This window comes from Sander vitreus, chromosome 11 (genome assembly GCF_031162955.1).
Source record: "Sander vitreus isolate 19-12246 chromosome 11, sanVit1, whole genome shotgun sequence".
NCBI lineage: Eukaryota > Metazoa > Chordata > Actinopteri > Perciformes > Percidae > Sander > Sander vitreus.
The window spans coordinates 2,226,946-2,287,893 of NC_135865.1; the positions used below are offsets into that span (position 1 = coordinate 2,226,946).

General features: G+C 41.1%; 2 protein-coding genes across 2 annotated transcripts; both read right to left on the minus strand.

Annotated features, from left to right (window-relative positions):
- Positions 1-3,711: 3,711 nt before the first annotated feature.
- On the minus strand, positions 3,712-30,734 carry LOC144525718 (uncharacterized). The gene is made up of 3 exons (XM_078262772.1): positions 30,608-30,734; positions 30,055-30,134; positions 3,712-6,754 (listed from the first exon to the last, which is right to left on the minus strand). The coding sequence occupies exons 2-3, from the start codon at positions 30,119-30,121 to the stop codon at positions 6,498-6,500; spliced, it is 324 nt and encodes a 107-aa protein (XP_078118898.1). The 5' UTR covers positions 30,122-30,134; positions 30,608-30,734; the 3' UTR covers positions 3,712-6,497.
- Positions 30,735-37,667: 6,933 nt separating this feature from the next.
- Positions 37,668-60,679, minus strand: LOC144525952 (uncharacterized). Its single transcript, XM_078263031.1, has 16 exons — positions 60,452-60,679; positions 59,788-59,870; positions 57,911-57,968; positions 57,704-57,789; positions 56,073-56,134; positions 55,853-55,982; positions 54,036-54,100; positions 52,325-52,536; positions 51,590-51,708; positions 50,196-50,293; positions 47,520-47,539; positions 47,242-47,400; positions 43,743-45,184; positions 43,470-43,634; positions 40,014-40,080; positions 37,668-38,071 (listed from the first exon to the last, which is right to left on the minus strand). Exons 1-16 carry the CDS (start codon positions 60,576-60,578, stop codon positions 37,860-37,862), a joined length of 3,105 nt encoding a protein of 1,034 aa, XP_078119157.1. The 5' UTR covers positions 60,579-60,679; the 3' UTR covers positions 37,668-37,859.
- Between the last annotated feature and the right edge of the window lie 269 nt (positions 60,680-60,948).

Here is a 60,948-nt window from a genome sequence, read left to right on the forward strand (position 1 = left end):
TAATCACCGCCTCCAGCTGCCTCTCGTTTGCCCTCGTCAGGCCAGAACAAAAGGAGCCATGCCAACCAAGGCAAGTGAGTCTGTGTTTGCCACTCAAGCTAACCACTGCTCTGTTTCCTGCACCCAGAAAGCACGTAAACTGAAGCCAAGGAAGACTGGAACTGAATGACCCATCAAACTTCACTGGAACTCAAGGTCTCCTGTCCCCTCCTTGCACAACTTCACCGGTGAGTCCCTCTACTGCACCTCGCCTACCCAGCTGAATTCCCGAAGAACTAACCCAACCCTGCACACCAGCCACGCCACGAGGGAGCTACACCGCTGCACTGCTTACTTTGCTGAACAAAGAAAAATAAAGCACCCACCTTAGTGGGTTTTCACTGCAGTTTGATTCTGGTCCATTCTTGTCCCGTCACATAACGTTATCGCATATTTTCCTTATATTGTGCAGCCCTACTGCCTGGAAAAGTGGGATGGTCCTCCTTATAAAAGACAAAGAAGTTGCACAGTACATCATTAGCTCTGCGTCATTATAACGTCTAATTACAGTAGTTACAATGTCAGGACGTTTTGAAGCTGTACCACGCGTCATACTGATTCAGTAGGACAATGGGGCGATAAAGTGAGCAGCAAACAGCGCTGGCTTGAGCATATAGCATCAGCATTGGATTAATTCAGACATTTTTCACAATTTCTGCAGTCCTAGTAAGAAGTGTCAGGTTATAAAGGCCAGCTGTATGAATATGAACAGGATTGGATGTCATCAAGGCCAAGCAGCTTAAGAATGAGCTATTGATGGAGAAGAATAAATAAGGCAGCTGATGCCTAGCGATCAGGCATATTATCAAAATGTATGGCGTACATGGGAAACCTACAGTACATGTGAGTTTCACAGACACACTGCTAACATGCATTGCTGAATGCATGTAAGAATTTGGGATTTGGTTTATTAGGGGGCTTTCACATCTGCCTCATTTAGTTCGGTTGAATCACACTAGTTTGTTTTCCTCGGTGTGGTTAGTTTGGGCAGGTGTATATGCAGCATTACACTCGGATGCTCACCAAAAGCGGACCATACGAGCCTACCCAAACCATCCTTGAAGAGGTGGTGTCAGTACACTTTCAAACCAACTCTGGAGTGGTTTGTTTGTTAGTTGACAGAGTCAGCTGTGCTGTGCATTATGGGATAAGGACAAGTCTGCATTTTAGCAACATAGCCCCATGGCAACACGTGGACAAAGTTGGAGTTGTGAGGAGGTGCAGAGCCTCATAGAAATTTGGTCTGATGGCCATATTAGGCCCCAACTTTTGAAAACACTTAAGAACAGCTAATTCTTCTGTTGGAAGTTCTGTTGGAATTGTCCCGTGTGTTAATTCTGACCAATCGAAGACCAGTTTAGGAAAAACGTTTAAAGACACCCGGCTAATGATGTAAATGTTATCACGTGACTTGTGTTGCTGCATTTTAGTTTGTTTCACCGACTCGTCAACTGATTTGGACCAGAGCAAACAGTGTGGTGTGAAAAGGAACCGAAACGGTTGAAAAATGCTACAATATAAAAAAATTAAAAAAAATTGCACCTGGTAGGGACCAAATGAACCAAACTACACATGTGAAAGCATAGTTTTAGTCTTATTACGGTGTTTTGGGACTGCCTCTCTCACAATAACACCTCAAATGTAAAATGTCCTGCACAAAACACATCTGATGGAAGATGTCTGTGCAGTAGTGCTGCTCTTTCCATTTCAGCACATGAAATATTAAATTCTTTTCTGTGGTTGCAAAAACATTTTGACATTATCTGGGACTATACCCAGTATATACAATGCTGGATCTAAATTAAAGTCAATACTCAAAACATGTTTTATTTCCTTTTGGATATTCTTCCAAAATTCTATAATCATTGGGCAATCCCAAAATATATGTGTAAAGTCCCCCACCAATCCGCAACCCCTCCAACATACAAGTATTACTGTACTTTGAGGTAATAGCTGGAGTGTTAAAAAACCTCATTTTGATCTTCCAATCAAACTCCCTCCATGTTGGGCTGCTAGTCGGTCATGCATACTTTTGTGCATGAATCATGCAAATGAACCACTGACACATTACACAGATGGGTTGCCTCCAAAGAACTGGAAAACAGAGCAGAAAGGGGGCACCTCCACTACATGCTGTTGACTTTTACAGCAGCGCAGAATAGTTCTGAATTAGTGTGCCTATGAAATCTAAAGGTCCGCTGGAACAAGCGCTAACATTAGTTAACGTTAATGAATTATTGTAGCTAACGTTAGGCTCTACAGTATGTGGAAAAACCGTGGCAGTAAGAAACAGACTTACTTGCGGTTTGGGAGTTCCAGGTGAACTCATGAAAGCTGCTCCAGCTAACAGCAGGAAGATCACACAGTTTTTAGCCCCCCTCAACCCCAAGCATTTTTATACTGTATCTTCTCACTTTTTTACTGAACATATTCAGCATAAGTACTGTACATTTAATAATGCCTATATGATGTTTCACACATTATTTGTAGCCTTAGCTATTGGGGGTAGAAGGGTACTTTACAACAACAATTTGAGTTCTATTTCATATAGGCTTCGCCCTCTGAGAGCTGTTGCTATTGGGGTTCATCCCTCACACATGCGCAGTCGTTAAGATTTCTTTCACGCCCTTGTGCCATGCACGGGCCTCTTTCTTACGTCCGCTGTTACTGTATATCATAGCTGCGAGACCAGAGATCTGCTCCCTATTTTTCTTCAGCGACAAGCACTATGAAGACTTCGAAGTACAGCGGTGTCCGTCTTTTTCCGCTGATAGACCGGCTACATCCTGAAGTCAGATCTCCACCCGAGTTCCTGGCCTCTGTCCTACTTTCGAAGGCCACTTTTTTCGGCCGACAGAAGCCCACAACGGCATCTCCCCAAGACCAGGTCCATGCCCGCCTTATCTACCGCGCGCACCAGTGTGCGCAGAACAACATTGCTTTGCTGTCCTCTGCTGTCTCCCCCATGGCCACTAAGCCTGTGGTTCTCCCCCCGGATCTAGCGACATCTGGCTGCACACGGAACATGACAGAACCACAACCGTGACAATGACACAAGTGTTGTCTTTTCCTGGTTTTAAAGGCTACATTACAGTAAAGTGATGTAATTTTTTTTAACTTACTAGACTTACTATCTGTTCTATTATTTGCCTTTACCCACTTAGTCATTGTATCCACATTATTGGTGATTATTTATGTAAACTATTATTGTGAAAATATTTTGAGAAAGCACCAATAGTCAACCTTACAATATCGCCACAATATCGCCATCGATGTATTTGGTCGAAAATATCGTGATTTGATTTTTTTTCCATATTGCATATCCATATATTTTTTTTTTTTTTTTTTATTTTTTTTTACACACACCCTGCCTGGTAAGAGTCGCCCACGTTTGGAAAAAGTTTTCTACAAAAACAATTTGGAGTGTCCAAATCATCAAGAGAACCTACCCATTTATCATGGTTATTATAGCCATATAAATTGGTTTTTGACACCAGATGAGTTTCCCTAAAAGCATATAAACAGACATGGTAAAATGTTTTAATTTTTAATAATTTAATAAGCATACAATAGTGTATGAGATACACATTCATAGTAATCAATAAATACGTACGTTCTGAGCCAAGCGTGTCATACACCAACACGGTCTCACGGCAGTTCGTGTAATTGTCACGTTATTTTTAATCTATTGATTCGTGTACAACACGTTTATCTCGTTTTTTTCGTGGTGGCCAGCACGAAATGGGAACCATCTGTTCAGAGGTTGGGTTTAGGAAAAAAACAATGGGGAAAGGACGCCTCACATGCCGGGAGACGGACGTGGGGGACATGCGACAGTAACGGGATGGCGGAGGTTAGGTTTAGGAAAAACACAACGGGGAAAGGATGCCTCACATGCCACGAGGCGGCCACTGGGGACACATGACAATAACGGGACGGTTGTGATTAGGAAGACAACGGTGAAACAAAATGCCACACGCGGGATGCGATCCCCGGGTGAAAGTCCTGTATTTTTTGACCCACCCACCAGCATGACCAACCTCCCTACGCGGATTTTCGGCTTTTCATACTACTCCTTACTGTGGTGTGATCACGAAATATGCTTTCGAGAAAAAACAAGAAAAACGTCCCCATGAACACAAATGAATAGATTAAATAACGTGACCATTTCACGAACTGCCGTGACACTGGGTTGCATACACAGGGCCAGCTCTATGTCCAGAGACACAAACACCCATCGCTTAGGTGTGAATGCCCAACAGCAATAAATTCTCAATGTATGAAAATCAACCCTGCGAAAATCAGGACAGAGGCTTAGCAATGCTAACTCAACACTTTCTCAACACTTACATGTTGTTTTGATACATTTAGAATATTGTCCATTTCTTTTCTTAAAGTGGCTATATGTAACTTTCAGTTTGTGTTGATTCTAGCAGCCGCTTTTGACAAAAGCGGTAGTGTTTTTACCACACCTGCTGTGGTAAAGGTCTTCCTTACGGTGCTGTATTGGCCACTGTATTACTGAGTTAGCGTTATCACATAGTTGCAGTGGTTTTCGCCCGTCATCTGTCACTTTCCCTTTTAGCTTTTAGTTGTTCTTCGTTTAATTTCCTTTTTTCTGTGATGGCAGAAGTATCAGCCTACAACAGATAATTTCTAAAATACAATTAAAATAAAATTAGGCCTATATAAAGTTATCTCCTGTTACCATTTACCAGGCTGGATACAATAACACAGGCTTTTGTCACCCGTCAGAATGTGTGACTGTAGAGCAGGTCTACCTCCGGTAATTCATTTTGTGACTTTGTGACTCTTTATTTTATTTATTTAATCTTTATTTTGCTGTTACAGGTCATTTATGATCATCAGATAACAAATTACACAGTTTTAGAAACATTTAAAAGTTACATATAGTTAATTTAACAAAAATACTGTTTACATTCACTAATTAATTTCAGGTGTTCCACTTTGCTCTTTTTTTCCAATTGATGTTAAGCTATTGCCAATGAAAATCTTCCAGCCTCTGCTTTATTGATAGGCTTTTAATTGATTAACTGATGGTAGCTTGAATTTGATTATGAAAAGCACCAAACTAATTCTCTGACCTCTGTAGCATAGGGGTGTAACCATAGACTGTAAAAAGGGTGTAACGCACGTACACAAAATGGTTCAGTTCTCGCTTTTAGGGTCACTGTTCAATAAGCTTTGTTTTCGATTTAGCTCAAAAACTTTGACCATATGCTTTAATTTGGTATTCTCTATCACTGAGTATGGTCAAATATCCACAGTGAACAAACAATACAGCTGACATTTCCCCTACCCAAATGGTTGGTGAATAACAGTAATATTAGTAATAGCTACGTCAAAAAATAGTAATAGCTACGTCAAAAAAGAAAACCAATACAAAAACTCCTACAAGACAAACAAAAAGAACAACCCAGTCTACACTACTACAAGATAAACCAAACCAGTAGCCACCATGTCTAGTTATTTAGCTAGCTTGCTACTGTAATTTCACCACCATATTTTCATGCTATACTGTACTTGTTGCAGAAAAATAAGCTGAACAAAGTTATCTGTCATCTGGTGATAGCAATGTGCTATCCTACGCTTTGACAAGAGTGTATGAATAAAACATTAAGTTGTGAAATTTTACTAATTTAGTGGCGGACCGGCCAGCCTATTGGTTGGTAAGCTAGCTTGCTTGCTAGGGGGCTCTGTCTTTAGTCTAGCACCAACCATGGTGCAGAGGGTGAGGGAGACAGGTTTAAGGTCTTTAAATTAAGTTTTACGGTACAAGAGATTATCAGTTTATTTTGTAATGTGTAGATATGTAGATCATTTAAGGCATGTTTATGTTTAAATAAATATACAAGTATTTATGTATCTGTGAGTGACACACCGCAAAAACTAGGGTGACGGATGCTAACTGTTGGCCCAACTTGGACCGATGGCCGACGTGTGTCACAACCTTAAGAGGGGCAGTCATCCCTTAACATTTGTTGTGAGGGATAAGGCTAAAAATGCCAAATTGACCAGTTATGTTGATTTGACCATGCAATGATTTGCTGTTTTCTACACAGTCAAGACAGAGATGACTGGCCATCATGTTAATACAGATCTGCTGGCTGAGCCCTTGATTCAGTTGTTTAAGCTACAGGAAACCATTAAAAATGTTACAGATGGGTTTACCAGAAAAGAAAACAGTGGAAATAGCCGGGTTTGACCTTGCCTATGCTGCCAACAAGAGTTCTCTGTGACACACTGTGCTCAGGAGAGTTGCAGATCTGCAGAGGCCAGAAAGGGAGTGGTTGATTGATGATCGGTTCAATTTAGCATCCTCAACTGGTAGTTTGACATTACCAGAATTACACCAATCCAATGGAAAGCATTGCTTGTTGCTGACTGATTTTGTCTCCTTTTGTCTGTCTGTGTCACTTTTCCATCTCTTCACCTCGCTACACTTGCTCCTCCACCTTGTTGTGGTCCACGTCCACAGTAGGGGCCACCTGCATAGGCTTGCAGCAGCCGGCACAGACGTACTTGAGGAAGCAGAGGTAGGCACTGCCAGACACGATGACTGTGATGATGATGATGATGGTGGCGCCGAAGGCTGGCGACACAGCGTCTTCAAGGACAGATTTGAGGCCTCCCATGCTGATCCCACCAGACCCCCCGCTTAGTAGGCTCTCGTCAGGCCCACTGGTATCTTGACCTGAAACAGAGAGAGGAGGTCAAAGGTCAGAGTTTAATTCAGAGTTCAATGTATTGTTGGTATCAGGGCCGTTTTTATCCACACAGTAGTGCGACCATCTGGAAGGGCATGTTAAGTTTTTGTAATTAATTTCAGATGCTCAATCTATTTTATGTCTGACTGCCACACTGACTTCCATTGTGCACATTACGTTCACAAACAAACTAGTTTATATCAACAAGATTCATTCACGGGATTGCTCTGGTGCCGCAGCATGATCCGCCGGATGTCCCTCATTTTCGGCCAGATGTCCGTCACCTTCCACTTTCTGTGTTGGCGTTCTAAACTCCGGTGGATTTGAGTATTATGGCTCCTCTGATCTCTGCAGGGTGAATTGAGACAGCTAGCTAGATTCTCAGTCCAATTTGAGTTTTCTGTTTCACAACTAAAACAACTTTTGAACGAACACGTTCCACCAAAACAAGTTCCTTCCTGAGGCTATTTTGTATATATTGTGTATTTTGGTATTTTGTTTAACTACAACCGTAGTAACTCACAGAGCTGACCGTAAGATATAAACAGGCAAAGGCCGGAAACTGTCACAAACTGCGGTAAAAACACTGATTGAGACGCATTCTGAATGCACTGTATACATGTCCAAAGAAGGACTCTAAAATCTGAATAATACCGGCATATCCCACACGACTTAATCAGAAAATGCTATATTTGGGAAAAGGCCTTATTCTGATCATCTAAACAGCTTATGCTGTTAACATGACCTGCATCAGATTCGGAATATTGTCATATTTGAATAAGTGGAATATTACTGTGCCCGTAAACATACTCACTGTAAGGCAATGTGGTAAACTGGAAATACAGGAGTAAGTGAAAGTCTGACACTGGTCATAGGTAATACCTGTACCTCAGTAAAGAAATGACAAAGACTGCATGCTGAGCAGACATGCCTGCAAAGACGATCAGAAATCTGAATGTTTAAATCATTTGTATGAACTTACTACTTCTGTTCCATATAAACATATCCTGAATAATAGTAAAGCCTTGAAAGAGGTTGCATTAAAATACAATACAAGGATATTTTGCTACACTGTATAATAAGATCAAACGTATTGCCACTAGTGGATGTCTGGCCTATAGTGGATGTCTGGCCTACGGTAGGGCAACAAACCAATCGATGCACAAGGCCGCGCACCAAGAGCCAGGGTCTGCCTGAGGTTTCTGCCTGTTAAAAGTAAGTTTTTCCTTGAAGCTATCTATCACACCAAATGCTTGCTCTTGAGGGGAATTGTTGGGTCTCTTTAAATTATAGTGTAGTGGTGTATACTGTAAAGTATCCCAAAATAACTTCTGTTATGATTTCACACTATACATAACATTTTATTTAATTGAATTCAAAGTGGTCAAAGAGCCCTGGTTTGTTAGGGAACATTGCAATAACAGAATAATGTCATAATATGCCAGAGAGTGACCAGCAGTAACAATCAACGGACTAACAGTTCTAAAGGTGCAGCAGCCATTAATTAGTCCCCAAAAGATAAAAATAAATCCAACATAGCTCATAGTCTCAAACCTCATTTTAACCTACAATGTCAGCTTAGCAACAGCACCACACTAATGCATATATTTTAGCACCCCCATGGTTACTTTGACACAGCAGTCATTTCAACAGAGCTAGAGAAGAGATCTTCAACAGGGGGTCTCAGAGCATAAACTTCCATATAAAACCCATTTGCAGCAAGTCGCGGAGGTGAAGTTTTGTAGCAATGGACAAACGAGCAGTGGAGTAGTAAACGAGATAATGTTAACGAGGCAGAGAGTCAGCCGCTAAATGAGTCAAATTAAAAAACAATGTTTCATCCACACATTGCTATGGCCAGATGAGTGACAGCTGTGTTTGGCTTGTTTTCTGTGACCGGTGTGGCTTAAGGGCCACTGCACAACTGCGCATGCACCATACAGAAGCAGGATTTTGGATTCACTCCCGTTTGCTAATCGGGATAAAGAACGATTGGTTCGCAAATCTAAAATCACTAGTCAACTCGGCACATGATCATTTAAAATACTTTTTTAAATTTTTTTATCTCTGCTCAGTCTAGCTCAGTCCATAGGGACTTGGATTGGGAACCGGAGGGTCACCAACGGTGGACAGAGTGTGGACTGGTAGCTGGTTAGCAAGGCATTAAACCCCCACCTGCTCGGGGCGCCATCCCATGGGAAGCCCCTTCACTCTAACATCACTCTATTTGTACATGTATAGGTCCTGAGCATGTGTGTGTATTTCAGGCCTGTGTGTAATGTGGAACATTTTTTATTTCCCTTGTGGGAATATTAAAAGTATGTGAAAACAAAAAAGCAGCAGGAAAAAAAGATGACAAGGCAGTGCTCAGCGTAGGGGAAACAATCGTGTCTGGCTACAATTACAGTATGGTACAATTGTGCTGTTGGAATAGTAATTATTTTTGAAAACTTCAAAAAGGCTGGCTCAATAATGGATGCAGCACCATCCACTATAAAACAACTGCTCCAACCTTCACACCATTAGATGCTTTCCCACAATTAAGAGTGAACTTCAAAGAGCCAACCACAGTGTCGTTCACCCAGCCGCAGACCGACTACATCTCCCCGCTCATTACTGGGGACTGTCCTGCCTGCTAACAGCGCTGAGTTGGAAAGTGATACAGCAATTGTTGTCAACCTTTTAGGACACTGACTCATTGGTTAAACTCCCATTATCGTTTTAAGACTAGTTTTGCTCCGGTCCGAATCAGTTAATGAGTTTGTAAAGTTGGAGCGGTTTCCCCTTGGTTCGGTTTTGTTTCACACCTGAAAAAAATCCAAGCGTACCAAAATGCGTCATTACAAATCACGCAAGAACGTTTACTCCTGTTATTGGTCGGATGTGTCTGGGGGCAGGAGCAAGAAAGTAAAAAACAGGAAGAAGGTCCTGTGTTCTGGACTTCCGTTATTTCTTGCATCCCCATGGTCAAACCAGCTCATTTAAATGATCAGACATTGTTTCGCGAGCGACGTTACTACGTCTGCTCTGGTCACCGAGACTTCGCTCTGCTCTGCCGGCGTCTGTCTCCAACTTTAGCAGCAGTTGGTTTGACCACGGAGATACGAGTGACGGACGGCGAGCTTAAACGCAGTCTATTTCTGAGAGAAACACTGCGAGCTGCTACAGTTTGCATGTTCTGCTTGCATGTCAGATTGCAAAGCACACCTGACTACAAGAGAGATAGGTCAGACTTGCAGAGTTTATATAGTTGGTGCAGTTCGAGGTCAGATCACGTTCTCACGTGCCCAAAGGAGCCGCACCAGCGGGACAAATAAACTGTAGTGGGATTCAACCGAACTAAACGAGGCAGGTGTGAAAGCGTCCTAAGACAAATTAAATATGCTCTAACAGTGTTGTATCATAAGTTTTTTTTTTTAGTGCTCTTGTTTGTACTCAGACACTCAGAAGACCAGTCTGATAGTCATTTCTCATCGAGGACATGTTGAAATGTCACTGTAGGAAAAGCACAGGGGTAAATAATACAATGAATGATGGCATGCTGGCTCACTGCCGTGGCTTACTGGGGCACTTGAAAAGAACCGAGCCATTGTTAATGTAATTAGTAACACCTGTGCTTTTATTTTAAGTCACAATGTTTGCAGGGAAAAGGGTCTATTGTTCATTCAGACAATCAGAGGGGAAATACATATTTTCAACCGGCTACACACAATAAATCCTTATTCGCTGTTCTTTTTTTTTAATCATCAAATTGACTTGAATTATAATGAAGCTCAGAGTAAGTTTTTTCAGGAAGACTTCTATGCATCACATTTCTCCCTCGCTCCAACCTAATCAGCTGCATTGTCCTCAGCTGAATGTGGGAGTTTACTCTTTTGGTTAAACCAACCAGATTTTTGTCATTTCAGGCAAAATCGATGCAACGCTCCTCCACCCCATTCACCTCCAGTTCTTATCATTCCCAGCACTCAGCGTTCCTCCATCAGAAGCCCAGCTTCACATCACATCCATCCAGCTCGTCTCTTCCTTTATCCCTTCATCACGACCACCAGTGTTTAGACTCCATCCGGGAGATATTCCTATATATCCATGGCCTCTATACCCCTTATAATCCCCCAGCCTGCCTATGGTCCCCCAGTGGCTAGAAATGGTGATAGGTGTAAACCGAGCCCTGGGTATCCTGCTCTGCCTTTGAGAAAATGAAAGCTCAGATGGGCCGATCTGGAATCTTCCCTTTATGATGTCATAAGGGGAAAGGTTACCTCCCCTTTCTCTGCTTTGACCACCCAGAGAATTTGGCCCACCCATGAGAAAGAGAGAGACATCATGGATGCGAACAAGCAAAGTGGCAGTTGGTCAAGGCCACACCCCCACCCTCCACCTTGCCCCCCCCCCACCCCCTCTCTCCTCCTCAATAGCATTTAAAGCTACAGACACAGAAATGGCACATCCTAAGGAAAGCTCATTGTGGGACTGGCTCTCGTGGCTGTAATTCTGCACCAAGGATGAATTTCAGGAAAGAGACTTCAGATACAGTATTAGGGGACCACTAAGGCCTATATAAAAGAGACTTCAGATACAGTATTAGGGGACCACTAAGGCCTATATAAAAGAGACTTCAGATACAGTATTAGGGGACCACTAAGGCCTATATAAAAGAGACTTCAGATACAGTATTAGGGGACCACTAAGGTCTATATAAAAGAGACTTCAGATACAGTATTAGGGGGACCACTAAGGTCTATATAAAAGAGACTTCAGATACAGTATTAGGGGACCACTAAGGCCTATATAAAAGAGACTTCCAGATACAGTATTAGGGGACCACTAAGGTCTATATAAAAGAGACTTCAGATACAGTATTAGGGGACCACTAAGGTCTATATAAAGAGACTTCAGATACAGTATTAGGGGACCACTAAGGTCTATATAAAGAGACTTCAGATACAGTATTAGGGGACCACTAAGGTCTATATAAAAGAGACTTCAGATACAGTATTAGGGGACCACTAAGGTCTATATAAAAGAGACTTCAGATACAGTATTAAGGGGACCACTAAGGTCTATATAAAAGAGACTTCCAGATACAGTATTAGGGGACCACTAAGGTCTATATAAAAGAGACTTCAGATACAGTATTAGGGGACCACTAAGGTCTATATAAAAGAGACTTCAGATACAGTATTAGGGGACCACTAAGGTCTATATAAAAGAGACTTCAGATACAGTATTAGGGGGACCACTAAGGCCTATATAAAAGAGACTTCAGATACAGTATTAGGGGACCACTAAGGTCTATATAAAAGAGACTTCAGATACAGTATTAGGGGGACCACTAAGGTCTATATAAAAGAGACTTTCAGATACAGTATTAGGGGACCACTAAGGCCTATATAAAAGAGACTTCAGATACAGTATTAGGGGGACCACTAAGGTCTATATAAAAGAGACTTCAGATACAGTATTAGGGGACCACTAAGGTCTATATAAAAAGAGACTTCAGATACAGTATTAGGGGGACCACTAAGGTCTATATAAAAGAGACTTCAGATACAGTATTAGGGGACCACTAAGGCCTATATAAAAGAGACTTCAGATACAGTATTAGGGGACCACTAAGGCCTATATAAAAGAGACTTCAGATACAGTATTAGGGGACCACTAAGTCTATATAAAAGAGATTTCAGATACAGTATTAGGGGACCACTAAGGCCTATATAAAAGAGACTTCAGATACAGTATTAGGGGACCACTAAGGTCTATATAAAAGAGACTTCAGATACAGTATTAGGGGACCACTAAGGTCTATATAAAAGAGACTTCAGATACAGTATTAGGGGACCACTAACGTCTATATAAAAGAGACTTCAGATACAGTATTAGGGGAACCACTAAGGTCTATATAAAAGAGACTTCAGATACAGTATTAGGGGACCACTAAGGCCTATATAAAAGAGACTTCAGATACAGTATTAGGGGACCACTAAGGTCTATATAAAAGAGACTTCAGATACAGTATTAGGGGACCACTAAGGTCTATATAAAAGAGACTTCAGATACAGTATTAGGGGACCACTAAGGTCTATATAAAAGCATCCAAAAAGCAGCATGTCATAGGACCTTTAAAGTAAGTCTCTTCTGATTGAAATCACTTCATTTCAAGTAGTACAGTTAAAATAGACCAGCAGAGTGAACCCACACTGAGACGATGTTCTCTTTACTATTTTTGATGGCAGCAGCAAACACACTCAGAGCATATTTAAATTAAAAGGTCATAAAATGCATTTCACACAGGTTGCAGAAATTTACCAAGCCAATGTAGGCAATATTTTAAATGGTTATTTTTTGATATTGTGAGCCTTCTGATTAGCAGTCACTTCATCAGCAGCAAGATGTCAATATGTTTTTCTTATTTATGCAGACGTTGCTCAAAATCACAATATACTACATCCCTCCTAATTAGCTCTGACTCTCTTCTGGGTGCATTAAGTACTTCTGGAGGAAAAGCAGTAGCAAATGTTATTTTTTGACAGAGAGTGGGGTATTAACTTAAGAGGAAAATTGAATTTGAAACATGTTCACACTTATCACAGTATGTGCATATACATTTGTGGGGTGATTTTGTGGAATTGACTGAAGGAAGAAATCAAACAAAATATAATATCAGACAGCTTTAAAAATATGTACACACATTTCTTTTTGCAAGGTATAGAAATGAGGAAGGGGAATGTAAAGCACGCTAATGGTGATGTTAGTTTTCCTTCTTGTTTTTCACATTCTCGATTGGGCGGTGTTGTTGATTATCCATGAAAAGGATGGACATGGACGCTGGAGCGGAGACTTGGTGTATGTAATTGAGTCAGTATTTTGTTTATATTTAAATACATAATAATATACTTTTTTTTATTATCCTTACTATTTCACAAAGGAAGCTAATAATTGGGTTCTTAATGTTTGTATTGGTATTTGTACAGTACCACAAAGAAGGAAGGGATATCTGTTTTCCATTCTCACCAACAATCTTCTGTTCTAACCATATCCAACTACCGACATCGCACTGTTCTTGATAGGCCCAGGGCATTGGGTACCTACCATTAAAGGCCAAATAATATGTATGTATTTCCGGTATCCTTAGCCCCCCCACCCACCCTCTTTCCTATGATTTGTTAATTTATTATGACTGATTCTTGGTTTTTTATTCCCCCATAAGGACATTATGAAAAGCCTTTTTATGATATCATAAAAGATAATCTGTCATGAATTCTGCTTCCTAAATTCATTTTCTGCCTCAGTTTCTGTTTTCACCTGTGAGTCAGTGTTTTTCTGGGAGTTCCTGAACGCATCATGTCTGGTTGCCTGGCGACGAAGCAAGGCGGGAGAATCTGCAATCACATCCACCTGTATCTCATCTGCAATCTGCACACCTGGTCCTGATCATCACCTCTCCACCATTTAAGCCGTGAACTGACATCCATTCCCTGCTCGATCGTTATCCTCACCAGTATGTTTTCTAGAGTATCAGTTAGAAAGTTTGGGAAGTTTGTTCTGCTGTTTTGTGACATTTTGCCGTTGCTAATCTGCAGTTTCGTGACCTGGAAGATTCTCTCCATCTCCATCTGGCCATCTGCATCACCATTATTACTGGATCTGCATTAATCCGTCAGCCGACTCAATTCCACCCACTACCTCACCAGCTGGACTCACCTGCTTCCACGTACCAAAACCAAATAAATACTTTTTTCCATTCTACTTACCTTGTCCTTGTCTGCTTTTGGGTTCCTATCCTAGTGAATCGTGACATAATCTGGGAAAAACATTAATTTTAATTATCTGTTCTGCCTCACAAAGATAGCGGAAGTGCTCCCCATTGGGTAAGATCTTAAGATTTAATCAATTTGGGACCATTTTTTATCTGTAATATCTTCTCAAGCGGGGAAATTATATTAATACCAAGATATTTTAGCCCCTCCTTCTTCCAGACTGAGTAGTGCGAAGATGTGCTGGAAAGGTCATGCAGTTGAGAGGCGTTGCTTCACTCTTACTCCAATTTACTTTATATCCTGAAAGGTTACCAAATTCATGTATAGTTTTTAATAAGTGTTGCTGGATTTGAGAGAGTTAAAGCTTTAGTGCGTAACTTTTTGATATTAAAGAATTCCGGTCGATTTCAACCTCTGTAAATTAGGAGTGCTGTCAGTAGCAAGAGAAACGAAAACAATCGGTGCTGCCTACACCGTGTTATCCTCCTGCTAGATTTTGCAGCTTAAACAGGGCAAGTTTTAAACGTGTTTTTAGCCTCTAAACATGTTCGAAATGTCATTACAAGTCCTTACCCATGTGCAGTTATTCCTACTGAGGGAACACAGCCAATTTGACTGCAGTAGCTGTGACAGAAATGCTTAAAAGTTGTTAATCCATACCTCTGTTTATTTCCTGGTTTCTGGTGAAGTCCACACTAGTCGATTGTCGAACTCAAACAATCCAATATTCCAAAACGTATTTTTTCCCCCAAAAACCGATTTGCCGTGGTTATTTCCATAGTAATGACTGTAGCAACAAGCTGTAACCTGACACCACACCACAGCTCAGCCTGCAAAGTGGCCGGCTGGAGTTCAAGAGTTCAACAGCTATCGCGCATGCATAAGGTAACCAGCTATGGGACCAGAAGTCTCCTTTAAGACTATCAGCTCCACACAACTCTCTCTGTATTTCTCAGTATGACTGTGTTCAGAAGATTGTGGCGTCCGGTGACTTTCGCCCACAGAAACTCAAGTGAAGATAATGACCTCTTCTGAAGAGTCCATGTTATTTTAAACCTCCGTGTTCTCCTTGGCTATTAGCAACTGCGTGGAGGGGGGGGAATTGTGCGCGATCACGGAAGGCTTGTATCATGTGGACGCGTTGACAGTTTTGTTGTCATTACATAGAATTCCTCATAGGGAAGACAGAAACTACGCACTATAGCTTTAATAATAAATCCTCTGTGTATAAATGTATTTTTAAATCATACCCATATATATTAATACCGCTTATTTGTTGGTTAGCCCTGATAGCACATGCAAGGGGTTCTAGAATCTGAGTATTGATTAGATTAGTATAGAATAGGGGCAGACTAAACAAGCATGGTGCTTCTTTTTACTCCTCGGACAGAAAATAATAATTTATGGTGCTTATTGTTATACATATCTACCATGATTATTGGTTATTTTATGTTTTGTTTCTCACATCCATCCATCCATCTTCGTCGGCTTATCCAGGGTCGGGTCGCAGGGGGAGCAGCTCCAGCAGGGGACCCCAAACTTCCCTTTCCTGAGCCATATTAACCAGCTCCGACTGGGGGATCCCGAGGTGTTCCCAGGCCACGTTGGAGATATAATCCCTCCACCTAGTCCTGGGTCTTCCCCGAGGCCTCCTCCCAGCTGGACGTGCCTGGAACACCTCCCTAGGGAGGCGCCCAGGGGGCATCCTTACCAGATGCCCGAACCACCTCAACTGGCTCCTTTCGACGCAAAGGAGCAGCGGCTCTACTCCGAGCTCCTCACGGATGACTGAGCTTCTCACCCTATCTCTAAGGGAGACCACCAGCCACCCTCCTGAGGAAACCCATTTCGGCCGCTTGTACCCTGGATCTCGTTCTTTCGGTCATGACCCAGCCTTCATGACCATAGGTGAGGGTATGAACGAAAACTGACCAGTAGATTGAGAGCTTTGCCTTCTGGCTCAGCTCTCTTTTCGTCACAACGGTGCGATAAATTGAATGTAATACCTCACCCGCTATGCCGATTCTCCGACCAATCTCCCGCTCCATTGTCCCCTCACTCGCGAACAAGACCCCAAGGTATTTAAACTCCTTCACTTCGTGTAAGGACTCATTCCCTACCTGGAGAAGGCACTCCATCGGTTGACAATGGCCTCAGATTTAGAGGTGCTGATCCTCATCCCAGCCGCTTCACACTCGGCTGCGAACCGATCCAGTGAGTGCTGAAGGTCACAGGCCGATGATGTTTGTTGTTTTTCACATATATTTTTTAAATGTTCAAAATAAATACATTCAATGTCAATTTTGTTTTTGCTATGACACAAGCTCACTAGATCTATTAGGGACAAATCTTTTGTTGTGCTGAATTTTAGATGTATCAGCAGAAGAGATCTCATTAGAAAACAACACATCAATCAACCAGCACACACAGTCAGCCCACCTGGGTATCATTTCTTCCACCTGGAACCTCCAATTACACATGGTCGACTCAGCCGCAAACACACACACACTGCCATTCCATTAATCTTTCAGTCTGATTCCGTCTCCATAATTAGGAGTTACACACAATCCTACACAAATATGCAAGGACACGCCATCTTAATGAATGATCAATAAACAAAAAGAACAGACTACACACACTCACACCGCTTCCATTCATATTTGTATTGATCTAACAAGTATTTGTACAGTAAATCATTGACACAGTAGATGTATTCATCAATCCATTCTAGATTCCTGTTACTCTTTCTTGTCAATCAGCATTGTTTCACATGTTATTTGATGTATGCAGCTGTTAAAGAGCCCCTATTATAATCATTTTCAGTGTCATATATTTGTACTCTTGGGGTCTACTACTGTAGAATAGGTTTATGTGCTTTTAGGTTAAAAAAACACATTGTTTCTTGTACTGCTCAATGCTGCAGCTCCTTTTGCAGCTTGTTTGTCTGAACAGGAGGTCACGTCACCATCAGCCACACAATGTGTTCTGTACACAATAAGCCTTTGAGTGGCCGGGTTGGATCAGTGGGAAGAGCAGGCGCACATATACATAGAGGTTTATCTACTATTTCTCTCCAAGGCATCAATCATTCTAATGTCATCTAAGTCTTATTAAGTTATTTCATAGGTTCTATTTTACTCCTTCCAAGCTCCATAGGATGGGTTTACCGACCAGTTATTTATGTTGGAAATGTCAGGGAGAACCAGGAAGTTGTTTTACATGCCATTTAGGAGTGTAAACTGGTTTACCCATTTTGGGAAAAAGTACTAGAATACATAGGCAAGTGGTTAGGTTCAACAGTACCAAGATTATGTCGATTGGGGACCAAACAGTAATGCCCAATTGCAATGCCTAAGTATGACTTTACAGGGATAAAGGTTGGGGTGGTCACGGCTGCCCAAATTATTCTCAGATTATGGAAAAGTACATCACATATTAAAACGTGGATGGAATTTATGTTAGAAATATTATCGTATGAACATATGTTAGCCAGGATCAATAATAATGATGGGAATTTTAAGTGTGCTTAGGACAGTTTTTTTGTGCTTATAGCACCTCTGGGACAAGGTAATGCATGGTTGTATTGTTATTACTGGTAGATGTTTATTTGTTTATGTCATGTAGGCCTTTGCACATTTTGTAACCAAATGTAAGGATACTATACTGTCTGTCTGTATATACGTAAGTGAATAAAAACTTTAATAACAAAATGTTTTGCTTAAGTCACATAAGATAACTAAGCATTCCACTATTTTTGTTTCTGATTTTGCATATATTGACAAAGTTTTGTCTATTTTGCTCTGCCTGGTGCAAAGATGGTGGCAGGGGCGTCGGACTGGGGGGAAAAAGGGGACTGAGTACCCAGGGCCCTCATGTGAGGAGGGCCCAAAAAGATGCTAGAATAAATAGCTGTGGATGCGGGAAGGGGCCCATAGAAAATGCCTTTCTACAGGGCCCAGAATGTTGTGCTACGCCCCTGGGTGGTGGTGACCGCATGTGTTATTTTACACAACATACTGTATGTCATGACAACCGGCCACCTGCTGAGCGTGAAGGTGGGGAGAGTCAGAGTGGAGCTGCATGCCGCGCTGTCAATGAGGTGTCGCCGCTTCAGGGCCACCTTTCAACCAAGACTACTTTGCTCATGTGAATAATGTGAAGGAAAGTGTGCCAGATGACTTCCTGCTGCCCTGACTTCCCATTACACAAACAAAGCTTACTTCCAATTCCAATTCCAATACAGGTTCACCAGGGCAGATACATTTATTTTCTTTATTATTACTATTATTATTATTATTATTATAATACATTATTATTATCTTTAGTTAAGAATTGCATACCCATCTAGGCTCCCATGAAGTGTTTTTCTATAAACCAGCAACAAGCTGGCTGTGCAAAGACACATCAGTACCAAAGAAAGAAATGTAAATCAGTAATACAAGCTGTGTGTGGTTTATTATTGTAAATGAACATGAAATCCAATTATTCTCAGCATGCAGAAAGACTAACAGAAGAAGGTAGATTCAATAAATTCAGCACTGCCGAAGCATCTGATACAGTCAGAAACTGTGATGATTCATGTGCAAACACTTCCATCAATACTGCCAACACACAAGACAAATGGAGGTATTCACTGCTTACTCTCTGCGCCATATTGTCTCACTGTGATTATTTCTTTACTGAAAACTGAGCAGAATACAGAGAGGAAGCCAGGAAGGTTCCGGTGAACTCTGACAAACCTGTTTCCTATGTATTATGTACTGTAAATATGCTTTTGTATTCCTCCTACTTTTGTGTCAATGAGTGTACAAAGTGTTTGACCATGATCTTTCACCGAGCGCTTTAGTTTACTTGCCTACAGCAACAATTCAGCAGCAGAACTCAGAACCACAGGCTAGAAACTAGACGTTTTGATTGCTTTGCTCAACCTCAGTCACAGGATAAACATACTTTTTTTTCTTATCTTCCTCAACAAACCCCCAAATGTTCCTATACCAAAGGTTTTCAATAGCAAAGATGGAACAAACCGCAAGTGACTTACTGTGAAAAAAAACAATCTCAGTACTGTTGTTTGTTTGGCATTTGCACCTTTATAAAGGTAGGCATGAAAGGCTGGAAACACGTTTACCAAAGGATAGTGGGAAATGAAAAAGGAAGACACACAGAGATAGTGCAGATGCTTACTTTTTGACCAAGTGAAAAGAGAAATGTCAGGTGATGGAGTGCATAGTGGATGGTGTTAAAGTCATAGGCAAATGTGGCCTTAACTACAGCGGAGATAAAGAAGAGGCAGGTTATAGATTAGAAGACTTCCTGGAGTTAATTCTACTCTTGACTAGATATGACATTTGCCTCCAACAGATGTTAACACCTGCATTAAAAACAGCAAAAAGCAGCATGAAACTGGTGCAAAAGGAAGAGAACATTTATTAAAGTTGTGGATGTCATCAGCCAACTTATAAAGGTGACTATAGCAGAAGAAGTGAAACAAGCTGCTATAGTTTTCATTCCAAATAGACACAACCCAAAATATCAGCTCCAAAGACCAGTGTTCAATCATACTTAGATATGTAACAGATGTCATTCACGCAACATTGTAACTTTGGGTTCACCATTGGGGTGAGATCTCCACATTTGTAAAGGAAATTACAATAGGTTTTTGGGGGTGGGTTCCACTGGCCAGTTTTGATTTTTGGGGGGATTGTAACCCCCCATCCACCCAGTAAATCACACCTATGCATTCACTAAAGACTAATGGCTGTGGTGGACTATAAGTCATATACAGGCCAAAATGTTGTAGAGCTCCTGAAAAAAGTGATACTGAACCTTAATATTGACATTGGCATATGTGTGGGCAACTCAACAGATGGTGCAGCTAATATGCAGGGACAGTTTAAGGGTTTTTTCTACATTCCTCACATATGGTGTTAAGCACATCTTAATCTTGTACTAGCAGACACAACAAGTCATTGTAGATGACAGTACACAAAAGCCAACTGTGAGGGCCAAGGCAAAGGGATTCATAGAAGGCATTTTAAAGTATGAGACAGTGCTCACTAGGGCTGCACAGTATGACATAAAATCAAAATCACGATGAATTTCATATTTTACGGTGTTTTGTGTTTTAAGCCCCCAATGTCGTCTTCCAGGCAGCGCTGCATGGATGGGTAATTGGGAGAATTCTTGGTGGGCCGCTTCACTTTTGGGCCGGGTTGAGGATTTTTTTTTTTTTGACATTTGTCACGTTAGTTAAAGTAGGCTACACACGTTCCGCATTCTGACACCGCAGGCTCCGCATGGGTTGTACCATGTGAGGGAGTTCTCCCCTCCCCTCCCAAATAGAGTTGGTTGGGTCCATAGCCCGTCTTTTCCAAAACGTTTTCTCAGGTCGGCGGCTACCGGTAGCTGGGCCGTGCCAAGGTACTTATCCCCACCAGGATTTGTATCCCCTAAATTTGGATGGTGCAACAAAGCAGGCCTGCTTGGTTCTTTCAGGGAGGGATTGTAAAGATTTACAAAGAATATGTTTACGCATTTCCTCTCTAACTGGGAGGTTTTGGAACCGATTGGTGGGATTGTTGTGTACGAAGTACACATGGAGATACACTGGTAAGAGCAAATGACGTGTAACCACGTATCCAGCTAATTTAAATAGCTCACGTTACTGTATTGTTTAAACAGTTAACTTCATTAATCATTGTATGGGGGGTTTCCCTTCCTGAGACTATTTTGCAGAGCCATTGTCGCTGCATCCAGAGCTTAGTGTCGTCCAAGACAATTCTGATTTGTTTAAAGAAATGCAAACAACCCAGTGTTTTTTTCTTCTCCTTTCATGGAATGTATGTGTGGAGGAGCCAAACCTTAATCTGCAGCACTGTGCCGTAAGGTCTGGCAATACGAGACAAGAGAGTGCAAGACATGGATGTAAAGTTCCAAAATAAGGCTCCAACGCAACAGGGCATTGTTTAAAGTCCCACTCCACATACCTTTTAAAGTACTAGAACAGTGCCCGTTGAAAATGTGTCTGTTTGGAACAGGCCGATTGATTGGCATGAGGTATTGCTGCTTGTGGATTTCTCCAAAACTAAATTGTACCCCAGAATTACTTACAGAAGGACCCCAAACCACTTAATATGCAACTCCACTGTATAGCCTACTACTGACTTACTGATTTACCTGACAGAGAACGTTGCAAATTCAGAATGTAATCACAAAATATCACAATGAAAATGTGGAGTAATCAGACATTAGCCTCATGGACTCATGGCAGTGCGCTACCCACCCGGCCCGTTATGAGAGCTAATCAGCACCGGACCGTGTGTGTGTGTGTGTTTGTGCGTGTGAGAGAGAGAGAGAGAGAGAGAGAGAGAGAGAGAGAGAGACTGAGTTGTTTCGTGTCCTATGATCGTTAACAAACTTCAGCAGAGGTGTTCATTTCTATACAGGTTCAGTGGCTTGACGGTTAACGGTGAAGTAGGGATTTGATTCGTGGGGGTATTTTGCCGATGGTAATGTTATTAGTGTTGTAAGTTAGCGGTAGACTTAATTATCCCGACCCAGGGTGAGTCTGATGAAAACTGATGTGTCTGCCCGGTTCAACTCTGAGATTGTCTTGCATTGCACAGCGCTGTGAAGGAATAATCTCAGAGATTATGTTATGTTCTGCCTCTGTGTAGAAGTGGTGAATGTACAGCTCACAGCAACTTAATACTATAACCAGTCCTTCCAGGATTTCGCGATGTCGCAAACGCGCCAATTCACGCAAATTCAACCAATCACTGTGAATTTGGTGCGACTCGCAATTTTGACCAATCACCCCAACTTTTCCGCACATTTGACCAATAACCTGAAGTTTCCCGCGATTTCAACCAATCACAGCAGTCCCACGTGCACTCTGAGAGCAAATGACCAATCGGGAGTGAGAACGGGGTTGATCATTTCCTTGTTTTTGATATAAAGACGAGATGTGTGTGTGACTCATTTACCAACAAAAAGTACAGCGAAAGACCGTGCAAAACATTTCAGACCGTCCTGCCAACCTGTATACATTTTAACATCAATGTAGACTGTAACAATTTAAAAGTCGCTGAAGTTGCTGCCATTTCAATCCTGGCTGTCGGCTCTCTGCAGCGGGTGGGGCTACTGCTCCGTTCCCCCCTGACGCTTGCACACACACACACACACACACACACACACACACACAAACAAACAACACACACGGTGGATGCAGGAAAAAAAGGAGATGAGACAACACAATGACCTAAATTGAGGACAGCTACGCTCATTATTGTAAGTGCAATGATAAGTTAAAGTCAGTACTTTATCAAACCGTATGAATGTGTGTCCCAGGCCAGGATAGGAAATTAACTAACAATGTAAAGATCAACAAGCCACTGACAGATATGTTCAAATTTGATTCATTCAATAAATTATTATTTTTTGTCATAAATCCACCAGCCATTTTCATATTATACCAACATTTGCAGCATCCTGAGCCTTGTTTGTTACTAGGAAATCTCAGCAGTACAGTTTTATTCTACCCAAAACAAGTTTCCTTTTTATTTTTAAAGAACTATACAAAAACAAAACACAACTTTTTTTGCGACTTTCACTGTCTCCCGCAACTTCATTGCAACAAACATACAAAAGACATCGCAACTTTATCAGAGAGTCGGGGCCTTTATTTACCTGAACTGCAGAAGGTACCAGGCTAGTATTTGAAGCAGGCTTTTGTTAGAGGCAGGCCTTTATTCCTAATTCCATCTGTTTGATAAGTATAATTGTTTTAAATAAACTGTTTTAAATGAAAAGCCATAGCGTTCCAGTGGATAGAGATCTTTAATTTTTTAAGAAACATTTGCAAAAATGTCACCATATACAACAACAGCCAGAAGAGCGACAAAGCAATTTGGGTCAGAATTAATCAAACACCACCATTGTGTCAGTTTGAACCCTGTAAATGTACGGGGTATTTATTTCAAATACAGGTACTACGATATTGCTGGTAGATTACAATGAGAGCATAGTTGCTGGTTTGCTGCACACCAGTATCTGATTAACGTTACAGACGGTAGCTAGCTAGTTTTGTTTCTAGCTCCAAGCTAACTTGTTTCCTCCCACCTCCAGCTTGCTAGCCGTGCTCTGCTCTTGTCGGCTAATCTTGTCAGCTCATCCTTCTGTTTCTTCCAGTATCGGATTCTGCCGGGGTCAATGTCAAAACGTCTCGCGGCTTTTTCACCCGAGTTTTCCTCCGCATACTTTAAAACTGGTTTTGTTTTGTTGTTGAAAAGTCCGTCACTCTCTTCTCTGCCAGAACTAAATGAGACCCATGTTACATCCAATGTAGCTATACTACATCTATTGGCACATGTACGTTACTACACTTGGCTGAGTGTAACACATACAGCCGCATTGACTAAAATACCAGTAGGACAATAATCCAGAAAAACAAAGTGTGGAAAAAAAGCATGAATATATTGTTGAATCTGTTAAATTAAATTGGTAGAAATGTACGTTACAATGAACTTGAATTTTATTTTGATTTAATATTATATGAAAGGCACTTAGGAGATTATCCACACTATTTTTTCCCCGGCCTTAATTTGAGACCGGCCTTTATTTGTCCGTGTTGACCGTGCCCCCGGCCACTATAAGAGGCCCGGCTTTTAATTGACTATCGGTTTTTATTTGAAGAAATACGGTAGTCAAAGTCTGACATTTTAGCGAACATAAACATAAGAAAACACATTTTTGAGTGGAGGGGGACTTTAAGTTATTTAGTGAGCTTATTCAACTACATAAATGTTTGTCTCTCTTTACTCCGGTAACAAAATATCCCGCTCCTTTCTCTGGTCTCCTTCAGCACACTAGGTGCACCAGCCCGTTTCTCTCTCCTACAGCGTTTCACTGCATCGAAAAGGTGAAGGTACCTTTGACCAGAATGTCCAATAATTCAATAGATGATGTGAGAAAAGTAGGAAATAAATCAGCTGAAATTGTTTCCCTGATGTTTATGCGCTCATCTCTGGTGAAAGAGCTCTGGGTATCACAGCAGAAACCCAATTTAATATAATAATAAAATAAAACAATGCGCACCAACACACCAAGGCAGCCATCTGCGGCACCATATTTTAGATAGAAGAAATGTTTTAAAATAAGTATATGTTTACTTTGAGCTCTTATTCCTGGCAGTGTATAACCTTTTAAGGAGATGCGATACAGCATTATTATGTAGCCTACATTTACTGAAGCTCCAGCTGCTACATGACATTCTGCAGCTCTTAATCAAACTGGACTTTCTCTAATTGGAGGTGTGTGTGTATTTCAATTACAGTTATATTATACTGTTTTCACACCTTGGCCTTGCCATTTGATTTGCAGTAATGAGAGGAAAGTGATGATGGTGATGAGGGGGAGAATGGGGGAAGAAATGCCAGTCAAGGTGTTCACAGTCTCTCAGGATGACATGTTGTTGTAGCCGGTGGTGTATGAGTGTGAACAAGCCTCCTGATGCAGCGCAACAGTGTGATTACAGATGGAACATGTGGTGTTTGAGTTCATACATACATGCATACATGTTAATACGAGCGTGCACTGATTGCACACTTTTGCAGTGGGCTGTCATGAATATTGATCTGTGTAGATTTGGAGAGGTGTGTGTGTGTGTGTGTGTGTGTGTGTGTGTGTGTGTGTGTGTGTGTGTGTGTGTGTGTGTGTGTGTGTGTGTGTTTGTGTGTGCGGTAGAGGTGAGAAGTGGTCACCACCTGCCTAGGTGCAATTTCCAGGTAATGAGCCTGCCGGAAAGCAGTGTGACTTGTGCCAACTGTGAATCTGTCCCCCAGCTGTGTCTCGGATCCCACATTTAATGAATATAAAAATGTAACAAGGGCTTACAGTAAACATTTGTGTTACTGTAATATTGTCCTTTTTCTTACCAGTCAGCTAAAGACATTTTCAAAATCAGCTGGGAAATTCAGCCATAAGAATGTTACTTTGTGATGTTAATCATATTCACACAGTGCAAGCGCTCCACTTTGACCAAGCTTTCCAAAAAACCATAAACATAATTACAGGCTTTAAAGGTCCTGTCCAGTGATGGGAATAACAGCGTTATAAATAACGGCGTTACTTTTTTTCAGTAACGAGTAATCTAATTGATTACTCTTCCCATCTTAATTCTTTTACCGTTACCGCCAAAAAATGCGGCGCGTTACTATATTTGAAGCTGTTTTTTTCATCAGACCAACTAGATCTGTGAGTCTGAGCTGAGAGGCATAATACTTTTTTTTTTTTACTGTTCTTCCTTGGTTAGTGGGCGGTGCACGACACAAGCGCATAAATGCTGACGATTGGCTGAGGTTGAGTATAATGTCATGGTTAGCCAATCACAGGTAGAGTTGAGCGGGCGTTCGAAAGCACGCATAGTCAGACACACAGTGAACAACACAAGCGAGTCAGTCAACGAGAGAGAGACAGGTATGGTACAACCGTGTCTTGTGCTCTCATTGGCTCTTGGCCCCCCCGATAGGTCCAGATGTTTAGCCTGCTTGATATCTGAAATTTGTTGCGAGGCATCCACAAGTTCACGCCGATTGACAAATGGGCCAAAGGATCAAAACATATGGTAACTGCACTTTTTTTGGTACATGATAAATTTAATTACATGTAATCTCATCAATCATTATTACTTGTTCTAATGCAACTTTCAGGTAAATGGGACGATTATATGCCTAATTTATCCTGGATGGTTCTCCAAATGCTCTAACTGATAAAGAAACAATCACCGCTGTGGTGGTAGGTAAAACGCCCTGAAACAAGTCTCTCTATAGGCATCTTTGGTGCTGAATATGCTTCAAAGGGCTTTTATTCTGGGTGCAATTGCCTGCAGGCTTATCAAACTGCTGGCTGTACAGAGAGGCTATATTTAAATTCCAGAGTATCCGCACCACACATGACATTTGCTCAATTGAAATTGCCTCATTAGTCATCTTCAGGCAATAAAAGCAGGCCTCTTCCCTTACAGGACTTAATAGTGCAGATACAGACACACATTCACACAGGCAACTTTTGGTAGCTGGAATCTCCAACAGCTTGGTAATCAGCAGAACACCACCACATTTTTAAAATGAACAAAATGTGTGAATTCACTGTGATTTGTTGAGTTTCACCCACTGCCATCATTATCAATTTCTCTTCAATGTCCATTGACGAATGACACGGCACAATATTTCCTACTGGTCGCTAGGCTGAAGTGGGTGTGGCTTGCCTGCGTCACAGGGTTGTAGGAAAAACTTGAAATTTTTTTGCATTATGATAGGTTTTTCAATTTCAAAGTTGAAACCGAAAACCAGTGACATTGTAAAAATCCTGACAGCGTAAATAAAACAAACTGTCACTGAAAAAAGACAGGCATCAAGAAAAAATGTAGATTGACATTGAAAAACCTATCATAATGCAAACTAATTTCAAAGTGAAATAAAATAATAGCATTGTGAGATTATAACTTTTTGATGTTTGTGTTTTATTTATCAGTTGGACATTTTTCAGTGCCAATATTTGTTGTTTCAATGCCAATTTTTACGTCAACACAGTACAGACATGTATATTTGCCTTAAAGGAAATTTTAGATAGAACTCCACAACTGTTATGTCTTAGATGCCTCTAAGTACTTTGATCGTGTAAACCTTTAAAATTATTTCTTAAATTGCAACATAGAGGAGTCCCAAAAGTAATTATAAGAATTCTAGTCTTCTGGTATTCTCATATAGCCTGGCTCCGCCCTCCTACGTACTTCCGTTCAATTTTCATTGTCCTTCATTGTCCTTCAGTACTCAGGTTTGCGGTATATTCTTGGGTTTTCTCCGGCAACTCTTCACCGGTCCAATCAGTGAACAGAGGGAGTGGCTGAGAACGATGACGTTGATGTCGTGCTCTAGTTTGAGTTGTAGTTCCGTAATAGCGGTGGAGAAAGATGCGAGCGAAGCCATTCGGTCCGTTGTGGCAACGCTGCCGAATATCCAGAAGTTAAAGCCCGAGCAAGAACAATCTTTGCTGAGTTTTGTTGGTGGCCATGATGTTGTGGCCCTCCTCCCCACGGGGTTCGGGAACAGTTTGATTTTCCAGCTCGCTCCGTTAGTGGTGAAGGAGTTGGCTAAGGCCAACACTAGCGATGCTAAGCCGATAGTTGTTGTTGTCTCCCCTCTTGTTAGCCTGGTCCTACCAGACAGTACGTAGGAGGGCGGAGCCAGGCTACCAGAGTGGCTCTGGGCAGATCCAATAGTTTTAAACTTCAACTGAGTACCCGCCTTCAAGGAAGTTAACACTTGTCAATGGAGAGAGGCCAGAGTCTATGGACAGATGAAATGGACCGGAGTCTGGTAGGACCAGGCTAATTCTCATCAGTCTATGAAGGTGAAATGGGGGGGGAGGTTCTGTATCGGAACCATTTTTTGATGGTTACGGAGTTCGTCAGGGTGGTATTTTGTCACCTTTCCTTTTTAATGTGTATATGGATGATTTGTCACAACAATTAAATAAATGCAATACAGGATGTATGATAGGTTATACTCTCATTAATCACCTTTTGTATGCAGATTTCTTGGTAACCATTTGCCCATGTAGTGCTGGGTTACAACAACTTTTGAAGGTTTTCTCTCAGTACGGTGTGGATTTCGATATCAAATATAATGCAAATAAGAGCAATATTATGATTGTTAGAAGTAAAGAAGACAGGATATTAGTATTTCCTGATTTCTTTTTATCTGGTACTGCCCTTAAAGTGTGTGATGAGATAAATATCTTGGCCATCATATTGTTAATGATTTCTCAGATGATAAGGACATCAACAGACAGTGTCGCAAGAAGTATGCTCAGGCTAATGTGCTTGCACGTAAATTTGGCACATGTTCTGCTAATGTTAAGGTAGCTTTATTCAAAGCATTCTGTACACCACTATATACTGCCCACTTGTGGCGGTCTTACAGAAAAAAGAACATGCAGAGACTGAATGTAGCGTATAATGATGGCATGAGACTGCTTCTAAAACAAACAAGATGGAGTAGTACTAGTTAAATGTTTGTTAGCGTTGGTGTGCCTACCTGTTCGGCCTTAATAAGAAACCTTATTTATCGATACATGTGGAGAATGTCTGTCTCAGAAAACAGAATCATACAGGCTTTAGCCCACATTGATTTGAGCATGTACGCATCTAGACTGTGGAGACATTGGCGCTATTACAGGTGAAGGTTATTGACCTTTTATTAATTTATATGAATTGTACTGTATATTTATTGCTATATGTTTGTAAATATTGTCATTTTTAATGTACTATGGACCTTCCATTTGTGTCCTGAAAAGTTATTATATCTATCTATCTATCTATCTATCTATCTATCTATCTATCTATCTATCTATCTATCTATCATCTATCTATCTATCTATCTATCTATCTATCTATCATATCTATCTATCTATCTATCTATCAAACTATCTATCAAACTATCTATTTATTTATTTATCTATCTATCTATCTATTTATCTATCTATCTATCTATTTATCTATCTATCTATTTATTTATCTATCTATCTATCTATCTATCTATCTATCTATCTATCTATCTATCTATCAAACTATCTATCTATCTATCTATCTATCTATCTATCTATCTATTTATCTATCTATCTATCTATCTATCAAACTATTTATCTATCTATCTATCTATTTATCTATCTATCTATCTATCTATCTAACTATCTATCTATCTATCTATCTATCTATCTATCTATCTATCTATCTATCTATCTATCTATCTATCTATCTATCTATCTATCTATCTATCAAACTATCTATCTATCTATCTATCTATCTATCTATCTATCAAACTATCTATCTATCTATCTATCAAACTATCTATCTATCTATCTATCTATTTATCTATCTATCTATCTATCTATCTATCTATCTATCTATCTATCTATTTATCTATCTATCTATCTATCTATCTATCTATCTATCTATCTATCAAACTATCTATCTATTTATTTATCTATCTATCTATCTATCTATCTATCTATCTATCTATCAAACTATCTATCTATTTATTTATCTATCTATCTATCTATTTATCTATCTATCTATCTATCTATCTATCTATCTATCTATCTATCTAGGATACCTGAGAGCCCTACTGCTATTAATATTACTATTCCCAGTATTCTGTCAAATGTTTATACTTTGAAGTCACCTGGCATCTGTATTTTGGGCTTTCTTTTAATTTATTAAGACATGTCCACTATAAATTGATGCAGAAAAGGCAGAAATCTGAAGAAAAAAGAGACTGCAATGTCCACAATCATCTTCTAATATATATTAACTAATCCGAGTATAAGAACTTGTTTAATGATGAATATAATCTGCATGAAAGTTGTACATTTCGGCAATGTGGAGATGGAAGAGACTAAACAATAATAAGAAATGAGGGTGAGAAGAAAGTTGATCAAGCCAGAGAGAAGGGAGGGTTAATACTCACAGCGCACAGCTGGTAATGCCACATAGACGAAGAGAACAGTCACCAAGGAGAAACACTCTGGCAACATTTTCAATCTGGTCCTGTCATGAAAGACACAAATTCAAGAGCATGAAATATCTGCAAGAAAACGCACGAGTCTGCTCCATGACTGTTGAACACATGAATGATTACGTTTTTAAATGAGACCATTGAATTAAAGCGAGACATGATTGATCAGAACAAAACTCTGAACAACAGGATTCACCGTATCAAGCATCAGAATTCCAGCTTTAAACTCAGAGCAGACACACTTCTCCCTGTAGATAGGATAGAGCTACTAAAGGAATATGATAGCGTTATAGAGTAAGGGCACGAGCACGGAAATATTACAATAAATTAACTGTAGACATGAACAGACCAGAGGAATACTGTATGAACTCTATTAACTCAATATTCATAATTAAATCCTAGAGCATTATTAATAAAGAGACTATTATTTTACAAACCTCCATGTGGAATACAACAATCTGTAATAAATTAGCACGCAAAGTAGGCTGAGTTTAATTTAGCCTACCTCAGTTTTCGATGTCCTCACAAACCCATTGCGTTATTTCCGTTTGCCAAAATTAAAAATATGGCAAAGAAAACTTCAACCGACATCGTTCAGGTGTTGCAGGTGCATGTCCAGATGAATGCAGAATCCCAAACTGTCTACTGCTGTGGCGGCGTTGCACGTCCGCGTTTCCATTTCAAACCCGAGAGGACAGAACAGTGAGTGGAGGACTCGTCTATGGAAGACCATAGGTGCCTGAATTAAAGTGATAATGTAAACTTAAAAATTAAAAATGTAATTTTTCAATAGCATTTTAATTTGGGGTTTTCTGTTTTTTTTTTTTTGGAGTAAACATGAAAATGCAATAACACAATTTGCATTTTCACAAATGGCTACTTAGAGGATTAGGGGCACATGTGAAAAAAAGATTAGGTCACATGTGACATTTTTTTTAATTCAAGTTCTGAGTCTAAAGCCAGAATTCAGACTCTAATCTCAGAATTCTGACATTAACCCTCGTATTGTCTTCCGTCGACCGACCGTGCACTTGATCTCCGGTTTGGTTTGCCTGTTTATAAAGCATAAAGTATCCTATACATGATCACCCAATTCTGTGTTACATCTTTTTGGCCAACTTCATAACTTATTACCACTAGTTTTACACTTTTTTTTGGAATTGATGGTGAATAAATCTCATTTACATGACATTACACCTAATTATTGAGTAAAATAAGCAGCAATTAGGAATAATCTTGACCAATAGTTGAGGTCAGAGAAACATATGTTTATGGATGATCTCAGATTTCCTCCCAGGTAGACCCTAAAAGTAGTGATCATCAATTTGCGTATTGGAACCATCCATGTTATTTTTAGGAAATATGGTTGAAAAGAAAGCCACGTTTCTGACATAGAAACTTTGAAAATGGTTCAAATTTGACCCGAGAACAACAGGAGGGTTAATCTCAGCGATCCCATCGGTGACTACTCTGTTTATGACATTGCGCCTGTGCTTTCTAACATGCTGTCAGTGTGCTAACTGAACACTGTTAGCCTTTACAACTGAGCCGCTCCACTTGTTAGATGTTTCTTTACAGGATTCTCTGTTGATTTGTGTTTGTCGCTGTGCGGCGTGCCAGAAATGCAATGCACCATGACGTACAAGTCCCCTAGTGGACATAACAACAACCACATGCTGATAGTGGCATTGGCACTGCATACGCCTAAGTAGTGTAGTACATATTAATAATAGCTGAATTTAGGTATTACATATTTGAACATAATTTGGAATTTAAAAAATAATAAAGATGAAGATTGCACCTCTGGAAACCACCATCCACATTGTCTGATGCATGGAATCAGTTGAATGTTGTGAATCTTATGCAATACAAATGGTCGGCATAACCTTATTGTTAATTGGCAGGATGGTGTGTTCTGTATCATCCCTTCCTTTTGTAGACAAAAATACATTAGGAGATGAAAGGCATGGGAGTTTGGGAGAGAAAGGGAGACACTTCATGGAGTCAGCCTCAATTGGCCCGCATATTGAGAAATGTCTCAGTGACAGTCTGGAAATAATGTGAAGACTAGAGAGCCCATTACCTATGTGTCCTGACATAGCTAGAAACAAGCCCTGACTGAAAGTCTGAAACAACGCTGCAACGTTTCCCAGAGTGCCTGAATTGGACCAAAGGGACCAGTACCCTAATTCAGCAGTTGCATGTGTCTTGGATATATGTACAGTATACGTGTATCTTGTTAATACACTGTATATCCCACTTTAAATGTATTTTTGTATGTATTTTATTACAAATGACATAGTTTTCCACCAATGTTGAAACCAAACCTAGCAACCTGGGACTAAATCAATTCATTTCAATGGAATTGCCATTGAGCTGAAGTACAAGTGTGTGTGTGGTGAGCAGTGTTGGGCAAGTTACTTCCAAAATGTAATACATTATTACTAGTTACCCTACTGTCATTTGAGAGTAATAAGTTATATTACAATACTGTCTCTGAATTGTAATGCTTTACACTACTTTTGCGTTACTTTTGAGTTCACCAAAATAACAGCGGAAGTAGGCTATGGCTTGGCAGGTAGCTTTTGAATTTCACCACAGGATCAATAAAGTCTCATCTTTATCCATCATAGTTTATTCGTAATATTTTGTATATATAACTACCTAAAGCTATAAAATAGAGAAGTAAAACGTACAATAGACAAGTAGGAGAAAATGAAAATACTCAATTAAAAGTACCTTACAATTGTATTGAAGTAGCCTACGGCATAGTTACTTTCCACCACTGATAAAATGTAAACCTAATGCGAATATTTATATAAGCCTAAACATTAATTCCCGGCATTTTTATATCTGTCAGTTGCTCGGACACACGGCTGTCCACACTGACGTACCGTCACCTGCTGGGACACAGATGTTGTCCGTACTGTCACCTGTTGGGACACAGATGTTGTCCGTACGTCACCTGTCGGGACACAGATGTTGTCCGTACTGTCACCTGCTGGGACACAGATGTTGTCTGTAACGTTACCTGTAGGTACACAGATGTTGTCCGTACTGTCACCTGCTGGGACACAGATGTTGTCTGTAACGCTACCTGTAGGTACACAGATGTTGTCCGTACCGTCACCTGCTGGGACACAGATGTTGTCCGTACTGTCACCTGTTGGGACACAGATGTTGTCCGTACCCGTACTTTTTTTTTTCCTCTGCCGAAAAAAGTTTTGTGGTGTTGGTGAATTCTTAATAAAGGGTTAAAATTAGGGCTGTCAGCATTAACACGTTAATCACGATGCGCTCTCTCTGCTGCTCTGAAACAGACGTTACAGGAAACACAAACACCGCTGTACATGACGCTAGTTAACACTATACTCAACAGCAGCTATCGTAGCCTACCGCTAGCTAGTTAACACTATACTCAACAGCAGCTAACGTTAGCCTACCGCTAGCTAGTTAACACTATACTCAACAGCAGCTATCGTAGCCTACCGCTAGCTAGTTAACACTATACTCAACAGCAGCTAACGTTAGCCTACCGCTAGCTAGTTAACACTATACTCAACAGCAGCTAACGTTAGCCTACCGCTAGCTAGTTAACACTATACTCAACAGCAGCTAACGTTAGCCTACCGCTAGCTAGTTAACACTATACTCAACAGCAGCTAACGTTAGCCTACCGCTAGCTAGTTAACACTATACTCAACAGCAGCTAACGTTAGCCTACCGCTAGCTAGTAGCTGGATTAAACACGGTTAAAATGCTGACAGCTAACGCTAAACGGTGTAAAGTGTGACTGTGTTTCACTGTAGAGGATTCAACACCGGGATGTAACAATCTGCAGCTGCCGTCGGAGAAACAACACAGACGGTGCGTTCAATGAAATGCACCACAAGCTGTAATTTACAGCCTCGTGGTGCATTCAAAGTTGTTGTTAAATGCCCTTTTCCCATCTGGTGGTTGTTTTTGTCGTTCAACAGCTATTTACTAGTGAAATAAGTTATTGTTATAGTGATTACATTATTATTAAATCATTTAATTTTGACGATATGGCCTTAGCAATAAACAAGCCGTTCTTTAATGTCGCCAACTGTTTAATACCCTTCTTTTTTTTTACTTTCTTAAAAAGTATCGGTTCAGGCACCGTTAAGGCACCGGTACCGTTTTAAAAGTACCGCTTTAGCACCGGTATCCAAACCAAACAATACCCAACCCTAATATTGACTCTAGATTCAAATGTGTGACTAGATTAAATATATAATAAACAAATACAAATCTTAAAATCAAGTTCATAAAGTCACTTTCTTTGCATTCATTTGATTCCCAATCAAGATACACTGGTAAGAATTGCTTTCCATTGTTAATATGTACTTAACAGTTCTAAAATGCAAAATAATAGAATTTTAATCATGTGATAAAACATGCGATTAATCGCAATTAACTATAGAAATTCAACGATTAATCGCGATTAAGAAAATGTAATCGTTGGACAGCCCTAGTTATAATGCGTTGTAACTCACGTTACTGAGGTTGTAAAGGGTTTAATATTACCGAAATTTAACTAGTAATGCATTATATTACTGAATTACAGCAAAAATGAATAAATTACTGGAATCGCGTTACTTTTGTAACACGTTACTCCCAACACTGGTGGTGAGGGAAGCTTGTGTTAAAGGTCCAGTGTGTAACGTGTTTAGTTGTTCATTATCAAAATCTGTGTTGCACGTTCACAAACTTGTCCTTTTTATGAATATTTACCACCACCATCAATTCCAAGTATTCCTATTGGCTTGAAATGTTACATTTGCATTCACATGAACTGTGGTAGACGCTCCATATTCATGCTCCATCTTGAAATACGTTAGCTGATAAGGGACATACAGGACATACTGCTCCGCCTTTCATGTTTTCTCTGTCACATGATAAACTCACAGGTGCTGCTAATGCTGCTAACGGGTATTGTAGCTTCCCGGCCCCGGCAAGTTTGAAGAAGGAAACATGGAGGACCACATGTATTCAAAATTCAAATTTCAGGAACAGGAGTCTTTTTCTTCTTTGCCCAGAAAAAGAAAAAGGAGATCGAAAAGAGCAAGAGACCGGCTTTTTGAAGCGTGAAGGCTACCGTAGCTGTGATATGTACTTTGAACAGCTATCAGTGATGAATCCAGGGAGCAAGAGCTGGGCCACTGTAAGTCTTTGATTGATCCACCTGCAAGAAGGAGGTCCAGGAGGCAAGAGCAAGCTCTCCCTCAGGCCCAAGGAGGTACCTTGTAAGGTATACAAAACCCTCTCAATGTTACTCCACAGGCGCTGGAGGATCCTGATGGTGATCTGGAGGAGAGGCAAGGTAGCCAATCAGTGGCATGCAGACCCAAGGGAGGAAGAGTCTAAGAACATTCATCAATTCAATTACATAGGCTAGGCCTATAATAACGTGTAGGGCGGCCTAAAGCCTTCACACATACCTTTTTATGGTGCATACAATACTAAGCTATTAAAATAATTGTTAACATATTTATATATTTATACATCACCTTTAATGTTAGAATGTGGCACAGTAAATCGTCAAGCTTAACTGTATCTGTGGATGTCTACCTTATGGCCAGTAAGCCTATCATCAATGTTGTGTAAATAATAATAAAAAAAGAGATCTCCACTTTTGAGCAAAATAGAACTTTTTAGTATCAAACACTTAATTTTCTGCATTGTAGTGAAATTTTCTGCATCAGTTTATGGTGCAAATGTCGGGGTTGTCGGTCCCTAAATGTTTTAACTTTTATGAGGTACCCCCCTCTCTCCTCCTCTCTCTCTCTCTCTCTCTCTCTTCCTCTCCCTCTCTCCTCCTCTCTCTCTCTCTTCCTCTCCCTCTCTCTCTCTCTCTCTTCCTCTCCCTCTCCCCTCCTCTCTCTCTCCCTCTCTCTCTCTCCCTCTCTCTCTCTTGATCTCTCTGTAGCCTCAGATTTTTTTTTATCCAGAGGGTTCAGCCCAACAAACTGTCTAGTACACAGACTTACTAGAGAACCACAGAAAGCGCAAGTCCTCCTCTTCCAGTGTGGTACTTGTGCTTATTTATTATATTTATTTTATTGATTTTATTTTTTAAGTACTCGAATTCACCTCGATTATTTTAATTTAAGCTATTTTGTAATTAATTAATTCATTTTAATTTATTTTCTTGATTGGATGAACTATAATTTGCCTAAAGATGATTATTTTGTATTTTTGTCTGTCTGATTGAATGCTTGTGTTAAAAAATAAACCAGTCCTTACTCAACAGTTACTCAGTACTTAATACTTTTTTTACTCTTACTCAAGTAATTATTTGGATGACTTTACTTTTACTTGAGTCATATTATTCTGAAGTAACAGTACTTTTACTTGAGCACAATTTTTGGCTACTCTACCCACCTCTGATCATAGCACCAGTCCGTAAGCCCTAAGTTTAATATTTTCAGATTCATAGAAAAATGCCTAAATGAGTTAAATACAGAATTACATTGCGCACCCTCAGTTAAAATTTAAATAAATGCCACATGCAGGGTGGTAGGTCATAGGCACGGACGGTGTGGGCGTCTCCATGAGCACCTTCTATTTTAGTTCATGTACAGGGTGGAGGTGAATATAGATCAGCGGTTGATTATTGAATCCTCTCACCAGTCAGAGTATGGTTTTCCATATGGTAGCTACTGTAATACAAATACATGTAAAAAAAATAAAGACTGAAGATAGATTTCTTTTAGAAGCATGTTGGGTCAAGAACAGTCAATTATAAGTAAAATGATTAAAAGCTCACAGTCAAAGTCCTGCATTCAAATGTTAGTGACGAGTGAGAGAAGCATTATGAAGGTAGAGCTTTCAATACGTAATGCCGGACCATTTCATGAATAATAATGCATCATATTTGAATTGGGATGTTTTGGGAGTAGAATCTGAATCTGCCAGGTTCCTGACCGAGAGTAGTGACCTGGGTATGTGAAGAGACTGTCATGGTGTGTGTTGACCAGGACCCGAGGAAGGGCAGCGCGAGTGTGGAGCAGCAAAACGGGCATGATTTTTGAACGGGCACCGCACTAGTCGCACCGCAGCCTGATCCTGTCTGAGGAGCACATTTTTCACAATAAAAATGACTCAAAGTTAAACAGAGGTACATATTACTATTCTTTGTTTTACGCTCTTCAGACATTTGTCTAAACTTTGTAAAATGGAGTACACTTCATGATTTATTCTTTTGTTTTCTCCTTAAGATCTTACACTCAACAAAATTATTAAATGTTCCAGGTCCTGCCAATATCCAGCAACTTTTTTTTTTTTTTTTTTTTTAAACTTACTGGTTTTCGGACCCCGCCTCATTACAGTAAAACTGCACATTTTAGAGGCGCCAGATTTAGACAGACTTGTGAACAATATTTGAGAGAACTTGTTCTTTTGTGTACATAGAAGTCTTAGATCTTTGAGTTCAGCTCATGAAAAATGGGGGCAAAAACAAAAGTGTTGCGTTTATAATTTGGTAAAGTGTATAATTTCTTTTGATGTATGCTGTATCAAACTCAATCTCACACACAAGTTGATAACACTGGAAAAAGGAGTAACTTTATTAAAACGTTGAGCCACTCAAAGAGGCAAAAAGCAACACTGATCAGATAAACATAAAAATACTTCTATATATATCTCTCCAAAAGAGGATGTAATTGAAATCAGTCCATTGACGCGTTCACAGAGAGCATTACATCTGTTATCTACAGTCTGTCAGCGGGGGGGTGTTAGAAGAAGTCTGCTGCTGTGGGTCGTCCTTTAGGTGTGCTCTTTGGAGTATTGGAGCTGGTCTTCCTGTTGGCCTTGGGGGTCTTTCTGGCAGAGAGTGGTGTGGGCGGAGACTTTAAGACCCCAAACTTAGGTTTCTGCTTTGGGTCAAAGGGCACTCGTGATGACCCGTCTGGACTCAGCAGAAGGCTGCGATCGGTCTTCCTAAACTCTGCACCATGACAAGATAAGCGGTACAGGCAACACTGTTACCAAGACATTCACTTGATTTAGAACATTATTATTAATCTTACAGAACCACAAACTACAGCTAAAAAAAATACTACTAAGCTGAGGATTTAAAGGTCATTCTTGACTTTGGAAACAGCAGTTGAGAATATGATCTCAGTTATAGCATGCATACAGTATGTGTTACTATGGTTACTCAGTGAGTCATAATTAGCCATAGTTATCACAGTTGAGTTCATTTGAAATTCCGCTGATTAGGTAATCATTAGATTAGGTAGAGGGTAAAGTAAAAATAAATCTCTTTCTATACCACTAACAAGGCTCAAAATAGCACCACACTACCACAGTAGCATAATGCTAATGATTTTGAGCCTTGTTAGTGGTATAGACATAGTGATTTCTTTTTACTTTACCCGCTTCCTCGAAGGCTAGCGTTACAAGCTAATCAGCGGTTTGCGCTAGCTTGTTTCAAGCTAGAGACGCATTCGATTAGCATGAAAACATGTTCCAGAGAACAGTCGACTTGGTACACGTTATTAACCCCTAGGTTCATTTTGCGCCAGAATTGTCCTTTAAACAATTAATCAGTCATCTAAATTGTTGGCAATTCATTTTCTGTTGGACTTATCAATTAACTCTTGTTCATACTACCGTCACTATTACTAGAACACGGCCCAGTCGGTCGACTATCCATTCACACCACAAAAACCTGAGCAGAGTTTGCATGGGAGGGCACGAGTGTCTGCCACTGCTTATAATTAAAACCAATTAAACAAGCAAAGATTTTATTTTACTTTTTATGCCACGTTATTTTCTTAAAATAACCATATTATGAAAAAAAACATCTTTTTCTGGGATTTGAGGTGTTATTTTGTGTCTCTGGTGCTTCCACACACATACAAACTTGGAAAAAAAATCCATCCATCCGTGCTGTTCTGAGTGAGATACGGTTTCTGAATGTGTCCTGCCTTCAGTCTCTGGGTGAGCTGGTCAACATCTGCACAGCTTTCTACGTCACTAGCCGAAACGAGGTGGCTAACCGTAGCATGCTAGCTCATTCTGAATGTCAAAACACTGCTACAACACACACTAGTTCACCATAATCTACAAAAGAACTACTTCCATGTCCCTGTTCTGCAGGTATTCCACACAAAGGTGCACCCTCATTTAGAAGAAGTCTCCCAGCTAATCCTGCCTTGTACTACTGAAGTTGTAGAAACAAACAGCTAGCTAGATGATGTGATCTTACCTAGCTACTGAGCATGTGCGACTGACAACAAAGATGTTCCAGCAGTGAGAGGTCTCACTCTGTAGCTAAAACAGAGACCTGAACACAGGGTGAAAAGAGGAGCTGCAGCAATGTGCAGTACAACAAAAATATGGTGTTTTCTGAAAATTAAACCATGTAAACTTATTCTGGTACAACCTCTAAATACAATTATGAACCTGAAAATGAGCATAATATGAGCACTTTAAACTTCTTTCCAACGCTTTTCTTTTAGTCCGTTGTCTACGTGTCTAGTGTCAATCACTGTGGGCAGTTACTGATCCTTCACAGCAGCCACGTCCATTTCCTCCACAGTGGGATTAAATGAGTTATTAGAGGCTGCAGCGAGTTTGTACACTGTGGATTTGTATTCATTACCACGTTGTCCGTTTCTCCTTTATTCACGTTTGACTTTGTCGTGCTGTAGCGTTTCCCAAATCAAGTGAGTTACTCAGGACAACAAAATGAAGTCTATCCAAAGAGCTATTTTCCCTAACTTCCACATCCTGCAACATGAACTGGAGACAGGCTGTACAGTGTGCTCTGAACACTTCTGGAATGTTTTGACTTAACAAGTGATCCCATTTTTTTTTTTTTATTTACATTGAATACAGATTTAATATGGATTATAAATATCAAACTGCATCCAATTTCTTACCAGCTGTCTTATTATTCTTGAGACCGAAGGTCACCTTCTTGGATTCCGACTTGGGAGTTTGACTTTTCTGTGGAATAAAAACATAGAAAAGGTTTTAACCATCAGAGGACGACTGAGCTGAAATGAAGAGAGAGAGAATCAGAAAGGACAAATCTTTCACTCAACCTGACCACAGGCAGGGGCTGTATTCCATCAAAACATAACTAAAGATTCTGTAAAAACAAAAAGTACTCAGGTTTTGATGACCGAGGAGCATATTTTCATAGTACAGTGTGTGTGTGTGTGTGTGTGTATAAACAGAGGTATTTCTTTGCATTCATTATTGCAGCCAGTCAGTCTGATGAGTCGGTTTAATCTGCTAATTAAAATGGGCCAGACACTAATAGCACTTAAATGCATCAACACAGCAGCGCAAACATAATTGGAGGGTAAGTAAATATGAAAAATGAGTTTATCAGGTGGGCAAAGTATCACAGCGCTGAATTTAGCTTTCCATTTGCGGCGTCCGATTCGGCAGTTACGGGTAAAGTTAAGGGAAACATAACTTAAATTGGTAATCCTCCATTTTTTTTTGCATTACCCCATACTGTTCTCTACTTCAGAGCTCGACCTCGTGGTCTGTTGACCAAGCATTAATCTGAATTACTAACACCTGGCTTGACCTAGTCGCCTCCTCAGCCTGGCTTGGCCAACGTGAAACGCACAAGGCCAGCATGCGCTGACTAGACGAGGTCAAGCCTCGCCTTTTCTGTTTGCCTGGATTCCTGCATTCTGCTTTTGTGAAATATCCCTCCATGATACCTTATTTTGTGTTTGTAAACCGCCAAATAATCCAAATGAGCCATTCGCTCAATATAGCCTCAGCAAGGAATGCTTTTTATTGGTTACATTTTAACAAAAACAAAAAAAGGTTTCAAAAAATCTTAAACTGTTTTAAAGAAACTTTAGCATATCTGGGATTATGTACTCTTGATTTGACAAGTTTAGGTATAGTGGGTTTTTGATCTGGACCTGGTCCGATAATAATACATTTATTTGTATAGCACTTTTAAAGATGTCTCAAAGGCACTCCATATGAAAACAAAAACAGTACAATCAGTAAAATTATACTTAATAGAACTACAGCTATGAGAAATAAGAAATGATCACAGATTAAAAGCAGATATGAATAGGCGGGTCCTGAAGGAGAATGTCTGAGGTGTTGGGTGAAAGAGTTCCAGAGAGAGAGGGGGCAGCGATGGAGAAGGCCCTGTGTCCCCATGTCACAGTGCTTGGACCCGGTGAGAAGGGTGAGGAGCTTGTCGTCAGTGCACCTGAGGTTACGGGTAGGGGCATGTCGGGGCAGGAGGTCAGCGAGGTAGGAGGGGGCGGATTGGGGAGGGCTTTGCAGGTGATGAGGAGAATTCTGAACTGGATTCGTTGTTGAATTGGGAGCCAGTGGAGGTTTTAAAGAACTAACGGGGGATGTGTTCTCTGGTTGGGGGGAGGGTGAGCAGAAGGGCAGAAGGTGGAGTTTCGGATGTATTGTAGTTTGTCGAGCTTTTTGGTGGACGAGCAGTACCTATACTATACAGGATGCTGTTGCAGTAATCCTTGTCTTGTCTTGAGGTGATGAAAAGCGTTTCAGCGGCTGAGGAGATGGAGGGGCGAAGATGGGTAATATGTTTGAGATTGAAAAAGGAAGTTTTTGTAATATGGTTAATGTGGCGTTCAAAGAGACCTTAATCAAAGATTACACCAAGGTTACACGTGTGTGGAAGCACGAACAGTGGAGCCATCGATGCAGAGGGAGAAGTTATGGCAGAATCTGTTGAGGTATTTGGGGCTTAGGGTTTCAGATTTGTCACTGTTGAGTTTGAGGAAGTTAGCTTGCATCCAGGTTTTTATATTCGCGAGGCAGTTTGTAAGGGTGGAGTGAGTGGCGGCAGTAATGGATTTGGTGGAGATGTAGAGCTGGGTGTAGTCGGCATAAAAGTGGAAATGGAGGTCATGTTGGCGTGTGATGTGACCAAGAGGAAGCATGTAGAGGATGAAGAGGAGGGGACCGAGCACTAAACCTTGGGGGACACCTTGAGAGACTGGGGCTGAGTAAGAGTGGGATTTATTGATAATAATGAACTGGTGGTGGTCAGAAAGGTATGATTTAAACCAGGAGAGGGTAGTGCCAGTGATACTGAGGGAGAAGTCAAGGCGGGGGAGGACGATGGAGTGATTGATGATGGTGAAGGAAGCACTGAGGCAGAGTAAGATTAGGACGTTGAGAGTGGGCATAGTGTTGGGATCTAAAAATCAGATTGAAATGGTTCGTAGAGTTGGTTGGAGTCCAGGCGGGTTTTGAGTTGGGAGGTTACTAATTTTGGACAGAAAGAGGAGATTGGAGATGGGTCTGTAGTTGTTGGGGATGTGGTCTAAAGCTTTCAGAAACCTTAAAGTTTCAGATTGAATAACCAGCTTTAATGCTTAAAATGTCACGCTTACACAACCGTAAGAGGTGCAAAAAATCGGTGGGATGATCAGTCACTCAGCAACCCCCTAAATTTCCTTTAACTGCCGAACCGGAAGTGCAAATCGGAAGCTAACTTAACAGTCACCAAAGTATCGGCAACATAAGCTACGCTGAGAAGTGCTTTCATGTAAAGAAAACGTGCATACCTTTTAAGCCTGACAAACGTGTTGAATGCATTTCGTTTTTCACAAAACATTTTCAAGGGGCGACTTCTAGCTCACCAGGTGCTACGTGTCATCCCCCATCTCCCCCTTCCTGTCTGTCTCTGTACTATCAAATACAAATGCATAAACAGCCCAACAACAATCTTAACCCTCCTGTTGTCCTCGGGTCCAATTTGACCTGTTTTCATAAGATTCTACATTAGACATTTGGCTCTCTTTCAACCAAATCGCCCCAAAATTCACAAGTGAAATTAGGGATCAGATCTTTACTTTCATTGAATTCTGGGTGTTTTTTCAATTAACTTTTATAGCATTATCCTGACTAAACTAAAATCTCAGATTATCCATTACCTTCCTTCCTCTGATCTTAACTTTTAGTCAAAATCATCAACTTTTTTCTAACACAAAAATTAGATAATTTCATATAAATGAGGTTCATTGAACAGGCATTCCAAAAATAAGTGTAAAACTAGTGTTAATAAGTTAGTTCTAGTGGTGAATATACTGGTGGTAATGGAAAAAAAAGTGCCAAAAATGTCAAAATATTGAAAAAAACATTTTCAAGGTTATACATTAACAATAGATTAGAACAAATAGAACAAATGACCATGTAATGTGAGAGGGGTGCTCATTTCCAGCAGCAGTAGTATTGTACACTACCTGCTCAGCCCCCAACAGCAGACAAAGGTAGCAGCTAGCTGGTGAACATAGTGGAGTCTTAAGTATCCAGATTACACATTTGTGTGAACTCTTTGACGCTTAGTTCGGACTGTTGTTGACGTTTACCTTCTTGTTGGACAGCGGGGGGCTGGGGCTGCCCTTGGTTTTGCAAAAGAGTGGTGTCGGGACCGTAGCGTTGCTCTGAAAGGTGACGAAGTCAGACGCTGAGGTAGTCTTCGGCTTCTTTTGTGACTTTTTAGCGCGCAGAGGTGTGGCTGGCTCTCCCACATCCTGAAAACGGAGAAGGATTCAGAGTTAATGATGTCTCCGTGTTATCAGAGAGTCATAGGCAATTCAGTCTCATCTCCTCTGAACCATTTAACCTCATTCAACACTCACCCCGCCTACTTTTAACTTCTTGGCAACAGTTTCTTCTTCTGCGAGGCCTTTGATCGCCGTAGCCTCCTGCGCAGCCGCCTCCAGCTCATCGGCCTCGTACTCAAACACCACAGGGATCTTCCTCTTTTTCTTCTTCTTGACCGCTTTCCCAGAGGGAGAGACCATTTCATCCGAGGGGAGCTCTGCATCAACGTTGCCAACCGCCGGCGACTGGGCGGGATCTTTCTCGTCCACTTGGGCTACCGCCATCTTCTTCTTCTTTTTTTTTGCCGGCGTTGTCATGCTGACCTCGCACGGCAGTTTCTCAGCATCCACCGCCGCGGCTGAAGTCCCAGATTCTTTTGGATTATTTTTCCTTTTCTTCTTCAGTGGGGTTACTGTGCTCTCGTCTGCAGCAGGTAAAGCGTCAAGGCTTGCATCCACCAGCTTGCCTTTTTTCTTTGTCTTCTTTTTAAGGGGGACGGATGTGATTTCAGCGTCCGTGTGCTTTCCCTCTACGTCGAACTGGGCCTCGGCCTCAACCTGTGGTGCTACATCAGTCCCGAGCTTCTTTTTCTTACTCTTCTTATTGCACGTGGCCGCAGAGTCGGGTGGCTTCTCGAGTCCGGTGCTTGGGCCGCCTTCCTCTGGATCCTCACAACGTGTTGATGGCAAATAGACTTCTGTGCCGACGCCGTTAGCTTGTGCTTCGACCTCAACCTCCGCGAGATTCTTCTCTGCCTTCAGGTTCTTCTTTTTCTTCTTGGCGGGGGTTGTAGCGTCAATGTCTGGTGCATTCTTTTCAGCCGACTCCTCACTACTCACTGGTATGATCTCTGCTTCTGCGTTGAGCTGCGATTTGGCCACAATCTCATCCGTTTGGGACTTAGCCTTCAGGCCCATCTTCTTTCTCTTCTTCCCAGAGACCGTAGCGTCAGCATTAGAGGATGTCTCGGGCTCTGTCGGGACAGCAGTCTGCTGCTCTTCTGCTGCCACGGGTTCGAGCTCAGGAGTCTCCCCCTTTTTCTTGTTCTTTGAGAACTGTTCCGATTGGTCCTTGTCGTCAGTCGTGCAGGGAGCGGGTTGGCTAATTTCTTCGGTGACTGTAACTGTAGGCTGTTTCTTTACTTTGGAGACGAGCAGCGTTTCCCTCTGGCCCTCGGGAGTAGCAGCCTTTGTCACTTCTACAGATGAGATGGAGCTTTGCTTTGCCTGCGCTTCCTTTTCTAAATCTTCCGTCTGTGAACACTCTACACCTCCTTCGGTCTCTTTAATTGCCTGTTCAGACCTCTCGGCATTTTCCTCACCACCTGCACTTCCACCCTGCCCTGCCTTCTTTTTCTTCTTCCTCTTCCTCCTCTTCTTTTTGGTTTCATTATTTGCAGTTAGGTCAGCTGGTTCCTTGTCATCTTTCACCGACTCCTCGTTTTGCTTGTTGAGTGTGGATGCCTCCTTTTTCTTCCCTGAAGTAGCAGAGAGACATGATTAAATGGAGAGCATGGAGACAAAATATAGTTAATTTCTTCATTTCTAAAAAGATAGAGATGCACTGATTGACCGGCTAGTGACCGGAATTGGCCGATTTTCACGTGATCGGCCATGACCGGGGGGGTCAGTCTGACATGCCCAGGCAATACTCTCAGCAATTGTCACACAATCCAATCGCTCAGCCATGTCTTACTCAAGACAGATGCAACTCACCTAATGTCCTATGTTTTGTTTTTTTTAAACTTTGAAGTTTTTGATTTTAAATGGCAAAAGCATGGCAACCTCCAAGTTGCAGTTACAGTGTCCAATTACAGGTGTTTCTTAAGGTCTGGTGTTGTGCAGTTTCCGGCACATGGAAAACATCTGAGCCAATCAGAGCATTGCAAGCGGAATAAAGTCCGGAAAAGTCATCTTGCAACAGCTTTATGGCTTGTTGCAAGTGGTCCATTTACTAAAATAACTCATCCGCCTCCACTCAAAAACTGTGTTTTGCTTTTTGTTACTTTACTGTGCAGAAGGATGTGCAGAGTTTGACAAAAAGAGTGTAAAAAAAATAAAGTTTAACAAGCAGGAAGCATGGCATCAAAACTAGCCTTGAAGCCAATGATGGTCGCGGCCTGTCGAGCGGCCAGCGCTGTGCTCGAGCTATGTTACTGGTTGCATGGCGTTCGGCTGGTCGTGGCTGTTTTCCGGCGTGGCGCCCGCCTGTGTGCGTGGCCGTTGCTGTCTTTCTAAGCAATCTTTTTAGTGAACTGTCTGTGCACTTACAACTGCAAGAATAAAAGTTCCAGTGCAGTGTGAGAAATTAATAATTATTGGATTCAATGGGTTGTAGGGACCGGTTTGGGAGAGGAGAGGGAGGGGTTTCATTTTGTGTGGAGTGTAAAATGTTCTAAATAAATAACATGTTCTAAGTAAATAGGATAAATAGGTTTGGAATTATTTTTAAAACTAAAATTATTTTTTGTTATTACAGAGGGAAAGTACCGGAAAAAGGTACCGTTGGGTACCGGAACCGAATTTCAGGTACCGGGAAAAATGTCAACGGTACCCAACCCTAGCGAGCATGTGTGGAATGATTATGTAATGGAGACGCATTTTTTCCAAATACGCCGTACTTTCGCCGCATGAATTGCCGATTTCCGCGCAAAATATGCGGGGCTTGCATGATTTCATAATCCCCGCATTTTCGTTGCAAAAAAGTCACATACAGTATATCTTAGCAGAAAGATGAAAAATGTTGCGTTTACTTCACACAAGAGCAGCCAATTTCCTCCGTTGCCATGGGAACGTTATGAAGTGATGTAATTACGCGACGTGATCATCATCGAAAAGCTGCAAACCCCGCGATGAAGCCACGATCAAACCACAGCTTTTACAAGTTCCCGCAATTTTTGCGAGTTCCCACAATTTCATCGCATAAAACTGGATAAATATCTCACATATTCCATCGCATTTCTTAAGAAAACGTGACGCATAATCAAGGATTTTTGCCCGCAACAATCAAAAAAAACTCTGTATTTTTCTGGAAGGACTGCAAAGAGAGCTTACTTTAAGTTTATTATTGCTGATGTTTTATTCTTCAATACACCTTACCTATGATTGTGAGGAATATATTATTCCCTTGCAGGTAGAGCAGCTGCCCCACACAGCCGACCACTCGTGTTTTTATTGCTTTGTTCATCGTCTGTAATGTTTGACGTGAATTGCCTGCCTCTGACAAACGTCCCGGCTGCTTTTCGTCTTCACCAAAAATGACATTGGCGGAAGATTGCATCACTCATGCGGCACGCGGTCACGGGAGGCTTGTATCACGTGGACGCGCCGACAGTTTTGTTGTCGGGGCGTCCACACGATACAAGCCTTAATCTTAATTAGCTTCTTGCAGCTTATTTGGCAATGGGTTGAATGTAACAGACGTTTTTTTAATATCAAAAAGTTGCGCACTAAAGCTGTAAACTGCTCTTTTCAGATTTCCGGGCTCCATAAATTCCACAGCAGATTTAAAAATATTGCATTGGCAATGAGATACCTTTACTTTTCTTGGCTGCTGGCACGCCCTCATCCTCCTCCCCCTCCTCCTCCTCCTCCATGCGACGCCCTCGTCTCTTCATCCTCTTCCTGCTGCCGAACATTTCATCATCCTCATCCGTGGAGACCTCCTCTGGATACTCATCCTGAGGAAAGATGCCTGAGGGGAGTCAAGGCAGAGACAGAGTGAGACAAGACGAGGTCAAAGATCAAGAATTCTGTTCTTCGGCCATGAATATCAAACTAAGTGTGAAGACAGGCGGGATCATCGGCTCCTACCTTCATTGAGGTCCCGCAGACTGCATTTCAACACACAGCAAGGTGAGACAAGAAGAAGAAAAACTCATTAGTTTGGATTTCAGCAGAGATCATCATGGTGCAGGATAAATACCACAGGAAGCTAGGATTTAAACCACGAGCAAAGGTCCATTCAGACTTATTTGAATGTGACCGAATCACAAACCTCATTGCCGTAACGTCTGATTTGGTGTGAATGCAGCCTTACACGCCGCTGTGCTAATTGAATGCTGATTGGCTGGTGGGCCACAGACCTCTTAACTCACTGTATTCACTGACTTCTTAGGTTTCCATAGAGACCTGGTATAAGCCAATCGGTGCAGGTTTGCCTGTGATACACCAATGGAGACGCAATCTGAGCCCACGTGCACTCGAGCGACATTTGCTCGGACCAGTTAGATTTAAATGCTATAAGACCAATCTACATTTTTAGCCAATGAGCAGACAAGTCGATAGAGACCAAATGTGCCCCTGAAATTTTAACCCTGTAATGGCTGGAGCTGTGTCAAAGCAAAAACAGGGCCTCCTATAAGCATATCACACCCTGTGCAATGTATAATTACTTATTTATGTATATAGTTATTTCAAGTATGTGTATGATTGATGTGGGTGTGTTTGTGTATTTGAGAAGTGTTTTATTTTGTACTTTATTGGCTTTTTTCTTTGCACTTTTCAAATGGAAATCAGAAAAACGCACAGACATATGTAGTAATGTAAATAAATTCATATAAAATCCTTTTTTGGAGTCTTTTGGCTTCTTTCTGTAGTAAGCTGAGACATGTGGCTATGACATTGTGTTGTCTGTATCTCACTAGATGCGTTTACAGCAGTGTATTTTAATAATTTTACAGGACGGAAATATAAACCCTCCATTCTAGCCTCTGTAACTGTCAGTTAGGCCTAGAATCACCCTGACACTTGTAACAAAAACTTGAGTCCTTTCCAATGATACAAGGCACACCCTTGAGTGTCAAAGTATATGGGAGCTGTACCACTTTTAATTTTGGGTATGACATTTAGACCTTGAAAATGGAGCCGTTTGTTAAGAGGTTAAAGTTAAAAGAGCAGCAATCACTTCAGTCAGGGGCTGTGATCATTCCTTTGGCAGCTTTGATAAGTCAAATTGCTTCCAGCTCTATCAATACTACCTTCACAAAAGTAAAAGCACTGACTGAAACATTTGATGCTCTCAATTTGTTAATTTTCATACTGGAATCTGATTTTTTTTTTTAAACAATTTGAATATATAGTCATCGATAGCCCTAGTGTTGAGCCACATCACAACTAACACATCGCTGCATAACCCAAATGTTCATGCAAGCTTAATATTTGGTCATTTGTGACGCTATGTATATATGCAATTCAAAGATATTGCTGCATTTTCTTTCAAACTAATTTGGTTGAGAAGGTCTGCAGGTTGTGTGTGGGAACCCTGCTCTTATTAACACCAGGGGTCTCATTTATAAATGTGGCGTACGCACAAAACGGGGCTGAAAATGTGCGTATGCCACTTCCCACGCAAAGGTCGTGATTTATACACTTGACAGAAGAATGTGCGGTCCTCCACGCAAACTCTGACCCATGGGTAACGCTGTATGATGGCCCTGCAGGAGGACTACGCCAATGGAAGAATCAGGAGAGAAAGAGGCTTCAGGGACCATGACTGGCTAATATGCCGATTTAAATTCCCTAAAGCTGCACTCTTGGATCTATGTACTGAATTGGGTCCAGTAGAGAGGGCAACGCGCTGGAACCGTGCCATCCCGGTCTAAATACAGGAACTCGCCACCCTGGGGGCAACCGGCTGTTTCCAGAAGGAAATGGCAGACAGCAAGTGTTTTTTTTTTTATAAATATTATATATAATCTTCAACTTTATCACTAAGGCTTGTTTGGATATAATATATAGGTCTGGTATATCGAAGCCGTCCGAGTGCCATAATGCCTGCCGTTTTGGAAGGTATTATTAATATAGGTAAGTCTATAGATCAGGTTTCCCTACACTGTGCGAGAACAGGCCGAAATTATAATTCAATTTGCAGCAATTCCAGAGCGTCTGAGAAGTTTTTAGCCTTTTCCCCGCCAGTCGTCAGGATTCGGCGTAACAAAAGAACTGCCAGGGTCAATAACATACTGATCAGCATTCACGAGGTGCTCTGCATTGACTATGGTTAAAAATGGGCGTGTAAAGAGCGGGATTAGAGGCTGATTCACGTGCGCATACCTGTGTGTAATCTGTGATTTATAAAGGGAACATTGCTGACAGATGTGCGTGCGTACGGTTTTATAAATCTGAATTTTTTTTTGCCGTACGTACACTTTTAGTAAGGATCTTACGCACAGTTTTATATAAGTGAGCTCACCTGGTAGAGCGGGCGCCCATATATATATATATATATATACATACACACACACACACACACATATATTTACTCCTCGACGCAGCGGCCGCGGGTTCGACTCCGACCTGCGGCCCTTTGCTGCACGTCATTCACCCCCCCATTCATGTCTAAGGCCTAAAATGCCCCAAGCTGTAACGGTGCTGTGTAGCTTGACACTTGCATTTGTCTTTTTATTAGTTTTCAATGGCTATTTAATAGAGCGCACACGCGCGCGCGCACACACACACACACACACTAGTGTTCGAGCATCTACTCACACTCTGATGATTTTGTAGAGTCTCTGTCTGTTCTGGCTGGGTGTGCTGCTCCGACTGGCTAACTCAAACAGCTTGTCTGCCAGGGCCGCGTAGTCAAACTGCAAAGAACCCAAACACACCTCATTAGAAACCAAACTAATCCATTACCATTCCAAATGTCCACCATCGGAGTCAAACTGATGGGTAAAATTAGAACAGAAACCTATTTTGCTCTGATGAAAGTTGTTAGAAAAATGATGCTTAGAACGGTTTTGCTTCAGTTTCTTTGTTAAGGCATTTGCATCCAAACTGCCGTTTTAGTATTACTGTCTTTCACGTGTTAATCATGAAAGCTGAGTGACCTTGCAAAGAGCACAGGATGCATCTCTGAGGGCAGAGTGGTAATGTGGAGGAGATGCTGGGCCTGACCAGAAATAAGAAGAAAAGCCACTGATTGCATGAACCAAATAACTAACTGGACTCCCAACTCCTTTAAAAAGACTCTGTTGTGAACAATCTTCAGTCATTGTTCTGTACTTGCGCTGACGTGCTGTAAAACTGACTGTACTTGCAAGGAAAAACGAACTTTGAGAGAACTCCATTGATTTAGTCCATTCTTTGATAAATAATTATCCTAACAAGAGTATACCGATCCATAAAAGACAGAAAATGTCAGTAGTCAACCTTTATTCGGCCGCTACACTCTCAGCCACTTATGTTAAAGCTCTGGAGAACACACTGCATTGCGAGCCATTTTCAAAAACGTTTTCGTATTGATTTTCTTCCCTCGGGCAGTTTGTTCAAATGATTTTTGTGCAGAGTACATTCAGCGTGGTGTTTTTATAGAAGTTATGTCATTGCAGTTAGGACATACAACAGAGGAAGGACTACGTGACACACAGCAGGTGTCTTTTAAAGTACAAAAATCCCACAAAACGTACGTTAGCTTCCACGCTGTAGGTTTTGCATACTGATTTTATTCCAACCTGTGAACGCAACAGCGTCCTAAAACTCATCAACACTTTGTTTTCAAAGCGGTGCCCGGGCAGCTGCAGCCTCGTGTTACTTATCAAAGCCAAAAAAGGTAACTAAATGTTCCTTTCTCAAACGACCTTCGAGTCTTACCAAATTTAGGTTCATACTACCAATGGAGCTCTAGAATCAGACAATTTAATCTAAAAACGATGCCAATCTTTAGAAAATGTGCAGCACTGTTGTTAAATATACGCCGTAGTTAACAGGCTGTAAACATGCTTTTTCTGAGCTGAAAGTTCATGCACAGAGTTTGACTTACAGTACTGAGTATAGAACAGACAGGCGGAATGCATCAAACTAAAACAAAGTGAACAGTTTGACCACAAAGGAGTAATCCCAAAAGCAAAATAAGAAATAAAAAAAAAGGAGAAAGCCCTCACCTGCAGGACTGGTCCGACATCTTCATCAAATGACTCCTCGGTGTCCGATTCTTCCAAGTGAAGAAGCTCGTCGTCGTCATCATCATCATCATCACCCTCTTCTTCATTTGATATATTGCCTGAAAAGAAACGGCACAATTTACCACCAGACACCTTCTATACATGATTTTAAGCACTTCACATTTCTCTCTCGGAAAAACACAGACGGTGCATTCACTTGAAACTAGTAAGCCTCGTGGTGCATTCAAAGTTATTGTAAAATACCCTATTCTATTGTTTTGTACTCCTATTTAAAATGTGTTTTGTCAATGATCAATTCTTTGTTTTTTTATTGATGAGGACACATGTTCTATATATTGTATATTATTATTATATATATTGTATATATTATTAATAATATATTGATATTGTTCATTAAAGAGAACAAGTACAATGTTTTATGATAATAAAGAGGCCTGGTTAACTTATTAGGCTGTATACCTGTGTTACTACATTATCCGGGTCACATGAGTGATAAAACAAAACATAGTATCCTTGAATGTGTTCTCTTTGACTGAAAGAGACAATGGTTACAGCTCTAGTTATGCGCTGTCCTCGCTGCCACTCTTGGAAGTACATTTGTGCACTGTTATTACTTTTGACATTTTACAGAGCAAATTGTTGATGTTTTAACCAACAAAAATCCAGTCCATTTTTTTTGTTGTTGTTGTTGTTGCATTTTCTCTGGAGATGTACCGTTTATCTGCTTCCACATCCCTTTCTTTGCGACTGGTTTGCTCATTTTCCCTTTTAGCTGGTCTTCTTTGTCGTCGTCCTCAGACGCCTGTCCCGAGTCGGAGTCTGAGGCCTCAGCTTTCACCTCCTTCATTAAATCTTCAATAGCGAAGGGGGCCTGGTCAATAATAGTGCTGAAGATGCTGTTGCAGATGGCGCTGAAAAGAGACCGACTGTCGAAGACAGACATGAAAGGAAAGAGGAACAGATGACAGAGTGAGCAGATGGAGAGGAGCCAGGAAAGTGGTTAGCACCAGAATGGCTACAGTCCCATATCTGAGAGGACTACTCCATATTTTTCAACGGTCTTTTATGCTTTTAGGAAGTCCCATTTACAAATGGTTTTGAATGGAGAACAAAAAGGCTGCACAATGGTTCAACCAGACTGACAACTGAAAGATCAGGGAGTCCCTCTGAAACCCCCTCCGAGAAACACTTAAACAAGAGAAGCAGTCATTGGTAAAAGAAACTCCCAAGCTCAGCATCAAAATGTGAGGGATTTAAATAGAACAGGTTTTGTGCTTCAGTGCACAATAATAACGCAGCCTACAACAAGCTGGAATTAAGATTTAGCAAAGCTCTTCTTCAAACGTCACAAACAGAAGGTTACTCTAGGGTTGGCGCTGTTGGAATATCAGCTGAACATCCTACGGACTAGGGCTGAACGATTCATCGTTTTCAAATCCAAATTGAGATTTGAAAGAATGATTAGCCCATCGTGAAGAATTGTGATTAATCGAATGTTTTGTGCAACATTGGGTTTAACATTTCTTTTCTCTTTTTATTATATTTACTGTTTTTTCATAAGATAAATGCTGGAATAATGTTACATATCAGATTGTTTACAGAAATGTCCTATTTTCAATGGATTTTTTATTCATTTTTGTATTACTTTAACACCTTGGTAGAAGGTGCAACATGTAGATGCTGCTATTAAACTGAGGCAAATCAGACATTTCAGTTTACAGGAAAGTACTCATTTTATTTATGCAATTGTTTTTATTATTATTATTATAATTTTATCTTTTGGGATTAATGTTCTGTGTTTGACTGTTCAATGTTCCATTCCTATTAAAAGAAAAACACTTATTGCTGGCAATTCATCCATCCTTGCATAAGAATATAGAGCAGTTTTGATGGTGTCTCATGTTTTTACTTTTTTTTTTTTTTTCTCTTACACAGTGAATATTAAACTTTAGCTTTTCTTTTTGCGCTTTTCAGGACTGGAAAACTAATTCAACATACAAGTTCCAACAGTATTCTCCCCTGTCATACAACACTGTGGGGGAAGTTTCAATCAAACTATTTCAAATGTAAATAAAACATTTGGTGTGAATGATAGTTTTTAATCTCTGTTAAGTTAGGCATTATTGAAGGAAAGAAGAAAAACATTAATATAACAGCTGATTCCGAACAGTCATGTACCTGCATCTATGTTTGTTTCACTGGGACTACAAACTCCACCAGCATCCAATACACAAAACCAAATCAAAGACTATTTGCAATAACATTCTCAATCTACACACAAAACTCGTCATTTACTTGGGATACAGCTCCTGAACAACCTGTTCTGCATTCTTAATTGCTCGATACCGTATGTAATTACATGTCTCTAGTGTAAGACCGCTTTACAATAAATGAAGCTGAGAAGGCTGAGCTAATGTGGACTTACTCCTTGGTCTTGGCTGCTGTTTTGCAGAACGGCTGGATGAATATCAGGTTCTGATCGGCAGTGAGCTGTGAAAAGAAAAGACCACACAAGGCTCGTTGTTAGCATTGATGCATTTCCACATGACAAAGTGCTGAAACAATTTTGATAAATTATTAGCAAGTGCAGCCTGAACACAGTGGAGAGAGAGAGAGAGAGGTGTGTGTGCGTCGTTGAGTAACAAGTTAGCAAAAACCCTATAGCTGTGAATGTAACGTTAGCAGCGCAGCCTGTAGGGTTGGGTATCGTTTGGGTTTTTTACAATACCAGTGCTAAAACAATACTTTTAAAAACGGTGCCTGGTGCCTAAATCGATATTTTATAAAAAAATAAAAAAAGGGTAATAGGGAATAGGGTATTTTACAATAACTTTGAATGCACCACGAGGCTTACTAGTTTCAAGTGAATGCACCGTCTGTGTTGTTTTTCCGACGGCAGCTGCAGACTGCTTAACGTTCCGCTGTTGGAATCCTCTCCAATGAAATACAGTCACACTTTACACTGTTTAGCTGTCAGCATTTTAACCGCGTTTAATCCAGCTACTAGCTAACGGTAGACTAACGTTACCTGCTGTCAAGTGTAGTGTTAACTAGCGTCACGTGCAGCAATGCTCCTGCTCTAACGTCTTATTCAGAGCATCAGAGAGCAGCGCAAAAGGCATTTAATTGGCAACGAAATGAGGCACCGAAATCTGCGTCGCTATTCGGTCCAGTAGATACCGGTCGTTTAGGCACCGGTGCCATATTAGCACCGGGTTTTGGTACCCAAGGCTCACTAACTTAAGGTGGGCTGGCTTTAAGGTGGACCAGCTATTCTTATTTTAGTGACAAGCTGCTCCTCCAAGTTCTGCTTTAGTGTTCTCTCACTCCCCGACCCAGGGAAAACCCTGGCTAGTCATAAAAACCTAAACAGGATATTTTGTTTTATAATGCCTACCATACACTAGGAGACTTTGAAAAGACAAAAGTCTGACACCATCTCACATCTAATGTCAAAGACGGTCATAATATGTAAAAACTGGGGACATTGCAGGGTCACACATTGCAAGACTACAACTAGATTTGTTTAGAAAAATGTCACCAACCTAGCTAGCTGCCGCTAGCATTAGCTGGTAACTTAAGCGAAAGTTTGCAGATTTTCTGTTCTGCCGTACAGGCAGATGAATGTCTCTAGTACCCGGAGGTCTGCGTTTATCTGCCGGTAAAACTCTGTTGGATGACTCTTCAGAAGAATTGAAAATCGGCAACTTTCCCCCTTTAGCGACCATAAACAACACCGGCTCTAGCCATTTGCTGCTTCCTGTTCGGTGCTGGAGGGAGAGCACCCATTGGTTGTTGACAATGTCCACATGATTTAACTTCACTAACGAGACTTAAAACTTACGATAATATCAAACATGTTTGATTTTGTCTGATTGTGAAGACGGGAAAAAGACTGACTGGGACTGAGTTTAATGACCACCTTACACCAAACGATGGTGACGACGAGAGCACGCCCCAACTCTAGCAAAACTCAGGATTTCATTGCGATATACTGTAGGTTAAGTAGTCTGCGACAGTGAAATCACTTAAAAAGCCGTTTGGTGTAAGGTCAGCATAAGCCTTAGTTATTAAACTGGCCTATCATTAAGTTATACAATGTCTATGAGTCATAAAAGTAGCCTAGCACTGTTCGTCACTTGTGTTTTTCATGGTGGCCCTGCAACTTGTGTTTCACATAGGTGCATCCCTAATTAAAACCTAAAGCCGAAGAAGGTCTTGGAAACAGTGGTGGTGCTGTACCTCTGCTGAACCCACAGCTGCCAGTTCAGTCATGTAAAGGTCCAGGATGTGGAACTGCAGCCCGCTGGGGGCCCCACTGCTGCTCTGCAGGAGCTGTGCCGTCAGCAGCTCCACAAACCTGCCAACCGCACTGCCGAGACACGACAAACACAGATATTCACTTTAAAATGCCATAAACGTGACCAAAATTGGTTTTGTAGACAAAGTTTTAATACATTACCAGCTCTCCCAGTTTTTCCTCTTCAGCATCTCAAAGGTTTGTCTGAACATGAAGCGCACCAGCTGTTCGAGAGAGAGAGGATCATTTAGATTGGTAAGCAATTAATATGTCCAAAATCTTTCTTACACTATATCTTCAAAGCTCAAGACTTATTTGAACTGTGTTGATGCAATAACAGTTTGTTTTAAATGAATGTACTTTGCTACTATTAGGTGTTTTTTGTGCTTCATTTGTGCTCACACTGGCCCTTCACCTCATGCAGGTTGTTTACTGGACAGAGTCATTACTGGCAGGATGGAGCTGTTAATGGGGTAGAGTCAAAACAGGTCACACCCCAGGCCACTTGTCACTTTAGTCAAGCACAGTGGGACTCATTTGTGCTGTTGATAGCAGCAGGATATGAGCCAAATTGGTTTTATTTTGTTATTCTAGGTTTTCCGGTAAAGAGTCTTAGCTGGCTACTAAACGTTAACATCTTTTAGCAGAACTTAAAATCAACACTTCTGATTTGACAGGTAAGGTTGGCGAGTTGTTTGACAAAGCGATGAATACTGGATCAAATTCTGGGGATGCAAGAGGCCTTCTTTTACTTGTAGTTGGAAAAGCACAGCTGTTACTAATAATTAGCCTGACGTGGTCATACTCAGATTGTAGTCAGAATATGAGTCTGATACTGCTCCATTGGGCTGTGATTATGGGGCGTGTTTCAACCAAACCAGGAAAGAAAATGCCTCTGCACTCAATTGGATAGACCTCCAACCAATCAGAGAAACAGATAGACCTACAACCAATCAGAGCAACGGATAGACCTACAACCAATCAGAGCAACGGAGCATGCGACGCCCCATCTTCTCAGCGACCATCAGAGCCAGCTGATAAATTAAACTTTTGCCGAATCCCGTAGAAAGGACGGCAAAAACATCTTTCCGATCGACAAATGCCTTGATCGCGGTTCTCTGTTCCTCTTTTAAAATGAGTGCGCTGTCAATATCTTCTATAACAGACGTGATGGCGGAATCTACACCAGCGGCAGCCATCTTTGTTGTAAACAAATTCAACCCAAGCGCTCTTTGGTGACGTGGTTGATGACGTTACCGTTGATCATCTGTCCATCATCGTATAAAGCCCACCCTGACAATTTGATTGGTCCAAACAGCTCTGGTTGGAGCATAGTTGCTCCACAACGGATCAAGTCCAGACCGAACTACCCGACCTCAAATGCTGTGGGCGGGGCTAAGTTCGGCTGGCATCCAGGCTACTGACTAATAAACATTAGGCTAATACCAGGACCCTGAAAGTGAAGCAGCTGAATGGAATTCAGCCATCATTCATTTGATTATTTACACGCGTAGTTTTCCTACTGTGCCATGTCAAAACGGCTACGATCGATGCAGTGTTTCTGTGCCGATACCAAACCGCTAAAATTGTCATTACCTTACTTTAGTGACTTTATGGCACTGATTCTGGTGAAACTGGATCATATTTTATGGAGAAAATGTATTCTGGTTTTCCGTCCGATATCCCCCGGCTGCTCTGCCTCAACTCTGGCACTGACATTCATTGATAGCACCTTACTGTATCAGCTCTTTCAAAAAAGGTAACACTCATTCAGCATTCTCCCCCACACTGACCTGGAAGAACTTGTCCATCCGCAGCCTGTCGATACCAGTCCACTCTCTTTTGAAGGTTTGCAGGAAGCTCTCCAGGTATAACAACTCTGCAGAGAAGAGCACACCATCTTCACGAAAAGTGCAGGGCTTTTCTCACGTGCCTCATATAAAAAAATAAATTAAAAAAAAAATCACACAAGACTATGAAATCATGTGCGGGCCACTTACGTCCGTCAATATCGCGGAAGCTGTGGATCAGGGTGGAGATTTGGTTTGACAGCTCCTCCTAAAGAACGGATATCAAATCAGGGAGAAGAAGGGTTAGCTGACTGAACAGGATTATATTAATAATAAAAAATGTATTTATGGGCGTCTTTCATGTCACTCAAGGTCACCTTACAGCAGTAAAACGGTCATTAAAAACAAGAACACAGACAGTGAGAGGTGAGAACGGCGTGGACATGGACTCATGGAGAGCTGTTCGCTTGAGTTCGTGGAGCAGACGGCTGTGCAGAGTCGTGTAATCACGACTTCATGACATTTCATAAAACGCTGAAGCAGTGGCGGCAATAACTAAATAGCGGCGGACTACCGCTGCTAAATGTATATCGACCACAGGCCCCTGAATTGAATCAAAATCGTACCGTGGCAGACTTTGTGATATCAGAAAGTACGGTATCGTCGTCCAAAGAATCCACATAATATCATGATAAACCTTGGGATTTACACCCCTAATACATACACACACTGCTACACACATTCTGATTTTATTGGACTGGTCTGACATGCGTTCTGGTTTACTACACAGATTGAATTTGTTTGTGTATTAGAGACGGCATTTCAGTAAACAATTCATTATAGTCCTAAGTAGGTGGAATAACTAGGGGTGGTATGGTCCACAAAACCCACGGTTCGGTTCGTAACACAGTTTTAGGGTCACGGTTTTCGGTTCTTGTTACTTTTTCATTTTAATCTTTAACACTCCAGAAATATACTTCAGCATATGATATATAGCTAAAATTATTGAATGCATGTTGCACAATACATTTCTATCTATCGTTTGATTTCCGCTGTCGTCATAGGTAACATGAAATCCAAAATGTTCCCACACACCAGACTATATACACGATGCTGGAGCATCTTCCAGCTCCAGGCAGCCTTCCTCATCTCTCCTACTTGACATTTCTGCACGTGACGTGACCTGCAGCAGCAGCAGCAGCAGCAGCAGCACTCCACTTAAGGAGCAGTCGGCTCGGCGCCTCTCTAAATCTGACAAAAATCTTTTAAACTGACCTTTGTCGATCAAAAAAGCAGACAGATTCAGCAACTGTGTGGCCTATTTCTCGCTTAAAATGTTTTCAAAAAACACTTTTCGGTGAATTATTTTCGTAAAATACGAGATCGTATTCAGAACGAGACGCCATTAGAGTCTGTTCGTCCAATCAGCTGCCATGTGTTGCGTTCCTCACGCTCGTCCCCCTCGTCGTTTCCAGTAAGTGTTTTAACATAGGTGTATAAGTGGACACTACAGCAGTAAGTGGTTAGTGCACATTAACAGTGGACTGACGAACTGTGAGACACACACACACACACGCTCCGAACCGAGACGAGCAAACCGAACGGTTCGGATGTTTTTCCATGAACCGTACCACCCCTAGGAATAACACCTATGTTGTATTGTCTCTCTCCATGTTTAACTAGGTGCTGCTGCAAACTTCATATTAATCTTAGGCATTCTAGTCAGACTGGACACATTCAAGGTATGAAAGAAATGTAAGCACGTGCAACCTAGTAGGATTGCCAACGTGAATTTGACAGAAAAACAACTTGGTGCTTATTCCAACACGAGACTGACATGTCTTGCCATCTATAGCTGCATTAATAAAGTGCATGTCAGAAAAGGGCTAATATGGGGCCTTTGCTGCGTGTCATCCCCCATCTTTCGTGTCTATCCACTGTCACTCTGAAATAAAAACGGAAAAAAGCCCCAAAAAAATAATCTGAAAAAAGAAAAGGGCTAATATGCTCTCTGTACGCACCCCCCACGTCCCATTCTCCTAGATATGGGTCTGTAAGCCAAGCACGCCCACACTAGCAAAGCATACCTGGAGCAGTGGTTTGTCCTGCATCCACAGGCAGTAGAACAGACCCTTCCATAGCTTGAGCAGCTCATCACCTGTGAATCCACCTGTACAGAGGACAGAAGACTATATGACACAATTGCAAGTCCAGGATACAAGTTACATACAAGCTGCACGCAAAAACTGTTGTCTGACTGCAGTGGTAATAATTACTCACTTTATTTTAAATGACATGGACTAAGTTAGACAACTAAGGTTATTCAGTTAACGATGATCAATCTTGTACTTTGACAGTGGACATCATCCTTTGTTACAGACCAGGTGGACTGCTTGTTGGCACCACAAAATAATATGTTGCAACAGGTAATGCAACCAGGTTAATGTTCCAGTTATTGTTGCTACGTTACAGTTTATTGGTGGGCAGCTATAACTTTAGCTAGCACACATCCATGAGCCTAGAGGCTAACTTATCTCCACACGTGTGCACTAGCTAGCGAATACACGCGTCAGACTGGGACCAGTTCACTTTCAAAAAGCGTTTTTGGTTTATTCCAACAAGTCGGGTTTGGCCATTAATGTGTCCATGATGTTACCAATTTTCAAGCAAAGTTATTAATGTCTTAGTAATTGAGCTGTTGTTAGCCAGCTCTGTCAGAGCTAGCTGGCTAACGCGAACAGACTAGCTTACCTGTTGGGTTGTGAGACCTGACGTTTATGTATTTCCTCAGTTTCTTTATAGCCTTGGTCCGAATGGGCTTCTCGTTGGAAGCTAATCTCTGTGCGAATTGGACCTCTGGTTCTTGAATCGACGCCATGTTCACACCGATTCACGTGGGGGAATCTTCACTCTCCTCTTTACCTCGCTCTCTCTTCTTTCCCCACGTTTCGTTAGCCCCGTACGGCGCGGACAGATGACGTCGGCCCAAGTTTGTTTGTTGTACTTCTGCTGCTCAGCGCCACAGAGCGGCAGCCCTGACTGCCGTTTTTACAACTATATACTGTACTGGCAACGGTTCAGCGAAAGTTGTAAAAACGGTATATATATATGGATGTGCAAGTGTACCAATATGTAAGTGTTAAGTATCAGTATATGTATGTTCAAGTGTTATGTATCAGTATATGTATGTGCAAGTGAAGTATTCAATTCTGGCCTAGGCGGCTTCTCGTATAAAACTCTTAACATTC

Excerpts from the sequence above, each read along its gene's own strand:
- LOC144525718 (XM_078262772.1), bottom strand. The coding sequence starts at position 30,121 with ATGTTGCCAGAGTGTTTCTCCTTGGTGACTGTTCTCTTCGTCTATGTG. Across the intron at positions 6,755-30,054 it reads GGCATTACCAGCTGTGCGCT|GTCAAGATACCAGTGGGCCT; the intron begins GTGAGTATTAAC and ends TCTCTGTTTCAG.
- LOC144525952 (XM_078263031.1), bottom strand. The coding sequence starts at position 60,578 with ATGGCGTCGATTCAAGAACCAGAGGTCCAATTCGCACAGAGATTAGCT. Across the intron at positions 55,983-56,072 it reads AGGAAAAACTGGGAGAGCTG|TGCGGTTGGCAGGTTTGTGG; the intron begins GTAATGTATTAA and ends GTGTCTCGGCAG. Across the intron at positions 47,401-47,519 it reads TCTGCGGGACCTCAATGAAG|GCATCTTTCCTCAGGATGAG; the intron begins GTAGGAGCCGAT and ends GACTCCCCTCAG.